Genomic DNA, 72,089 nt, shown 5'->3' with positions numbered 1-72,089 from the left:
TCTGTATCCCTAAGAGATTTGGACAAACACAGCTGCCAGATGGGTCTCCTGGCTACACAGAACAAACAGTGCCCATGGGGTGAATTGAATTAAGCGTTCGGGATGAGCGTTCATCTTTTTAAATGCAGTGCCGATCAGATCCTTGCTTCTTGGAAAGCATCCCATAAACACTTGTTTCAGTCATTGGCAAGGATTTCCAAGTCGGCAGGGTGACATTTCACTTCAGCACACTTGGTGTTTAGATTTGGAGGCATCAGACAGGCCGTGCACAAGGCGGCACTCCTGGGAGTACAGAGAAGAGAGATGTCCTGGGACTGAAGCTGGCACCCTAGAGCTACAGTCTGCTCTGTCTGTTTCCTAGACCTACACCCTTGGAACTCCAGCATCAACTTCAGAGCAGGGCAGGCAAGGCAGGCAGGGCATGAAGTATTTAGGAAGGAATGTTTACGACTGTGAATTGTGCTTGTCATCGAAGGGTTGTGTGTTCATTTCAGTTAATTGGTAAAAAGATACAGAGCATAAAAGCTGATGGTATCCGTGACTCAGAGATGCTGCTTGTCCACATGCCCATGGGCATCATCATGGTTTTTTGCTTTGAATACAACTGTGAACCGTTCTTTTCATTATATTCCATGCTAACCCCACTGTAGTTGGCTTTTTCCTTCTTTTTAAAAGTGATTTTCTCTTAAAAAAAATGTATTTGTTTATTTAATGTTTAAGTATTCTGTCTGCATGTACACCTGCATGCCAGAAGAGGGCATCCGATCCCTTTAGAGATGGTTGTGAGCCACCATGCTGCTGCTGAGAATTGAACTCAGGACCTCGGGAAGAATAGCCGGTGCTCTTAACTGCTGAGCCATCTCACTAGCCACTGTAGTCAACCTTTCAATTTTCTTCTACCTACAAGCTGGCTTTATGCAGGCACCATAAACTCCTTACTGTATGATCCAAAGGGTCAAGTCTCAGTTTTAAGCCTCTGATTTAAACTCTCCTACCATTTTCTGCCACAATTCTCCCAGTTGTTCCTGTTGGCCTAGATCTTAAGCTAGAAAGAATGTGGCTCTAACAAGTGTGTTGGTCTATTTTTTAATCCCCGTGATCAAATAATTGAGCTGACAACCTAAGGAAGGAAGGAATTTTTGGAGGGGGGCGGTTCACAGTTTGTTGGTTTCAGCCCACAGTCCTGGTGATTCAGAGCCTGAGGGAGAGCTAGAATGTCATGATGGTGCGACCACGTGGAAAAGGATACTCATCTCATGGCAGAGGGAAGCACAGGAGCAGGAGGAGAGGAGTGGACAGGGGACTAGGTGCAACTTTAACAGCATTACCCCCTGAAACACTTCCTTCAGGTGTGTGCCACCATCACAAATTCCCTCCGTCTCCAAATGTACCACCACCAGCTGAGGGCTGACTGATTAGCATCAGAGCCCATGGGAGTAGCTTCATACTCTCAGTTAAACTATCAGTTAACAGTTTAAACAGATCAGTTTAAACTATCAGTTAAACAGAGGTCTGTGGTGCATGGTGCATCCTGAATGCATGTCACTGGTGTCCTTGGAGAGAAGTGTGGATACAGACCTGTTCTTGGGTGGGATTCCCTGCAAAGTCTGATGTTATATGCCGAAAGACAGAGGATCATCAGAAGTCTGAAGAGAGGCCTGAAATACGCCTCTCTGTGTCCTTTTCAGAGACCTGATGACACCTTTGACCTTGCCCTTGTAGTTTCTCTACCCCGAGACCATCACATTTATTGCGCTTGAAGCACTAAATTTGTGGTACTTTGTTTATCCTTTAGTTATACTGGACTCTTCATGGTGCTCCAAGCAAGCCAAGTGTGGTGCTCCTCAAGGCTTCACACTGAGACCTCGCTCTTCTTACAGCTCTCTGCACAAGTGCCTTCCTGTCCTGCTTCTGTGCCACATCCTCATCTCCTCCCAAATGCCACTTGTTCTAGAACCTTCTCTGAGCCCTGTAATGAAGAATGGCATGCGCCTCTACCATCCTCTTCCTCTTGCTTTGCATTACTTTGTTTATAATGTAAACTGTTTCTTGTCTGTCTTCCTTCGAGAGATACTCTGCTCTAAATGTAACTCCATAAACTCCAGAATATCTATGTGATGAGTGATGACAATAGTGAACACACAGCGAGCCCTTGTGAAAGGAGTGAATAAAAATGACTCAGGGAAATTTTAAACCCCAACGCTTGGATTTAGGGTAAGTTCATGAGGATGCCTGGTCACTGTTTCAGAGTAAGAGCTATTATTCTTGGTCATGAGGAACTAACATCAATAGTTAAAAATCAAGTGTTTAGTTGGTATTTAACTTTTGTTAGGACTTTAGTCACTCTCAAAAGTTAAAATCAAGCCTTTAAAAATAACTAAGAGAATTATTTACTACCCACAAAGACCGAATTAGGAGTGGAAGGTAAACCGCACTGTACAGGCATTAAATGACTTTCTCCCACGAGAGAAGGAAGTTCCTAAAGTGGGGAAAAAAATAAATGCTCAAACCCACAGTATAGGAGCACATCTTTCCCAGCTATTCATCACACAAGGGGCTGCCATCCCGAATTACAAAGAGCTATAGAAACTAAATAACAAGGAAATAAAACTGCCAATCAACAAATGGCCTAATGAGTTGAACAGGAGCTTTTCAAGAGAAGAAACACAAATGGTCAGCAGCTATTTTTAAAAAGACCTCAACCTCTGTAGTCATCTCAGGAATCTTTATTCACTGGTGGTGTGAGTTCAAACCAACAGCAGCCATTGTGGAACTCAGGTTGGGGGTTCCTGGAAGAATTAAAAACAGACCTAGCAGATACATTGGTCGCTCCACTCCCAAGCACATACTCAAGGGACGCCACATCCTGCCATTGAGACTCTTACTCATCCATGTTTACTGATGTTCTGTTCACGTAAGCAAGGAAATAGAACCAGCTTAGAAGTCCCCCAATAGATTAATAGATGATAAAAAACTTGTTCACACCTACAAAATGGAATATTATTCAACTCTAGAAAGGAATTTTGCAGGAAAGTGGATCAATTTATAATGTTAACCACTTTCAGAAAAAAAAACCCCATATGTTCTTCTTCATATGCAAATTATAGCCCACATGCATATACATGTATATATGCAAGCAGCTTTAAGTGTGGGTACAGTATAACTTTTAAAAGGGAGACAGAGAAAGAGTAATATTAATTATGAGAAAGAACAGAACTCAGGTCAAAGGACACATGAGTTGAGGAAGAGGATATAAATATATTTTTTATCTCTTTTAATTTTGTTATGTCTCCCACCCCGCACCTTGTGGTGGATAAGTACATAAAAATGTAAATTGTAAAACTAATTATGAGACTCCATGATTTCAGCCTGGCTAAACTCAAAAAATAAAACAACAACTTTGTAGGGCACACCTTTAATCCTAACACCCCGGAGGCAGAGGCAGGCAGATCTCTGTGAGTTCAAGGTCAGCATGGTCTACAGAGTAAGTTTCAGGTTGGCTATGGCTACACAAAGAAGGCCTGTCTCAAAAGAGCAACCAAGCGACTAACCAACCAACCAACCAACCAACCAACCAACCAACCAACCAAACAACCAAAACCACTCATTGTAGTATATAGAGTTCAGGACTGAGTAAGTGTCTGAGTGGCTATGTTAATGTAGCTTCTAGATGTCTTGTGAGCTCATCACAATAAAGTGACTTTTATTTGAAACTATTGAAGGAAATTAATTAGCAGAACTAATGACCCCCTTTTATACCAACATAAAATTTCCACACTGCATAACAGAATTCATTAAGTTGATATTAGCCGCCTCATAAGCCGCCTCCAGATACCGAAGTTCATTGTAGAGTCTGACTGAAGAGGCCACAGCGTCCACGTGGAAGCCACACAGGCCAGCTCAGGAAGTCAACTTGAGAGCTTTAAGTTTTGCTCCACTCCGTGCCGACTGTGGTATGACTTTCAATTTCATGATGTTTTCCCCATTGCTACACATAGTTTTTACTTCATTATTAACTTCTGTTTTTACCCTTGCCTTTAGGAGCCTCTGTTTACCTCACATCAATAAAGCAACAACAACAAAACCCAAACCCCTCTGCCACTAGTTTGCTTCTGTTGTTAAAAATAAATTTATTATAACATTGTAGGGCCAAAGAGCTATGCAACAGAATGTTTACAAGACTGAAGGCTGGGTGCTTTGGAAGGACCTGCTTTCTCCCTAACTGTTTGACCTCTCCTCCTTGAGTTCTCTTTGAGTTACTCTGTCCATTTCTCTCATCAGCTGTAACTCCAAGTACATCTCTGAGTACTCTGAGTCCTGTGGGTCTTTTCATTGAGTTATCAAGCCTGAGGACAGTGTTGGAAATGACCGACACACTTGATTGTACTGCTTGGCCTTCAGCTGTAGGTAGTATAGCCCACTCTTGCTGGCTTAAGGTGCAAATATTTATTACCATGTCTCTAAAATTGTTGCAATAACTGAGAAAGTAGATAGGGTGTCTAACAACCATTTATAGCCAAGAACTGGACTGCTTTTGTCAGAATCAGATGGCTACCAAACCAAGGAATTGCTTGCTATAAAATCATAGTCTTAATTAGGATTCATACAAGAAAATGGCTGCCTTTCTCCTCTCTTAACTCAGTCATACGAAAACCAGAATCTAAACAGTGTCTGGACCTGATTCTGGAGGCGTACTTGCTTTTAGTGAGTCCAAAGAAGGAGAAGATGAGTTCACAACAGTGAAACAGTACATAGTAGCAACATATTATGTCAAAAGATGTTATTAAGTTCAACTTGGGTTTAGTGACTTCTTTAGCAAAAGGTAACCTAGTTTAGTATGTGAATAAACTTCCACTTGTGAGGAGACTGAGGCAGGGGGACTCCCAGCTGATTCAATGCCAGCCTAAGCAACATAGTGAGACCTCACTTCTCAAACCTCCTAGCTTAAGCGATGTTCTTGTAGGGTATAGGAGGAGGAGGAGGAGGAGGAGGAGGAGAAGAAGAAGAAGAAGAAGCAGCAGCAGCTTGGTCAGGCAGCAGACACTAGCAATTCCTGCACTTCGAAAGTGAACATAGGCAGGTCTGTCAACAAACTGCATTCATGATGCTCTATGCCAGCGAAAAGTCATGGCCTCTGCAAGCAAGGCAGATGGCTCCCTGAGGATGGCATCTGAGGTTGACCTCTGGCCTCTCCACAAACAGACACATGTGCAACTGCATCCATGTTCACCTACTTCATCCACATGATGCCTACCCATCTACAAAGAGTATGTTCTCATAAAAAACGTGAATCTTGGTCATGCAGAACAGCTAAGCTTTTGACCAATCACAGGATGCAAAACTGCCCAAACATGTTTAAATAAGAAAAGGGCAGACTGACCATAGAAGTGACCATTTCTGTAGGACACTTCTACCTTCAGGGTGAGTATTCCTTGGCCGTGGTGGACAGCAGAGCTCTTTTCATCTTTGCTCCCCACCCCCACCCCACACAATTAAACTCATTAAGTTTGATTTGTCTGATGATTTTCTTTTATAAGCTTGGTATACAAAGTAGAACTTCCATGATACCCAGGAGCACAGAGTGCTCCAAGGCCCTTGCCAAGGCCCGCTGTGCCTATTCATCCTTAAGGTGAATGAAAGTTTTTTAGAATTTGAATTATAGGAGTTTGTATTTGAATTCTTAGGTTTATAGGCACAGTCCTTAAACTGGACTGAATTCAGGGTTACATTGAGTCCACTAACTGACCAGGCCCAATCAGAATCAAGAGGTAACTTTCTGGCTTGTCCAAACCCAGGGAGTCTGGGATTGCACTCTCTTGGTCTACAGCTAGTTTTATGTGTAAGAACTAAAGTGTTAGAATGTCTGTATTTCCAGCCCAATGAGCTATCTTTACTAGGGGTTAAGAGTAAAGGTCTAGCATGGGAAAGTGGTAAACTTACATGAAATTATTGACTTAAGGCGTGAATAATAGATAGACAGACAGTAGGACAGACAGAGATTTTTTTTTGGTACTTCAGAGTATTTATTATATTTATGTTTGTGTGCAGGTTTTACATATATGTTTATATAGTCATAGATAGAGATTTCAAGGACAAAAATAATGAAATGAATTTATAATTGGTGCAAGGAGACGTGCAAGATTGATGGGTTAAATTAGCTTACCTAAGGAAAAGCCGAGGACCCACATAACGAAAGGAGCCCTGCCTTTTCCATTTGAACTTGCACGTCCTCTCATGCTGTCACTAAGAAGCTGGGACTAAGGAAAAAACAATGCCATTTTACATAAGTATAATTGGGCAAGTGTACCTGTTGCCTCTAAAGTCTCTTCACTGTCTGAAAAGCTCAGAGTCATTGTTTAAAGAGCCCAAACAACAACGACAACACAAAGCAACGGCCTCTTCTAAGCCAGAGAAAAACCCTCAGAAGTTTATCAAAGACTCTGCACTCCCCATAGGGGCTCACAGAGCAGGACTACACAGTGTTTGCATACTTACTGGTGGAATACTGGGACCTGGGGGGCAGCAGTGGAAGGGAGAAAACTTTAGGGAGATCTGTCACACTCCTCATCTTGCCGCCAAGTCCCCTTCTTAAACCAGTTGAAAGGACTGTTGGAAAGTCCAGATTCAGTCCTCAAGGTGTTGCTACAAAAATACACATTAAAAACCATTTACTAGTTATATACTTTGACAGACTAAACAAACCACCATGACCACCACCACCAAAACCTCCAGATCAACTGCTTTCAGATTAGAGATTTTGTTTTAACCTATAGGACAATTTTATTGGTTAAAAGGAAAACAAAATAAAACAACAACACCAAACCCAGAAAAACCAAAACCCAAAAATCAGGGCAAGCACACTGTACGTTTGCAGAACTCAGGGCTGCTAGGTTTGCAGGAGCTTCTAGATTACAGAGCTTGAGAAAAATATTAGTTTTGTTGTTGATTAAAAAATATATGTACGTGTGTGTGTGTGTGTGTGTGTATGCTTTATCTGTATGTATGTCTGCGCATACCTGGACAAAAGAGGATGCCAGATACTATGGTCTGCAGTTATGTGTGGCTGTGAGGCACAATTTGTGTGGAAATCCAACTCCACCTGCTTGTAGAGCATACACAGTGTTTTATTACCCCCGAGCTGTCTCTCTCCAGCTCTGGGAACAAAAATTGTAAAACCAGTCTGGATTTCATATATAAGGGGTATTTCCAATAGGAGTTGAACAGCAGCATTTCCTGTGTGTTTGAAAATGGACTGATTTAACAACCTGGTTAGAAAACAGAAGCTGAATGGGGTCTGCAGAGGATTTGTCAGCCTCCACTGAGAGTTTTAAGAAGATTCTAGAGAGAGAATACCCAAAGGCTAATACACCTTTATGCCTCCAATAGCAAGCCACAGGACCAAGAACAAAGATATCATCTCATCTTTCCTTAAGCCATAACTGAGAAGGCTTCAGACAAGAAATGCATTACCCCAGAGCGACTATCTTCATGGCAAACAGCCCGGGCACCCACTGGCCAGCCCACCAGTAAGCCTTTTCCAGCGGCCCTATGTGTGCCCACTAGAGGGAGCCAGTGAGACAGTAACTGCCAGATTTTCCGCATTCCATTAAATGAACAAGGAGGCACAAATGTTAAAGATCAACAGGGATCAATAGGGACGGGGTGGGGTGGGGCCCTACACAAACTGTTGCACCAACTGAGGACAACGCATGCAGTGAACCTAGACCCCCTGTTCAGATCTAGCCAATGGACAACACATTCTCCACTGTTGTGGGGGCAGCCTGAACTGCCTCTGACATGAACTCTGGTTCCCCGCACCCCAATTTGATCACTTCCCCTTGGTGGGGAGACCCGGTGGCCACACAGAGGAAGGGGAAGCAGGCTATCTGGAAGAGACCTGATAGGCTGTGGTCATATGGTTGGGGAGGAGGTCCCCTTTGTTAGAGGTCTAGGGGAGGGGAATGGAGAAGAAGAGGGAGGGAGGGTGGAAACGGGAAGATACAAGGGAGGGGATAACAATCGGGATGTAATCTGAATAAATTATATATATGGCCAACAAGGAACTTCAAACAGTTCCAATGCGTATCTTGGCAGGATTGCCTTCTGTAAGCACAGGAGGGATTTGGTTCTGAAAAATCCCATTATTTCACCCTGTTCAGCTGTCTTGGTACCGTTTTCAGCAGACAAAACTTTTCACTAAAAGGCTTCAATACGTTGTTAGTGTGAATTGTCCTATGTAAGCTAAAACAATATATTTGAAATTCTCTTTAGATTTGGAAGTACTCTTGGGATTTCTTGATACACCCAAGTCACCACTGTTATGCTCTCTAAACGAGAAATTGGTAAGATCAAAACCAGGGCCTGTATGCTCCTCATCGTTGTAAAATATGATTGCTTGTGCATCTCGTCCTTATATGGGAAGGGTTAAAAGTGTGAGGCTTATGAAACGTTCAAATATGTTGCTCTGAAAGTTTGTTTAAGTGACCCCAATAGTCACCGAAGCTTGAAGCCTTCAGTGAGCTTTCTCAGTGTGAAGGATACAATTAAAGAGATTATCACGGTGTGTGCCAGCACTCTCATATCCTCCTCATGCCAGCTCAGGAGCCAGATGAGTCTGCAGATTTGTTCAAGAGTTAGAGCAATTGGTAAGATTGTTAAGGCTGTGTCCTGTAGCTCCAAATGTTGTCTGAGGGGCACACGGATTCAAAGCTGAACATACACATGGAACTACAATGCCTCTGAGAGAAACAGATCATGCAGAAAGATTAGACAGTCACCTTGTGACACCCCCAGCCTATGCAGTGGCCACAAACACGGCCAGGAAAGGACAAAAGCTTTCCAGGAGAAAGAGACACAAAGATGCGAATGCCTGCTCTTCAGGCAACCACAAACAAAATGGGCTTGATTCAGTTAACTCCTGTTGCGTCCTTCATCCCTGGAGATAAACAAAAGGGTTAGCCGAACAGAGATTAGATTTAACAGAACAAAGATATCTTTGTTTGTTGTTGTTGTTTGTTTGTTTTGTTTTTTTGTTATTTTTTAAGGAAGTTGGGAAGTGAGTCCATGACTACAACCAGAGCAGCTGTTTCCCAGGGCTCAGGAAATCGGCTCTCCTCCTAATCCAGCACCTTTCCTGCTCTCTTCTATTTTGTCTTTCTCTATACTCTCAGGAACTGGGTATATCAACTACTTCAGGGAAGACTTCATAGACAGAAACGCAACATATCATGGACACTACAGATTTCTAATGTGTTTCTATTTAGTTACAGTTTGGTATGGGTTTGTTTGTGTGTGTGTGTGTGTTTGTGTTGTTGTTTTTCTTTGTGGGTTTTGTTATGTTGGGTTTTTGTTTGTGTTTTGAGAAAGAACTTAATGTTGAGTGGGTAGGGAGGGGAAAAGGATCTGGAAGGATTGGAGGAGAGGAAAAGTATGATCAAATATATTTAAACATAAAATTTGTTTTAAATTTAAAATTTTTTTTTAAACTTAAAGAAAAATCAAGAAAAATAAGTAAAGGCTTGTATGTCTGTTTGTGAGCCTAACCTTTATTGGCCACACCATCTCTCCAGCCCATTCAACAAGAGGAATATCATGCCTGGTACTGGAAGCCTAGCTAGCTAATAAGTAATAATGAAGCCGTGGCTATTACAGAGATTCTACAATCTCTAATTTACTAAACCAGTGTAGTCCCTAACAGCAATCTATGAATATGTGTCCTTGTCCCTTCAGACAAGAGTGGTCTTCAACCCTCATCAAAGAAACTTCTCTTTGCAACAGATGGAGACCACTACAGAAACCCACAACCAGTTCCAGTGGTTATGTCTACAAAATATTCCTACTGACGAGGCCTGGTTAAGTAGGTCTAGCCAACTCCATGACAGGCTTCAGTTTCTTGTTAGCTTGAAGCTCGCCTAAGCCTCCATTCCTCGGAACAGAGATCAGTGGTTACTAGAAATACCACATAAAATGGACAGCCAATCAGTGATGGCCAGACACTTAGCCTGAGGAAGATAAAGTTGCTTAGCTTCTAGTTTGAAGAGCCCCTAACTCCTGACTAGAGTCAGGTATCCTCAAGAGGACCTACCAGTTTGGGTCGGTTTGAACAAGTTCAGAGAGCCTCTAGTCCTAGACCAGAGCCATAACCAATACCAGATGTACTCTTACCATTGCTCTTGATGTGTACCAACAGAAGTAAAGATCACCTAGCCTACCCTAGAACTTCCCTTGATGACCTATAAAAAAAAAGCCTACATGCTCAACTCAGGGTCTTTCACCATCTTGCTTTGCATAGACGAGGACCCCAGTGCACTAGATCTCTGTAGAATAAGAGCCTTTTGCTTTTGCATATGAATTTGAACTCTTGGTGGTTTTGGGGGTCCCCAAGAGCTGGGCATAACACTACCTCTAAAGCTCAGGGAACACTGTAGAAGAGGAGGAGAAAGGATTTTAAGAGCCAGATTATGGAGGATTTTTTTCTGTGAGATTGTATCTCCTAGTACATCAAATGTTACACGAAATCTCACCAATAGAATTGCCCAAATGTGAGCTCTTTCTCAATAGGAAAGTTAATGAAGACTGAGCCAAAGTCTATAATGTTGATGGGGGCTTTTGCTCTTACATTAAGGATTTTGATTCATTTTGAATTGACGTTTGTGCAGAGGGAGAGATATGGATCTGGTTTCACTCTATAATACATGTGTGTGTGTGTTCAGTCCTCCTGGCACTGTGTGTTGAAGAGGTTGTCCTTCAGTGTATTTCTTGATACCTTGTCAAATATCAGGAAGCGACTAGGTGTGGGCTTATTTATGGGTACCCAATTCTGTGACATCAATTTATGTGTCTGTTTTTGTGCCAGTGTCACACTGTATTTGCAATATAGGTCTATAGTGTAGGCCCAGTTTGGGTATCGTGCTGTGCCAGGATTGTTTTTTCCTTAGGATGCTTTGGCCACTTGCGTTTTTCCTACTTTATATCAATTATCATTTTAAAAAATTCTGTAAGAATGTCATTGAAATTTTTATGGGGATTGTGTTAAATGTGTGCAGTACTTTCTTTAGTATAGTCATTTTTACATAATAACTCTACTAATTAACAAGCAGGGTAAATCTATCCATCTATTGGTGTCTTTAATTTTTTCTTCAGTCTTTTAAAGTTTTTACTTTCTTGAAACTCTGGGTTAATTTATTCCGTTGGGACAGCAGATGAGTGCAGAGGACCTATGCTGCAGCACGTTCCTGTTCTCTCAGGTGCTCGTGTGTGCGCACACCACCGAGGAAAAGTGACAGATTCTGGTAACCACAGTCACTAGGGATGAGACACTGTGTGGACATCTGGAAATCTTGTAAATTTAAGAAGGTAATATATGACCTTACTCGATGGGAAAAATATTTTAAAAGTGAGAAAAATCACTTAAAAGTTATGTAATGTTGGCACACCGCCCAAGAATGGAATTGTGTGAGGAAAATTCGTGGTGGCGCACGCCTATAATCCCAGCACTCCGGGAGGCAGAGGCAGGTGGATCCCTGTGAGTTCGAGGCCAACCTGGTCTACAAAGCGGGTCCAGGACATCCAAGGCTACACAGAGAAACCCTGTCTCAAAGAGAGAGAGAGAGAGAGAGAGAGAGAGAGAGAGAGAGAGAGAGAGAGAGAGAGAGAGAGAGAGAGAGAGAACGAACTCCAAGAAAACAAGACAAGAGTCTTCTGAGCTGTTTACTAAAAAACAAGGAATTGTTCTCGGATTAAGCCTTTGCACCTCTCCCAGGTGGGGCCAATAGGAATATATTCACTTCAGACTATTCATTACAACTGGCTATTGTTGTTTGTTTAAATTCCTTTATGGAAAGCACTTATTTTTTTCTTTTTTGGACATGTGCACCTTGTCCTTGTGACTGTGCACTTTACTCATGTGATGTATCTTAACGCTCAACGTGAAAACTGTCTGACTTTCTGAATAAAGTTAGTTATTGCACGAGACTTTAATTGACCTCGTGTATCACCTCCGCTCTCCCAGGTCCCAATACCAACTCCAGCAGTGACAAGTGGTGCCCAAACAGGGACCTGAAGTCAGCTATGAGGTAAGAGAGTAAGTAAGGAAGGGGTTGAGTGAGGAAAATGGGGCAGAAGCCAGGAAAGGCTTTTACCTTATGTCGAGCTTGTACATAATTTTATTTTCAAAAAGGAGGAGCCACAAGTATTAAAATCTCAACTACTAAATTGGTTGCAAGGTGTTTATGATGGCAATTCCTGGTGTCCAGGAGAGGAGACTTTATATTAAGAAATATGGGACAGAGCCTGAAAGACTACTGAAAAGGCTTTGAACAAGGGGAAAACATTCCCTTTTAATTTGGGGTCACTTGGATATTAATTCAGACTGTTATCAAAATATCTGATGAAGATAAAGAAGGATAGTAATCATGAGGAAGAAGATGGCTAATTCCATGAATGAATACAAAATGGATGATCAAACCTTAAAAGTGGTAAAAGAGACAGAAAAAGAGGTTTTTCCCTTCCAGGCAAAATTAAACTGAACACCATGAATAACTAACACCTGTGATGACTCTTTTTTTTTTTTTTTTCCTGTGATGACTCTTTCAGTTCCCTTTATTGGAGTGTCCTTTTGATATGTTTCCTCCATTGCCTGAAAATGACGCTGAGGCATGAGGTGAGGGGTTTGATAATCGAACTAATCTTGAATTCTCTCCACTTTTGGGTATGGACTTAAGGAAGCCTATGAAAAAGCTAACTTAACAGCCTAAGGGAAAAGGAATTCACTTCCCAATTCCTCCCTGGCTTCTTCATCTGCACTTGGTATTTGCAATGTAGTGATCTATTCAAAACTCTAGAAGGAGAGGCAGCATTGGACAGCCCTCACATACTATCTCGAGTGTCAAGAAAGGAGCTACAGCTATTTGAATGAAGACTAGAAGGAGCATTTGTGTATTGCATGTATCCATCACTGCCTTTAAACTTACTTATTTTACCCACTAAACTGTCTCCTACAGGTAGCATAGAACAAGAGAATGGTTCATGTCCAAGGGTGTAGAAAGAACTCATGGTCCAGTTATCAGCTTTTAATATCTCTTTTTCTTCAGCCCAACAGGTGGACCTGGCTGTTTTGATTCATCTATTACAGTTAATTCACAAACATTTAACTACAGCACCCTTGTTTATTGCTCATACTCACATTCACTCTAACCTCCCTGGTTTTATTACAGTAGGAAATAAATAACCTGCCCTACTTTTACTTCCCCAGATGAAAACCGAGAAGCAGTGTGCATCTGTCATTGCAGATGGATCCACCAAAACATCATGGATTCTTCTTTGGCTCCTCCAGCCCTGGACCATTAAGGACGATGGTGGAGGTTAAGAAGATAGCGGAAATCATCAGAAAGATAGCAAAACTCTCACTAATGGGCAAAAGGACTTATCCATCATATCATCAGATGTCAAGTTGGCCCTGTGAGAACACAGAGGAAGGGGATGCAGGCTACGCAGATGAGACCTGATAGGCTGTGGTCAGACAGTGGGGGGGGGGGGGTGGAGGGAGGACCCCATCTGTCAGAGGTCTAGGGGAAGGGAAGAGGATGAAAGAGGGAGGGAGGGTGGGAACAGGAAGATAAGAGTGAGAGGATTACAATTGTGATGTAATGTAAATAAATAAATAATAATAATAATAAAAAAAAGAAGAGGAAGAAGAAGAAGAAGAAGAAGAAGAAGAAGAAGAAGAAGAAGAAGAAGAAGAAGAAGAAGAAGAAGAAGAAGAAGAAGAAGAAGAGGAAAACAGAAGTCAAGTCTTTCCACCTGGGGCCAAGTTAAAACCCTATGAACTAAAGGAGAGGTTATTTTATGAAAGCACAGAGAACCCCATGTCACATAAGAATCTCTTTCTGGAAGTGCTAGCTGCTTCAGCCTGCGCATCTGTGGTGAGTGTCTCTGAACATATGTATTGATTCGTCTTATGTTCCTCACCCTCCTTTACTTCAGCTTGTGGATTAGCGGGATCCAGCTCCGGTTGCCTTTACTAATGATTCCGTGCTTATGATGGACCTTGGGACCATGATAGACTCATTCATTCATCTGAATAAGATTCCTTGGGATCTGAATCATTTCCCATTTGCACAGGGCATTGTTACATTTGTGTTCCTATTAAGGGCCGAACATGGGCTTATGTTATACAAGATACCGAAACTACTAATTATATGGGTCTCTTTCCAAGCTAGTCTCCAAATTTTTCTGATAAAATAAAATACTATAACCAATAGTCCTGGACTATTGTATGAGACTTTAGTCCACCTTATTTATTGGCTCCATTTTCCTAGGTCCTGCCACCAACTAGATCAGTAAACAGTCTATAAAGTGTACCCCTACCCAGATCTACCCAATGGACAGGACGTTCTCCACAGTTGAGTGGAGAGTGGGGTCTGACTTTCACACGAACTCTGGTGCCCCATATTTGACCACGTCCCCTGGATGGGGAGGCCTGGTGGCACTCAGAGGAAGGACAGCAGGTTACCAAGAAGAGACTTGATACCCTATGAGCATATACAGGGGGAGGAGGTCCCCCTCAGTCACAGTCATAGGGGAGAGGAGTAAGGAGAAAATGGGAGGGAGGGAGGAATGGGATGATACAAGGAATGGGATGATACAAGGAATGGGATAACCACTGAGATGTAATATAAAAAAATTAATAAAATATAAAAACATAAATTATATGCAATTAAACAAGTAAAAAAACAGTCTATAAAGCGTTTGTGAATTGTGCCTTTGTATACTGTGCAGCACTATGAGAGTACAAGTAAGGTTTTCTTAGACCACAGTTTCCTCTTCCTTACTTGGAATTAACATATATGATTTCTCTTTGTGTGCTTCACTCCAGAAGTTCAATGGTGAAGAGATTTCTGTATCACATGCAAGACTGCAAAGCAATTCATGACTGTCAAGTGGTAACAGCTTTTCCAATAAATGTTCATGAAATTTCCTCAAAGTAGAAAAAAACCTGCACATTGTGTGCCATTTTATCTAATTTTCGTGCATTTTGAAAATAATTCAACATAATATCTTAGTTTAGACGAAACATTTATTGAACATTAGGAAACAGCTATAGAGTTCTTTACAATAAATCTTTTGTGAGTTGAAAACTAGTCAGAAGGCAAAAGTAGACCAGAAAGTTATTGTGGCAATATGATAGAATTAAAGGGGCTTTGTTCAGTTCAATTACTGTGGGTGTCTCATGAACTGGATCCATTCTGTCGATCAAACAGCAACAATCGTTTCTTCAACAAAGTACAGAAGTAATTTATCTAAAAATTATGAGGACAATGCTGAGTTTCATTTCTTTATAAAGACTCTTTTATGAGTTGGGCCAATCTCTGGAAGGCCTAAAACAGAAAAGAGAGAAGCATTGGTGAAATCAGGGTGGTGCTTTGGAAAGCCCTGTTGTAACTCTGAAGATTCGCATAGACTATCCACCTGACGTAGGAAGGAGGCAGTGAAAAGTAAGGTTAGCAACAGCTTGATCTAGGCACTGCGATGTGGGTAAGTACACACAGGCATACACAGCTCCGTGTTTTAATATTAGACCTTTCATGCATCATTTTCTATTTTGTCTATGATGTTCATGCATCATTTCTATTTCTATTTATACAAGTATAAATACCTTGTATTGTCATATATGCTGTCATATGCAAACAAAACTTACAGAGTTGGGCCTGGTCAGATCCGTTCATGTATCAGAACAGAGTGAGTTTGTGGACAGCAGATCAGTAGCATGAGAAGCAAGGAAAGAAAAGACACACAAAGAGCCTGACCCCAGCACACATCCACACATTTCTGAAGGTCAAAGGCAGTGTGCTTGGTTAGTAGCTCATCCTTTTGGACTCCTCTGCTCATGGGTCTTAGGATATTTTAAATCTTAGCTATGCCTTTTTTTCTTCAAAGAAGCAGACCGGTGGCTTATGATTTTGCTATTTGTTTGTGCTATTCCATGAAGGAGGGAAAAGGTATTGCCCCAGAACCTGTTGGAACATCCCCCTCCCCCCTGCCTGTACTGTTCAGTAAGTTCCAACCATTTACTCACAAAGACAACAAACTTTAACTCCAATTTAGTCTCACTTGCCTGCTGATGCCAAGCAACAATGTGAAAAGGAGATGTTTATTAACTTCATGACCAGGGCCACCACAATTCGTAGCTTACAAGGTGGTCACGCACCTGTGAAGTCACAGCTAGGAGGCTGTGTGGCTCCGCAGAGGGTACTCACCATGTCCATCTGCTCAGCAGTAACCATGGAAAAGGATGCCCTGAAGAAGGAGGTGGGGGCTGAGCTGTCGATGTAGAAACCATTTCCAGGGACAAGTAAGATCTGTGAGAGGTTGTGGAAAACAAGTGATTAGGCCACTGAAGAAGAACCAGAAGAAAATTTAGGAACATGCAATATTACTGCGGGAAGAAATATTTTTAAGCTTTAGAGCCATTAATGAAATAAGAAATTACAAGAGAAAGCAGAAATAGCATATAAAAATACATATGGCACACGAAAGACAAACCTGCATGCATAGAATTAGGAACAACATTTACCACCGATATGACCAATGCTATTTCTTCTCCACAAATAAACAATGCATGAAAAACTGAGAAGAAAACACCAAGATTTAAGTTTAAATGTATAAAAGACAGGTTAGAAAGAAATAGCAAACATACAAATAAGTGCTAGCTGCCGACAGAAGCAATATGAATGCAAACATTGAGGTTTCTAACTGGGACCTGAAAGACAACTAGATATTGGCCTAACAAAGAGTAGGGACTGGTATTTTAGGGAGAAATATTAAATGTAAAGGCTCTGGGGTAAGTAAATGGTACATTTAAGGAAACTGAAAGAGCACAAACATTTAATACATAAAGTAGAAGTATAAAAATGTTAGTATGTGTGTCAAAATAGGGTGTTGAGAACAGCAAACTGCTCTTCTTATGACCACGATGGGAGGGACAGCTGAAGGACCAGACATTCATTTCTTCTTCATCCTAGACAAACACGTATACTTTATTCCCTTTCCTGCCTCTCTATCTCCATTCCGTCCTCCTTCTCTGCCACTTCCTCTTTCCCTCCATCTTTCCATCCTCATTTTCATGCTGGGGGTTGAAACCAGGACTTCATCCACGTTAAGTATGCTCTCTGCCCTCCTGGCACTCCTGGCCCTTTCGTAGTTATATTGGTCCAACCATTAAATCTTAACTAATGGATATTAGCTTCTTCCATTTTGTAGAAGTCTTAGAATACACATTAAAAGACAAAGTAGAATTTATTTCCCACTCACCTAAAAATTAAAACCATGACCTGGGGTCCTCCCATATTTGGCCTCCAGTCTTAATGTGTATTCTAAGACTGCTACAAAATGGAAGAAACTTATATCCATTACACACATCCTACCTCAAAGAAGATGATGAACATCATAGAACCTCCTTATGGAAAGGGCTTCAAATGTGGCAAACCAGCCACTGGGGAAAATGTCCTTGTTTCTGCCACAGACAGAATTCTGCCTAAAAATAGACAAGCTTGGATGCAGGCAGAGTTGACACCCAAACTCTGCTAAGACAGGGTAGGCAAGTCCTTTATAGTTCCTGCCTCACAAATATGTCTGTCAGATATACTGGGCCAGAAGGCTGAAGATGATGCTCCAGCATTATAGAGAGTTTTGGGTGACTGTTCAGGTAGCAAACTGTCTCTGTTGTTTGCTCATTTTGGAAACTGCTAACCTCCACTTCCTGTTTACTCAGGTAATTAATTTTATTCCTTCTCAAGTCTCTGATGGGGTTGAAGACCAGATAATTTAGTTTTATAATTAAGCTTAGTTGTTTTGGGGTTAAGATGTTTTTAGGTCTAGATCGATATGGATTTACATTCAGAATTTTAGACTCACCAAGATAGGAAAGATGTTTTCTTCAAAGTTGCCAACTGCAAATAGCCAAAACACTATGAAAGTAACTTTGTATAATTCCTGATTGCTTTGCTGTTCTTCTTTCTGTATGTAGTTTACTGTGTATATGTGTAATAATATAAATGAATATGTTAAAAAGAAAAATAACTTAAAATTTTTTTTAAAGATTTAGAGTTTATATTTTATATAACAATTGCTGTTGATCCTCAAAAACATTAAGTAATTGGTTGTTATTACAATCTGTAAATCTGGGTACTACTTGCTAAAACAAGATGAGTTTAGACTGAAAAGATATGGTGCACTCTACAGATTTCAAGTTGAAGATGGGATTTAGTATCTCAGCTTAAAAATGTGAAAGCCATCATTTCTCCTGATAAGGCAGAAATGTTTTGAGATAGACTAAAAGTAAGGATCTGTAGGAGAGGGAGGATGCTGTCAAAACCTGGGCTAAGGCATTGGTGATGTAGTTGAGGACCATTTAGAATAGGTTAAGAAGCCCACACCAGGATCCAAACAAGTTTGGAAGAAAACTAGACACTATGTCAGTTTCCGTCCTTAGCAGTCAGCTCATGGATGGATTCAAACAGCCACTTACCAAAAAATTATTAAGAATGATGCCATTGACAGAAAAAAATTAAGCTGAAGAAGAGATCAAGTTGGACAATCATATTAAAATAAACTCACTTGAACTAAGCACTAAGTGTTTACTATGTGCAGCGGATGAGAGGACAGATCGTGACCTTGTTTGGCCAGTCTCTCTCTGGTTCTGACAGTGAGGAAATTGGCCCTATTGTAACTGCATGGTATCTTGCCCACTTGCCCATGACAACCCAATCTGTTCTTCTAGAGTTACTGTCTAGACGAAAGTGATTCTGGAAACAGATCTCAGGGCTTCCAGGGACAACCTGATCAATAAGGAACGGATAGGGAGAAGAAACAATTTTACAGCCAAGTGAAAAGCTACACAGGAAATTTCATCTAGAGTTTTGAGTTTACTCAGTGCCTGCAAGAGAAGGCTAAGAAAATGTATGATTTCAATATAAGAGGGGGTGGCCGGTGGGGGAGGGGAGGGAGGAGGAGAGAGACACAGAGAGAAAGAGACTTACATAGCTTAATTTTAATGAAAGAAAAAAGCCACAAGTTTTCTTTGTAATTCAAGCATTGTAAAATAATCAGTCAAGAAGCTAGAATATATTCAAATTCTTCTAGAAAACACAACATCAGTGCTTATAAAATCAGGGTGATAAAAAGATGGGGAGTTTCATCTGTGTTATTTTTTTCATGCATCTGCCAAATTTCTTTACAATATGCATAACGTATTTGCATTCCTGGGGGTGGGGTGGGGGGTGGGGTGGGACTCCTTCCACATCAAGTACTAATGGCAAGCGAGTCCCGAGCATTTACTGGGCGCATATCAAAGTGCCAGGTATTAATTCCCACTCATGAGCCATTTAGTCCTCATAGCAAGTTGATGAGGCGGGATTCTGATCATTCGTGCATGAGTGGATGTTTGTGTGTGCTCAGGCTTCGTTGTGCATGTGGTGGTGCAAGGGCGTGTGTGTGTGTGTGTGTGTGTGTGTGTGTGTGTAACCCTTCGGCTCCTGCACCTTTATGTGAGTTCTGAGATCCAGCTCAGGTCAGTTGGCGTGCGTAGCCCAGCAAGCCCTTCCTTCCCGCTCGGCTCTCTTGCGGGCCCAGGGATGGGCTCTCACTGTACTGATCACTGAATCACAGGGAAGTGTAAGAGACCCAGAGCTATGTGTGTGTTAAGGAATGATTATGAAATCAAACCCAACAAGAATGTTTGAAAGTGGACACCAAAGTTTGTGTGAAAGTCAGACCCCACTCTCCACTCAACTGTGGGGAATGGCCTGCCCATTGGCTAGATCTGGGTAGGGGTTTGAAGTTTACTGCATGTATTGTCCTTGGCTGGTACTATAGTTTGAGCGGGACCCCTGGGCCCAAATCTGCCTACCATAATGTTCTACTTGTAGGTTTCTAGGACCCTCTGGATCCTTCTACTTTGCCATTCTCCCATGCTTCTCTCATCTAGAGTCCCAATACAATGTCCTCCCCTCTGTCCCAGTTTCCTAGTAAGTGAAGACTTTCACACGAACTCTGGTGCCCCATATTTGACCATGTCCCCTGGATGAGGCGACCTGGTGGCACTCAGAGGAAGGATAGCAGGCTACCAAGAAGAGACTTGATACCCTATGATCATATACAGGGGGAGGAGGTCCCCCTCAGGAACAGTCATAGGGGAGGGGAGTAAGGGGAAAATGGGAGGGAGGGAAGAATGGGAGGATACAAGGGATGGGATAAACATTGAGATGTAATATGAATAAAGTAATAAAATAAAAAACAGTTAAAAAAGAAAAGAAATTGGACACCAATCCAGTCACCAATGCAAATGGTTGTATTTCCATCAGTTTAGCCCATCTGAATTGTAGCTTTAAAATGTATTATATTTTAAAGGATGAGATAATATACCTAATATATTCCAAAATGGCTGAGCCATAAAAATATCTTTTTTTTTTCCATTTTACTCAAAGAAAATGAGTTCAAAGAAACCGTATAGCTTTTCTTTTGGCCCTGTCTTCCACCCACTTCCCGCTTTTACCTGTTTTTCAATCGCCTTTTTTTCAATCAGTTCTTTCGTATCAGAGATGCCCTTAATTTTAATCCACAGGAACATGCCAGCTTTGGGCACATGCCACTCTGCCAAACCTACAAAGGAAAGAAGATCACATCCTCTAAGCAGTGGCAATAAACAAGCATGTCTAGACAGTTTGTTTCGGTGCCCCAAATTCATGTTCTGGGTTTATTTAAAAAAAAAAAAAAATCAACAAACAACTGAGTGTTGGGCTAAGAGGCTGACTGTAAGAGAGACAGTAGCTCCCATGTATAGCGAGTCAGTCAGCATTCAGAGAGCAAGAAATTCAGTGTGTCCCTCCTTGACACAGTTAGACACACCTAAGGCTATTCCAGTTTTTATGTCGATTCTTCAATTCTTTCTGGAGTCTCTTTGGATTTCATAACTCCTATTATTTATATAATAGGCTGCTTGTTTAGATGGGTTGATTTCTACAGAAATTTAACTAATTAGGATAAAAGTACTTAAATCAGTTCCAGAGATTCTTCAAGCTTTATATGTGACTATTACGATAGAAAAAAACTAAGAAGAAAGGACAAGTACTTTGATTTTAATTAATTAAATAATATTTATTGTGTCACCATTCCTATACAAAGTAGTAGAAATTCACTCTTACCATACAGATAAGAATTTTGATTTTAATGAAGACTTTACAGAGTAAAGTATATGACAGACACAGGCATTGATTTTTTTTGACTTATTACTCTTCATATCAAAAGCATTTTTGTTTTTACTTTTTATTTTTGGCTTTTCAAGACAGGGTTTCTTTGTGTAGCCTTGGCTGGACTCACTTTGTAGACCAGGCTGACCTCAAGTTTACAGAGATCCACCTGCCTCTGCCTCCCAGAGTGCTGGGATTATAGGTGTGTGCCACAATGCCCTGCTCAAGTGCTTTTATAATGCTATAACTAAAACTGGGTAATTTATCTGACTTTTTAGAATAAAAAGCATCCTAAATTCAATGTAACAATAGAAAATATCAAACAAATATATGTGGCTAATGAATAGAAGGCAAAGGATTTTAATGAATTTACGATTTTTTAATTATACCATACTATTTGTGTGTGTTTTTTTTTTTTTAAGTTATAAACAGAGTCTTTGGGGAGCAAAGATTTAAAATAACTAACAATTTCTGAAAGTTTTTGAAAACGAGTTTTATTCAGCTGCAGGTAATATTATTGATTAATGCTTTGACGCTTTTTTTTTTCTAATCTTAGAACGACAAAATCTGGGGTTGACACTATAGCTCAGTGGGTAGAGTGCTTTCCTTGAATTCCTGAGACCCAGGATCCATGGCCAGTACCTCATAAAGTGGATGTGGTGGTATACATTTGCAAGTTCTGCACTTGGGAAGTGGAGGCAGGAAGATCAGAAGTTCAAGGCCAACCTGGGCAACAGGAGACCTTGTCTTAAAACAACAACAACAACAACAACAACAAAAAAACAACTTGTGACAGATGGCAGAAATGGTAGAACCCAAGGGTTGACAACGTGGAACATGTGCGACTATCCATAGGGCAACCTTTCCTTGGAAGAAACCGCTTACTCTACCATCGCCCTACACCAGGACTGACCGCATGTGCGCCTGTCATCTGCTCTAGAGATGCTGTTGCTTGTTTCAACACCAGATGTTCCCCACTCACCACTCAACCACTTGTCTGCGGCGGCCAATACCAAATCCCTCTGGGTCTTGTAGAAATCAATAGTTCTAGAGGAAGACAAGGACGATGAATTCAGAAAACGAACCACAGACACAAGAAAAGCTCTGGACTCCGGGGGGGGGGGGGGAGGAGGGAGGGAAGAATGGGAGGATACAAGGGATGGGATAAACATTGAGATGTAACAAGAATAAATTAATAAAAAAATAAAAAATAAAAAAAAGAATTTCTTTTCTGCTTCGATTGAAACATTAACTACTTCATAAGAGAGCACTGTATTGCTTTGATGTGTATGCTGAAAAGCTTTTTAAAAATACTTCCCCTCTTTTTTTATAGAGAAATATAAGTATAAAAATTAATAGAGCAAAATTCATTCCTTTATAAAATATGGAATTTAGATGTAGCAGGAGAAGCATGACAGACTTTTGTGTTCAGTTGACTTCAGGAATTGTCATTTCTTTTGTTTTTTTTTTTTTTTTTTTTATTAATTTATTCTTATAACATCTCAATGGTTATCCCATCCCTTGTGTCCTCCCATTCTTCCCTCCTTTCCATTTTCCCCTTATTCCCCTCCCCTATGACTGTTCCTGAGGGGGATTATCTCCCCCTGTATATGCTCATAGGGTATCAAGTCTCTTTCTGGCTACCTGCTGTCCTTCCTCTGAGTGCCACCAGGTCTCCCCCTCCAGGGGACATGGTCAAATATGAGGCACCAGAGTACATGTGAAACTCATACCCCACTCTCCACTCAACTGTGGAGAATGTCCTGTCCATTGCCTAGAACTGGGTTTTATTTTTTAAAATTAATTTATTTAATTAGATTACATCTAAATTGTTATCCCATCCCTTATATCCTCCCATTCCTTCCTCCCTCCCGCTTTCACCTTATTCCCCTCCCCTACGTCTGCCGAGGGGCACCTCCTCCCCCACTATATCGTAATAGGTTATCAAGTCTCATCTTGGTAGCCTGCTTATTCTTTCTCTGAGGCTACACTCCCATGGGGGAGTGGTCAAATATGGGGCACCAGAGTTCACATCCTATGGGAGAATGGGGAAATAGAAGGATCCAGAGGGTCCTAGAAATCTACAGGAATTGTCATTTTTATGGGAGGAGAGCACTGGAGATTAAAGGAAACTGTATTGAAGTGCTGAGTCATTGGTCTGGGAAAGAGGGGACTCCTGTTTCTTCTTGGTTCTAAGTGGTTCAGGAAGCAGCTCATTTACATAACAAAGATAACTCATGACTTGTCTTGTTATACTGACAGCCATAGTCTGTCTCGCTCACTCATACCTGAACCAGTTCCTACCATGTCCTGTGTCCTTAGTTGGCTATCAAAGAAAATGTTCATGTGTGTGGATAGTTTTTCAGCTGAAACAGTAAACCCCAGCTCACTATCCTGTGTGTGGACACAAGTTCAGGCTAGACCTTGAGGCAGCTGAGAAGACCTTCTATGTGAAAAGCAGCTAAAACAAAACAACTATTGCATTTGTGTGATTTTGGGGTGTTTAGGAAGGAAGAATAAAGGGAATAAAAAGATGGCTCGGTGGCTGGGGATGGTTGCTACTCTTGCAGAGGACCGGGGTTGGGTTTTCAGTGTACACATAACAGCTCATAATCATCTCGTAGCTAATTCACAACAGTCTGTAACATTGGTTCCAGGGGATCTAATGTCCCCTTCTGGCCTCTACAAGCACCAGGCATGTGGTACACAGACATATATACAGGGAAACACCCATACACACAGACTAAAAATAAATCTTTTTTTTTTTTTTAAAGGAGCAAGAATAATAAGTTAGTATTCTAGATGGTTCATGCTTTGTATTCTGGGCTCTTATTTTGCTCATGCAAAATTTTAACAGCTGACTCAATACCTGTCAACGTGGGCTAAGAAGCCCTCTTCTCCCCATTGGTGTAGAAGCTGGGATATCATGAGCTGAAAGAGACAGAACAGCAGGAAGTCATGGTTCAATCTGAAGACAGAGTTTGTGCTTTCTAAACACAGAAGCCAGTCTCTCTGCTTACATGGAAGCACATGGGAAAATGGAATAAGGACTCTAGGTTGTATCAGTGACTTCAATAAACTTTAATTAAAACCCAGGGTCACGACAGTAGGCAGGCTCAGTTGCTGAAGTGCTCACTGCACATGCATGAGGATCCGAGTTCAGACCCAGGTGTCTTTGCCCAAAGTGACCATAATGCTGTGCACTTATAACTTCAGTGCTAGGGCTCAGGGGAAGGGGATTCCTGAGGCTTGCTAGCAAGCAGGATGCAGGTTCAGTGAGAGATCTTGTTTAAAAAAAAAAAAAAAAGGGCATCTTATGAGGATCCCTGACCCCTGGCCTTATGCATACACAAATGACCATGCACTCACATGTGCACACACACATACGATGGACACGTGAACACATGCACCTACATATACACAATGCACCTACATATACACAATGCACATGTGCACACATGCACACACACAATGAACACAGGCACCATGCACACACAATGAACACATGCACACATGCACACACACAATGCACATGTGCACATGAAGGAATCTGACCCAAGGACAGCCAGCTTGTGTTGCAGCTTGTGTTTAAAAATTTCCACTACCCTGGGAATGCACTTACCCTCCCCAACTAGCAAAGTCCCAATGCTGGTCTATTAACCAATCAAGTTTCTCTGCTAAGTTCTGCTTCTGTAAAGGGCATAAAAAGCTCATGCCTCTGCTTCTCAGGGTCCCCAACTCAAAAAATTTTGGCAGACCCTGTCATGTTGGCTCAATAAATTCCTATACCTTTGTATCGACAATGGACTCCGGCTCTCAGTGGGGACACCGGGAATAGACTAGCGACGTCTCTGGAAGTCTCAGTCTTACACACACATGCACACGCACACAATGCACATATGCACACATGAGCACATGCCCAAAACAAAACAAAAGCAACCAGAAAACAAAGCAAAAAGCCCCCTCAAACACAGAGCTTTCTTACATGCCAGGCTCTACTATAACATCTGTCTACTTGAACCTTCATAATGATTAAGGAATATTAGTTCTGTTTTACTGATAAGGAAGCGAAAGCACAAAGGTTAATTTTCTTTATGTCAAACAACTTGATCATAGAGTCTGGGTTTCAACACAGATTTTCCAACTCCAGATCCATGCTATTGACTACTGGACTATAATGCCTCTGTAAATTTGACAACATACATAATATTCTCTTTTTCTTTTCTTCTTGGTGGTGTGAAGGATCAAACCCAAGACCAACTGGCTGCTAAGCAGGCATTGAACCACTGAGTTGTGTCCCTGGTCCTCCAAACATGTATGGCATGTGTATTCTATTAAATAGGGAGAGATTTTTTTTTTTTTATTTAAAATGGCAGAGCTCTGAATGTTAGAATAAACTTTTGTTGGTAAGATGCAAAAATATTGGAAAGTTCCTTATTTGGCTAAATATTGGGATATTTATATTTTTAGGATGTGCAACACAAAACGAGTGTCCTTGAAACAGAGACGTTTCATTTTGAGGGCCAAGGATACAGGTCAGATAGTAAAGTCCTTGCAGCACAAACACTAGGCGCTGAGTTCAGATTACCCGAGTTAAAAGCCAGGCACAGCATCAGGAACTTGTAATGCCAACACTGGAGAGATGGACACAAGAGGGTCCACAGGCCAAGTCGGGGAGCTCCAGGTTCTGTGAGACACCTTGCCCCCCAAAATAACATGGGGAACAAATAAGGAAGAAATATGAAGACGGCCTTTGATTCGTACACATGGATGCTCGCCCAAATCCACACATACAGATACACATGAACACATTCAGGCATGCACATAAGACCTAATTCTCAAGATTACAATAATTTCCCAAATATAGTACTTTTTCAAAGTTTGTGAGGAAATTGGCTCAACATCCCTACTTAATTAAAATGCTTCAGGGGCAGCTGAGGAAGACACTAAAAACGTCTGATTTCTTCATATCACTATAAATTCCAACACAATGAAGCCAAAGTTTGAATTATTTCATCACATTCAGTTCTGTTTTGTTTAGCTCTACAAATTTAAAAAATCTAATAATTGACTGACATTTAGCGTGCACCCAGAGACACAGATGCACATACCCTGATTCATAGACACTCTGGGCAGTCAACATAGCAACACCAGCTTAAATGATTTCTCATTTGCTGCGTAGATTAAACCTCTTCAGATGCTGGTCTACAGTCTAGGAGGCGGAGATTCGGCATTTGATTCTTCTTCCCTGCCAACTTAAGGTAATCTTATTTGCCTACATCTGATTCTGATTAAAAAAAAAAAAAGAATCCTGGATCGTGCTTACCTGTGAGAGAGTGCAGGCATGTAGTGTTGAAGCCTGTGTGTGCAGAACAATCCTCTCGATTAAGCACTTGGGGCCGGTCATAAAGCCTACTCTCAACCTACACAGGAAGAGGAAAGGTTTCATTTCAACCCTATGTAAACAATTAATATGAATCGCTTTGCTGATTTCACTAGGAGAGGAGTGACGATGGGAGAAAAAGAGAGCTTGGTGACTTATATATTCTAATCAAAGTACTTATTTCTTATTTCAAATGCATTTAAATTTAAGTATTTTTTGATGAAAACAATGTAAATATTAAGAATTTCTAAACACAGTATTAGTATAAGTTTCCAGAATGTTGACCATCTTCCCACAGTTTAGACTAATAGGCAAGCATCTTTGAACATGCCTGTTAGTGATCAAGTGTATTTTCAAGGAAGTGGAACACAAGCCTTTTAAATGAGAAGAGTCTCTCAAACTAAAGGATTTGAGGCTAGCATCAGGTTAGAAACACGAGCCTTACCCTGAGGAGAGAACTTTTGAAAAGGTGTCAGCTCTGATCACGCGCCCATCGACATCCATGGAGAGAAAGGATGGTGCCCACGGCTGAAAAGGGAAGACAGCCACTGCTGATTTTCAAATTCTGATCATCGTAAGGTTACTTTGCACAGTGTGAAGAAGGCAGACAGGCACAGAGTGGGCACTACCCGCAGTTACGTCTTACCTCTCTCTAGGTCTCTATGGTGTGTGTGTGTGTGTGTGTGTGTGTGTGTGTGTGTGTGTGTGTGTGTGTGTTTACTGGTGTCTGCCTGACCTTGGGCTTTCTTTGCTAAATATGCTCACAAAGGTTCCCTGATTTTCTCAAGACGTCATTACTGTGATTTTGGAGAAACTTCAAACAGACCTTCTTTGTTCCCCTGTCCCCACTGGGTTTGAAATTTAAGGCTGTTAGATTCAGAGGAAGAGCTCAGAAGAAATGAGCGCAGATAAATCAAAAAGTTCTTCCAAGATGACCAGCACCATGTGGGGGTTGGTCAGATACAGGGGTGGTCCTTGGAACTGACTAGAAAGATAAAAACTGATGCAAATGCAGGGGAAAAATCTAGCCAACGCCGCATCCTCACACTAAGATTTCCTTTGAAGTAGTCAAGTGAGTAAAGGTTTGTGGTCACACACAGGGTGGAGGGTCAAATCATGCTCTATGAAAGTATGCAGCAAAGCAAGAAGTTTCGTGTCTTCTCAATATATGTAAAGGGAGGAACCAGATCCAATTACAGGATGGATGTCTATAGTCCCGAGAGCATGTACTGATTAGGCACTGGCACTGGGTACCACTACTACTGTTTGCTAGAAAACTATTAGCATACACAGTGAGGATGGCTTTAAAAACCCAAGATCCTCCAGATAAGGTTCAGAGCGTGTGGCAAGGATGCTATTATGTGGCTGCAGTGCCTTCTCTGTCTATTGAGAAAGTGGGCTGAACACAGTCCGACTTACCCTTCAGCTTGAGTACCATCTCAGACTCCCTTTGGCCATCATTCTAGACAGTTACAATTCCCACACTGAAGCTGAGACACAAGATGAAACCCACACGATGTCCCTCATTTGATGTCTGTGGTTGTGTGCAGTATGGTTTGGAGGTGAGCACTACCAGCCTGACTGGCTGTGCTTGTCTAAACACATATTTCAGACAAGGAGCTACTATCCCAAAGGTAACTAATTTCTACAAAGAGCATTAATTAATTAAAAAAAAAAAAAGGAAACTGGAAAACAGGGAATACTGAAAACCAATAGAAAACTCACTAATACGTATTAAAGTTCACTGTGAGAGCATGTAGATTTGACTCCAGCCAGGTTAACCTCCAATGCAACTAATAACACACAAGTGCTCTTTTGACAGTAATGTAAGCACACAATATTACGTACCTTGTCAAACTGGAGAAAATAATACGGATCATCTTCTATTATGAGGAAATCATATTTTCTTGCAAGCTAAAAGATTAAAGCAATATATTCGTTTCTTAAGAGCTGTCTAAAATGAAAGTTATCTGTAACCTCTATTCTGTGTTCTTATTCACTCATTTATGAACTGTTGAGTTCTTGTTATCACAGACATTGAGGTTGGAGACGAATGAATTACTAAAGGCTCTTTTTCTCATGAATGACAGAATGTACACAAGCCAGTTGGGTAACGAATAGGAATTAAATAGAGGTCACATCTGGGGTAGAGCGATAGGATACTGTGCTGGCAAGTCTTATGTCAATGTGACACAAGCTAGAATTATATGGAAAAGAGGGAATCTCAATTGAGAAAAATGCCTCCATAAGATGCAGCTGTAAGGCATTTTACTAATTAGTGAGTGATTGAGGAGGGCCCAGCCCTCCATCCAGGGTCTGCTGGTCCTGGGTTCTAGTAGAAGGCAGGTTGAGCAAGGCATGGAGAGCAAGCCAGTAAACAGCATCCCTCTATGGCCTCTGGGTTCTTGCTATGACTTCCTTTCATGATAAACTATGATAATGAGGCAGACCTAAGTCAAATAAACCCTTTCCTACCCAAATTGCTTTGGTCATGGTGTTTTCTCAGCAATAGCAACCCTAGGACAGATAGTTACTCAGGTTAAACCTCTGGGAAGAGCTTACTGACAAGGTAACATTAGAACTCAACATGATCAGAATAAATTATTTATGCAAATATTAAGGAAAAGGATTCTAGACTGAGGGATACGTGAAAGCAGAGATCATGGGGTGAATGGAAATTTGGTATGGTTAAGAGACAGAAGAAAACAATATGGCTTTGGAGAGAGAGAGAGAGAGAGAGAGAGAGAGAGAGAGAGAGAGAGAGAGACAGAGAGAGAGAGAGAGAGAGACAGAGACAGAGACAGAGACAGAGACACAGAGAGACAGACAGACAGACAGAGAGACAGACAGAGAGACAGAGAGAGAGAGACAGAGAGACAGAGAGAGAGACAGAGAGAGACAGAGTCTGAGAAGAGAGTGATGGTATCACAGAGTTTCACAAACATGTAACAAAATTTAACCTTTAAAATCTGGAAAGCCACATGGCCAACCTTTCATTTACTATACCGCAGCTAGGACTGGTTGACATGCAAACAGTGGCAAGTTAGACACTGTGAGTCAAATGCAACAGGGTGAGTGATGACATCAAGTTATCATGCAGAATGGACACAGTGGCTTAGGATGTGGGCCTAGGAGTGATGGTGGAGAAAAAGAATGGACTTAGAAGAGCTTGATGGTGGATTCCACTGGATGGATTGGATATAAGAGAGAAAAAAAGAGAATAGAAAGAAAGAAACAAAGGTAATAGCTCACGAACATTATTTATGAGGCTGTAGAGCACGGAGGGCTTGGTTGTACATGAGAAACTGAGGGCTGGGGAAAAGCTGGGAGTTCTAGTTGGGCCAGGCTAAGTTTAGACTGCTATTGGACATCTATGGAGATACCAAAATGATTCACAAGTTGGAGTTCAGGGAAGAGATGGAGATGAGCAAGATGGAGCTGGAATTTTTAACTATGGAAGTGGATGATGCCATCTTAGGGGACTATTGTAGATAATGCACAAAACTCTGGAGATAGCCCGGGAGAAGTAAAAAAATAGTACATAAATATGAAAGCAATATCTTGGTCCTTTATTTTTTCCAGGTAAAAGCAACTGGTTGAAAATCTGGCTGTGATTCCAATACATATGATTGGGAGCCATGTAGTTAAATGGGTTCAACAGTCATGTTTAAGGCAATTTCCAGGAAAGGGTTAGGCACTCATTTAGGTACGGCACCAAGACTTTACAGGAGGCAGAGTTATCTCTTTTCTTCTGATTTATGACTATTTCTGAATAGGTTTGATATTAAAAATGGTGAAAAATACAAGGCAGCATAGGTACCTAAAGAGATTTTAGAAAGAAGAGTCACTTACTGTTTTTTTTTTTTTTTAATTCCTCGTAGCACAGAATGACAATGAGTAGCAGACAGACATAGCAAGTCTAAAATCCAGTGCAAACACAAACATCCAGTCATGAAAGCCAGAGGCGTCCTTGTAACAGGTGGCCAAGAATGCCATTTTTTTTTTCATGTATTAAAATACCAACTGGGGAAAAATGAGGTTCCGAAACAAAAGACGTGGCATTTTATTGTGCTGCCTGTATAGGAGGGACCCTGGCACAGATGAACGAGTCCCTTTTTACTAAAAAGGATCTTCCCTGAAATTAAAGGGTAATAAGAAAAGCAACTTGAATTTAAGACTTTCCAGAAAAGGTAAATGAGAAGCTGGAACACACACATGCTTGTCACTTTCTTAGAAGTACCTCGTAGATTTCCTTTTTGCGGTCGCCTGTCAATGAGTTGCCTGTAGGGTTGCTGCCGTTTGGGATGGTATAAAGAAATTTTGGGGTCTTTTTCGTGGGGTCCTTGGAATCTTCTGGCTTCCATCGGGAAAGTATTTTTTTGAGACCCTCTGGGATAATCCCATGCTCATCACTGGGGACATTAATCATGTTGCCACCCAGCGGTTTCATCTGTGGAGAACAAAAGAAAGCCCCAGAATGCAGCATGATTACAAAATGCAAGCACCATTTTCTTTTTAAAACTGTACTGTCCGTGACCTTAAATATGGAATCGTGCACAAAGCTCCGAGCTCTGGAGGGTCGAGCTGTGTATTGTAATCCTATTATTCCTCTGAGGTAGGCTCCACTATTGGTCAGCAATAGCTCCTGTCTGTTCCCATGAGAAGGCTTGTACCTCTTTGCCTCATTGATGTTAAGCTTGGTAGTTTAAAGCTTGGTAGTCCCTGGTTTTGGGCTCCATAACTACCTGATTGCCACTTTTCTGCACCTAACATCAACTGAATTCTGCCTTGCTAGTTGCGTAAACACTTTCCTTTGTCCAAGAGACCGTTGACACCTCTCTGGTTCACTGGGAGCAGAGGTACCCAACCCTGGTCTGCATGGCTGTGTCTGGTCCTTCTTGTTGACCTACAGCTAGGACTATTCCCACTGAGTGAAATCTCTGACATAGTGGCCTCCACTGCCATTTGGCCTCTGAAACATCTTAGAGTACTAGGTGGCTATGTCCCTGGGCCAGCTCTGCCATGGAGCTGTGTTCTTTTGGTCACTGTCCAGCACAGACAAGTTGCAGAAACAGTCTGTGCACCTGTCTTTTGAGTCACTATCTGTTTCTGGGGACACACTAATGGATTACTGGCTTCACCATTCTGGAGAATTTCAAATCCCTATGTCCACATTGAGGGTTGCTAAGCTTACACACCTCTGCAAGCAAACTTGGACAGGTATAAAACTAAACAGTTTTAATTATTGCCAACAGTTTTAATTTATATTCAAACCTTTTCTTTGTTTCCCCAAAATTTTCAAGCCGAGTCTGTTTCCTTATATTCAACCCTTTTCTCTCTGCTCTCCCAAGAGTTTCAAATGTACACCTGAAGGGAATTTTCTCTCTAACCTATCAACTTTGTCTTCTGCCCACATATATGTTCCATTATCCTGCTAGACTTGTCACATCCAGGACATCGACAAAGCAGCTATCCTCAAGTGCTCCCGTCCAACCTCACAGATCGTGTCAGATGGACCTGAACCGGAACTGCCCCTCCCGGCCACAGATGTTCTCAGATTCCGGACAGCAAATGCAACAGCCTGTTCTTCTGGAATCTGGTCAACATTTCAGACTTTTAACTCCCTGGTGATGCTCTGTACTGCCAGCAGGAAGCAGTCAAAGACATTGATTATTTCCCCCCTTATCCATTTACAAAAAGGCTGAAATGGTGTGCTCACGAGCCAAGACAAACAGCTCTGGGTTCTCCTAGCCATCTTTGGTTCCTATCTGCTGCAGGACATGGCTGACATACCCTGCCCTCTACTGTGAACTTTCACATCATAGCTTCTCCTTCCCCTTCACTATATAATCTGGACATTCTGTTGCTACTGTTTTTTTTTTTTCTCTGTCTCTTTTCCCCTTACATGGCAGTCAAAAGATGCTTCCAATGAACCTACAATTATATATTTCAACTTACATTAAATGAAAAGAATCCAACATTCCTCATTTTTTAATGATAGCAAAAGGGAGGAATGTTAGGGCTCTGCTTCAGTTTGCCCACCTGTGATGTCATTGCCTACCTGCCATGGGGGTGTGGCCCTGCCCAGGGCTATATAAAAGGACAGACCCACCTTGCCTTTTTCTCTTTTACTCTCTTACCCACCTCCTTTCTCTCTTCCTGTCTCTTTCTCTCTCTGGGGTACCCCGCCGCCTTCCATTCTTTCCCCATGCTCACTTAATAAACCTCATATGATCTAATATCTGATGCCTGGCATTTTATTATCTTATTTCTTATTTTTCAATCATTAAAATAATGAAAGTGACTTTACCAAGTTAGAGACAGGTTGGGGACCAAATTGCTTTTCACATGGTAACAAACCACACAAGTTTTCAAAACAAGAGACTATTAAGCTTTATTGCCAAGGAAGAACTCTTTTTCTCAAACAGGTCTTTGAGGTGACTCACATTCTAAAGGGCTATAGGAGACTCACTGTTTTGTGGAAATTATGTACTCACAGCACAGAGGGTTCCTGGATACAGTGGTTCATTTAAGAGGACAGTGTCTCCAGGACTGATGAGCATTTCAAACGTCTAACAAAAGAAGCATAGGTTAGCTTGGGTAGCATGGCTCTCAGGCTTAGAGCAGCTTTTCTTTAGTGCTGACAGGATGCAGAGGAGGAGTTGGAAATGTTTCTGTAAGGGCCAAGCAAAACCTGCTTTGTAAATCATGGTGTATGACATAGCGGTGGCTCTTCTCTGCCCTCTACAGTGAGAGAGCAACCACAGGCAGTGTGTAGTGAGAGTATCTGAGTTCCAGTGAAACTTTATTTACAAACCTAGCTAATGGGCTGGATCTTTCTTTTTTCTTTTTTTAAAAAAATATAGTTTATTAATTTATTCATATTACATCTCAATTTTTATCCCATCCTTGTATCCTCTCATTCCTCCCTCCCTCCCATTTTCCCCTTACTCCCCTCCCCTATGACTGTGACTTTTTCCATCTGCCAGTTTGTTAGCCTCTATTGTAGTGTAAAATGGAAAAATAAATCACATAACTGGTTTGGCTTCTAAAATTTTTCCTGTTCCTTTATTGCTTCTTGAATGATCAGTCAGGCCAGGGAAGATTACAGGAGGTAAAAGTCCTTGGCGAAATGACAAGCTTCACACTCTTATGAAATTGCTTGTCCTCAGCAAGAGGTAGACACTAATCAGATAACAATCTAAACAGAGAGGCAAAACCAGTGGCAAGTGACATTAGGGTTAGGTGCCCAAAATGGACATCTCATTGCAGGACTTGGGTATTCACAGAACTCAGGTAAGGCTTCCTTGAGGAGTGATGTCCTGGCCTAGATAGGGGTAAGTGACAGTTGGAACTTGAGATGGAATGTGAAAAGGAGGAGGAGGAGGAGGAGAAGGGGAGGGGGTAGGTGTGGATGGACTATCCCAGATAAGTATTCAGGCCATGGAAGGTGATCAAGGACTTTAAGAAGGGAGAGAAGAAGAGACACATTATCAGACATGCAATTTAGGAAGATTATTCTGACTTCACCATAAGATAATTAAGAGACGAAGGAGAATCAAGTGGAAAGTTTGGAAGACTGTTTGGAAAGTTCCTGATCCAGTCCTAGGGATACACACAGGCAGTCTGTGTTAGAGAGAATGTGCGATAGATATTTAAGAAATGCCACCCAATTGGCCAGGATTGTGGACTATAAAGGAATGAGGAAGAAGAGCTGAAGATTTTTAGTGCCAATCCCTTAAACACAGGGCCACAATGCTGCCCATATCTGAGCGAGTAGATGAGTTGTTTATTTGTTTTGTTTTTCTGCCTTTAAACATCCTGCCATAGCATTAAATAGACAGATGGACGCCTCCCATCAGAAGGAGTGTGAGAGTGGTGGGTGTGTGCTTGGTCTCATGAGTGTGAGCAAAGGCATCCAGAGGCAGAATGAAGACCTTCTCAAGGAAATAAGAGCTAAGCCAAGGAGGATAGTGTAAAGGAGGCCACGCAAGCCCAATGGAGGAGAGTCACATACTGAGAGAGCGGGAGTGTCAAAAAGCACAAAGTGGTCACTGCTGCTAAGTGATATTTTAGCAGTTTAGTGTGCAAGGTTTGGTGGTGTGGACGGTGTGAATACTCCTTATGTTATTTGTTACAAGGAGATGCTTTTGTAGTCCAAATGTAGGGTCTATGATGACTCACTTGTATAAAAGCCACTGAATAACTGCCCCTTTAACTCATGCTAGGCCACAATTCCTACTTCATACTTTTTTTTTTGTCAGTTTAACAATTTATATATTGAAGGGTGTGGTGGTACACGCCTTTCATCACAGCACTTGGTTGGCAGAGTCAGGTGGTTTGCTGTGAGTTTGAGGCCAGCCTAGTCTTCAAAGTGAGTCCAGGACAGCCAGGACAACACAGAGAAACTATGTCTCAAAAAACCAAAAAGAAAAAAATGTTTATATATCACAATTAAAAAAAAAGAAGACCTATTTTCAATTGAGCTGGAAGATTTAGCTGTTGTTTTCCAACTTGGCCTGATGCTTCTTCATTTATCTTTTTCTTTCTGAGCTTTTAACATCTTATAGAAATCAGACACCTCCTAAAAGTTCCTAATGGACTTTGCCTTCACAAGGCATCCTGTTCCCAGGGAACTGGGACTGACATGTGTCTTAACAACAAATGAAAGGGAGAGCTTATCCTGTAAAATTTTCATGGGTAGTAGGGGTCCTACAAATACCAACTGTCCCAACTTGAAGGGGAATTGTACCACCTGGAACACCAATGAAAGGATGTAGGTGAATTCTCAAGGGGTCACCCCTAACTGAGGAGCTAGTGGCAGTTGACAGCTGCTGGGGTTGGGGAGGAGAGGGAGAGGATTTTCCTTCTGGTGTATTTGTCTACTGGTCAGTTGCCTGTAATTTAGTGGATGGCTTCACATGTGTGCACATGTAGGTGCCTTATTATAGGTGTACATTAACTGGTTTTAACTAGTTATTTAAAAAAGAAGAACGAGGAGAAGGAAGAGGAGGAGGAGGAGAAGAAGAAAAAGAAGAAGAAGCAGCGAATGTGAATTTGGGAGGAAAATGTTAGTTCAGGAGAACTGGAGGAAAGAAACATGGGGTGGATATGATCACATGTCACTGTCTTCATTCATAAAAATTTCAAAGGACAAATTCAAAAATAAAATAGACATAAGAGAAATGAGAAAAAAAAATCTATTCTTGACTTAGCCAAGTAGAAATGAGGTTAATTTACTTAAAAAAAGAAGATGCAACTCTAAGAGCTACCATGGAACACATGGAGCGATTAAACCAGATTATTGTCATAGTCTGCATAATTAAGTCACTTATAGTAACTTCCTTCTTTGGTATGACTGGAACTGTAACAGATCAATGAAGAAACTGTTTTCTGTCTCTTTTCACAAGGAAAGGTCACTGCATCCTTTTCAAAGAAAGTCATTTCTCTGAATTTCTAAGTATCAATCCATAGACTCACAAATGTTTCTCTCTAGGAAAAAAAACCCCACACAGCACCTAATTATTTTCCTTTTTTCGAAACACAAAAAGAAAAGGTTATTTTGATTTCTAATATTAATCAATTAACCCAAAGCATTTGTACCTGTCTTGTCTGTACAGTCAATCTCTCTCCCTTGCCTGGCCCTCAGCCCTCCCATCCTGTCTTTTGACTTTGATTATTATCCTAGGTGAAGACAAAAAAGCCTACCAGTAGCCCACAAAACATGGTCCCCCTGTAGTGTGTGGGAGAAGACTGCATTTAGACGTGTGCTTGATTCCACACATAGCCTTCCTTTCCACCCCACTCTTACCTTACAGAGACCATCTTGGCAGCCCGACGTGATGCAGATATCCATCTGTCCTTCATTGGGTGGGTAGTGGACAGTTGGAGGGTCATGCAATTTTATTTGCAACTTTTTTAGCCAGGACAGAAGTTCTGGAATTCTAAGGCATATAACACATTTTAAAATTTATGGTCATAATAATCATAGAAAGAGTAGTCAGGGAGGAAATAGTGGCTTAATATCAAACTCATTATACATTCAATTGAAAGATCCCTTAAATGCCTTTCAGCGGCATCAGTATTCTCACTTTAAAAATGAAGCAATACAGTTAGACATTAAGAGATTCCCATAAATCCAACCGCTAGAAATTCACATAAAACCAGTCACTTAATCCATGAGCCTAGGCTTGAATCTACATCCTACTTACTTCAAGGCCTAAAGGTTTTGTTTGCGCCTAGGACATTTTTTTACATAGTAGAGTATTTGTTACATTAGGGAGATTACTATAAGCTAACTAGACATTTACCCAATTCATGTACATATTAATAGCATGATTTCAATAAATTCTTCAAACGGAAGGTATTTGTTTTGACCACATATATAGGCCAGGTTGGCTTTGAGATGGTGCATATCCCACTATACCCAGCCACAAATACATTTAATACAGTATTTTCATTGGAGGAAGACTAGCTAAAGGAAGTCTTAGGGTATATGGTTCAGCTTGCCTTTTGGCAGTCAGAACTTATGGAAACAATGTATTTGTTCCTGTTTAAAAGGAAACACCATGACACCTGCCAGAAAACCAGGTAGGCTTCCTGCAGACTTCCACAGCTCTCTTTATCCCCCTACACCCAATCCCTCAGTCTTATTCGTAAAACATCAGTAGATGATCGCTAGCTGCAGCCCCTCCCTCCCACCTTTGTAGAGAAATTTTAATCCAGAAACAAGGCTGCTGTGGCAAGGGATAACATGCAAACACCTAAGTCTATGTGAGCTGGCTGGAATGCAGACATGCTATACACCTTTAATGCCTCTGGCTGGAATACCGACATGCCCTTTAGAACACACCTTTTATCCCAAACAATGAAGATGAAGTTAGTTGGTAGAAAGAGGCACCCATGTTTTGAAACAGACGTCTAATGTAGGGGCAGACAGTGGTGAGAATGAGAGAAAGATTTGACAGAATAGGATATGCCAAACCCACATGAGAACAGAAAGGAAAGAGAGGCAACTTAAGAGCAGTGCAGAAAGAGAGAGAGAGAGAGGAGGCAGTTTTACTGGGAGACTTTTACAGAGAGAAGTTAAAGAGAGAGCAAGCTAGACACAGGTGAAGACAGAAGGAGCCAGAGAATGAGAATGAGCCAGAAGATTAGAACAGATTACTAGAATTAGTTGGAGGCGAAGCCGAGCAATTCTCTCAGAAGCTGAGAGAAGCCAGTTTGAGTCAGTCAGCTTGGAGAGGCATCTGAGCCAGAACAGCTAGCTTAAACTTACACAATATTGCAGTTTCTTGAAAATTGGGAATTGATTTGCCACAAGACCTAGCTTTGCCATTCTTGGGCATATACCCCAAAGATGTTCCAACTTACCACAAGGACACTTGATCAACCATGTTTATTGTGGCTTTGTTCGTAATAGAAGCTGAAACAACCTAGATACTCCTCAACTGAAAAGTGGATAAAGGAAATGTGGCATATTTACCCAATGGAGAATTACTCAACTGTTTAAAATGATGGCATTATGAAATTTGCCAGCAAACAATGAAACTAGAAAAAAAAATCATACTGAGTGAGGTAACCCAGAGCCATAAAGACAAATATGGCATGTAGGTGTGTATTTATTTATAAGTGGATATTAGCTAAGTAAACAAAAAGCAAGACTTGAAGAGGTTAGGTAAAGAAGAATGGTAGTGGTGGTGGTAGTTGGGAGCAGCACACACACATGGATCTTGGGTGGGTGGGGCAGATAGAATAGAATAGCTTTTATAGACAGACTGGGAGTGGGTAGGGACAAGATTGGGATGGATCAGATGGGAAGGATGGGATGGAGGGGAGAGCTCTGGGAAAGATGGCTGGAATTGGGGGCATTTGAAGGGTGATATGGAAACCGAGTGCAGTGGAAACTTCCTGAAATGTATGAAGGTAATCCTACTATCGACTCATAATAATGGAGGATAAAGAGTCTCAACTGGCCATCTCTTGTTACCAGGTGAGGCTTTCAGTGGCAGCAGTAGGTAGCGTTCTGTTGAGTTGTTGGCCAACAGGGGCCCATAGATATCCCCAAACAGTCAAGGCTGTTGCTAAGAGAAAGGCTTGCTCTCTGCAAACTTAGACCAGGTTCCTATTGCTGAGGACAACACCCACACAATTCATTGAACATGGAAAAGTTGAGCTGGTGCCTACATAGAGCCTCCATCCCTTCATTCTAGTTTCTTTGGTGCAGGAAGGTACTCTGCAGACCATTGGAAGAGAAACATGGACACCAACCCAGCCAAGAAGTCTTTGCCCTGCAGGGCAACAATAGCACAGAACTTGTGGCAGTAGCCAACCAGTCAATGTCTGATTTGACTTATGGCCCATTGCATGGGAAGGAACCCATATCCAACACTGCGTGGGTAACCAAGAACCAGAGACTCGTTTGCTCAGAGACCTAGCACAAAACCCAACACAACTGGTAAAAACAAAAACAAAACAAGAAAACAAGAGGATGATCCCTAATGGTACTCTGTTATGTCCGTAGCTCAGCATCATACCCGGTCATCATTAGAGGGGCTTCTTCAGGCGGCAGACAGGAACATATGCAGAGACCCACAGGCAGATTATGTGGGGAGAGAGAGTGTATTGGAGGTCTCCATCAGATTCCTTTCCTCAGAGCTCAGGGAATTTTAAGGAAGAAAGACTGTAAAGATGGAGGACACCAGGAGACCATGGTCCACTGTGTCAACGAAGTAAGGTACATATGAGCTCACAGAGACTGAAGTATTAAGTGCAGTCCCTACATAGGTCTCCACCACATCCTCAGTGAAGACTGTGAGAAAAAGCGGGTCTCTGACTCTTTTGCCTACTCTTGTGACTCTTTTCTTCCTGTTGCGTTAACCTTCTCCAACTTCATTATGACAGACTTTGCTTCATCTTATATTTGTTTATTCTCTTTGGTTGTTATCTCCTGAAAGTTGTTTTGTTTTTGTTTCTAATTAGATACAGAAAGGGAGTGGATCTGGAGGGGAGGGGAGGTGGGGAGAAACTGGGGGTAGTAGAGGCAGGGGAAACATAATCAAGATAGGTTGTATGGGGAAATAATCTATTTTCTATAAAAAAAATAAAATCCACATTTAATTCATTTTTAAAAAGGAAATACCATTGTCTAAGGACTGTTTTATTCATTTTCTCTCTTTCCCCACCACACTGCCTCACCTAGCATTCTTTTCAGGATCATACTCAGTTCAAATGGTACTTTCTTCTAGATTTTTCTCTGGTGCTGTCAGTCATTGAAGGTTTAGTGTTAGTCCCTGGGGAGGAGCGGGGAACATTTAGTACTGATTTTGTTTTTAGTATTTGAAAAAATATCCCCTGTCATTGTACACCCCATTGACAAAAGGACTAAGTCACTTTATCCAATGGCATATGAAAACGAGCCAATATAATTTTATCCTCTATTGACGACTTACCCATTGCTTGAAGAATACTGGAAGGCTCTTTTAATCATCTCATCTTCAAATTGGATGGTGTTTCCGTTTTCCACGGTGAAAGCAACTGACTTAAAGGGGAACATGTTTGGGTTGGGAGATCCAGGAGCCAGGGAGATGAGGGTTTTTGGTGCCCTGCTTATTATATTCACTGTATATACATGAAAAAGAAGAGAAAAAGAAGTGTGTCCACTGTGATGTGGTCTGAATCTGTCTCTGACCAGTTCTTATATTAGAATTTAGTACTTAATATGATACATATGCATATATTTTTTACTATGTGAACTACTTTATTTTATTAATTTATTCATATTACATCTCAGTTGTTAGCCCATCCCTTGTATCTTCCCATTCCTCCCTCCCTCCTGCTTCCCCTTTACTCCCCTCCCCTATGTCTGTGACTGAGGGGAACCTCCTCCCCCTATATATGCTCCTGGGGTCCTGCTCAAACTATGGTACCAGCCAAGGATAATACAGGCAGTAAACTTCGAACCCCTACCCAGACCTAGCCGATGGACAGGACATTCTCCACCGTCGAGTGGAGAGTGAGATCGGACTTTCACATGAACTCTGGTGCCCCATTGCTGACCACGTCCCCTTGATGGGGAGGCCTGGTGTCACTCAGAGGAAGGATAGCAGGTTACCAGGAAGAGACTCAATAGAATATATTAAAGAAGGGATTAGATCGTGATAACTCTGCTCTCAGGAGTAGAGTCAATGTTCTCACAAAAGAGGCTGAGCTGCTTCGAGAAGCATCCCCTATTTGGGATGACCGTACCCTCTCCCCCCCCCCCCCCCCCCCCCCCCCCCCCGCACCTGACACCCGACTTGCCAGTCTCCAGAACGTCCTGCCATTTATTACAGTGCTCCTTCTTGTTAGTCTGACATAGTGGTCTACTGTGCTTAGACTGAATGCTAGTCTAAAACAAGTATGAAATAACTTTTTTCAGGCTTCCTCACTTGTGGAGGTATGGAAGAATGGGGGTGGCAGAGGGAGGGAGGGAGGGAGGGAGAGAGAGAGAGAGAGAGAGAGAGAGAGAGAGAGAGAGAGAGAGAGAGAGAGAGAGAGAGAGAGAGAGAGAGAGAGAGAGAATATTCTGGAATCAAGCAAAGGGCCACAGTAGCAGAACACCTTTCTTCCTGTAGCCTGGTACCTTCCTGTGTGCTTCCCAGTTCCGCCCGCCTTTGGCTCCTATTTCCCACTCTGCACCCATCCATACCTGTCTTCCCTGTAGTAGAGTCTCTACAGCAGGCCATGTGCCCCATGGCAGACAGCTGAACTTGTCCCTTTGGCTCACCTCTTCCAACACCCCAGCAAAAGCCCTCACTGCCTTGCTTTGCCTCCAGTCCAAATTCTTAATGAACAAAAGTTACCTAATCCCCCCGACCCCCTCCGCCACTAATGTTCACGGATTGTCTTCACAGAAAGGGCACAATCTAGGGGTGACCACACCACGCAGAGCTTCCATGAAGAAAACTCCATTCTTGCAGAACAGGGGAGCTGTGCTTTTCACCTGTGTGTCTGATGGGGTTACGCCTTCTGGCCTTGCTGGTTGCGGTGAGGAACCGTGAGTAATTCATGACTCTTCTGGTCGCGTGGTGCAGAACTAAGGAAGCCAAGTCACTTAGAACTGCCTCCCTGCTGTTAGATGTCCCTGCAGAGTGCCACCCAAACTGCTGGGCTGCCGACTGCCTTCGGTGTCTGAGATCTAAAGAAGCCCGGGCCAGGCCGCAGAAAGGACAAAGTCCATCCGCGGAGGGGGATCGGAGGCACCGTGGCTGACCCGAGTGGACTGTAGCAGGCCACGCCCTCTTCCGCCCCGCGCGCTCAGGCCTATGGCAGCTGACCACAGGCACCTCGAGTCATCCAGCGGTCAAGGATCGGCGTGGTGAGAAGAAAACGGAGAGGCCCTGTTGCGATGCACAATCGCATCTAGGATCGGTGCCTGAATCCACATAAAGGCAGCATTGACTCAGGACTTTGCCACTCAGACTCTAGCAACAAAAACATCTCCGCTAGCCAAGGCCCTCCTAGATCTCTGAAAAGAGCAGGGGGAACCGGACCCGATCTCAAGATTCTGGTCCTGCAGTACCCTCTGGTGGTACCTTTGTTCCATTGCAGCAGGTACTGTACCATGTGCTCAGCCTGGAGCTAAATTCATTCTCTCTCTCTCTCTCTCTCTCTCTCTCTCTCTCTCTCTCTCTCTCTCTCTCTCTGTCTCTCTCGCTCCCCCCTCCCTCTCTTCTCTCTTTGGAAGTCCTTGATCCAGATAAATTCCAGTCACTCTTTCTCCAAAATAGAAGCCCAGGAGAACCACTGGAGAGAGCTTATCCTCAAATTTTAAAGACTTACTCTGCAGTCTCATCTATTCTCAGTCCCTTCTCCCTCTGAGTTCCGGAGATTTCACTGTGCAGGAGCTCTGTTGGAAGTGTGCTGCATATGTCAGAGATAAAGAGATGATCAAGGATGGTCTCATGAATGCCACCACAGACTCTCAAGGGTTAAGTGGAGAAGCGCTCAGCGGTCAATCTGAAGCCACAAGTTGAAGGTAAAAATGGGCTGTGGGAGAGGCAAGACAGTCCCACAAAGAACACAGCATTAGGTTCGCAATCCTTTAAAGGAGAAGGGTACAGTGAACATCTCAGTTTAGGTGCCTGGGCTATTTAGTGAGTGAGTTCCAAAATTATTAAAGAACAGCTGAAAGCACAGGATTAAAGTTTGTCTCTGGGAACAGAAGTGTCAGTTTTTTTTTTTTTTAAACCATGAGAGTCTTCTACCCAAGAGTGTTGGGGACTGGTGAGAGAGGCTCTGGAGAGTGTGCTCATCTGAGATGAAAAGAAACAAGTTGAAGGTAAAAATGGACTGTAAGAGAGGCAAGATTTTGGTTTTGTCAAGAGCAGCAGGAGCAATTCTCTGGAGGGAGCAAGACAATGAATGAACAAAGCTTAAGTCTTATGGCTGATTCTTTAAAGGCTTAGTTTAGGATTCCTGGAAGACAGAACTGAGGGGACCAGATCTTTATCCAAACATTTATTGAATCCTTTTGTCTTTGCAGAGAAGTGTCATGAATTTTAAAGGATGGTGGAGACAGTTCATTGCTCTCAAAGAGCAGGAGAGAGGAGCAATTTTGTCATCTCTGGCAGAGGTGGACTCACAAGATCAAGAAAGGAGAAGGAGGGGTCATGATTTTTAATATACAGATGCTCCCAGCTGGATTGGAAACATATATTTATTTTGTGATCTCTGTCATGATTGCAGTATAAAATCAAACAGAGTCACACAAATTCTGCAAATTTCTCTTAAAACTTAGAGGACAAAGAAAGATTTTTTTCTAGTTTATTCTATTTATTATTATTTTTCTTTTTTACATATAGATTTATATTATTACACATATATACAATAAACTACCTACAGCACGAAGAACCACAAAGCAGTCAGGAATTAAATAAATGTTACATTCATAGTGTTTTGGATATTTACATTTGGCAACCTTGGAGAAAACATGTTTCCTATCTTGGTGAGTCTAAAATTCTGAATGTAAATCAATATCATATCTCATCTTCATCAACTTAAAATATCTATCTCAGGACATCTTAATTCCTAAACAACTAAACTGTAAACTAAACTATCTCGTCTTTGACCCCATAAGAGACTTGAGAAAGAATAAAAATCAATTACCTGAGTAAACAGAAAGTGCATGATAGAAGCATCCAAAATGAAAAAAATGACAGAGACGGTTTGCTGCCTGAACAGTCACCCAAAACTCTCTATAATGTTGGAACATTATCTTCAGCCTTCTGGCCCAGTATATTTGATAGACATATTTGAGTCAGGAACTATTGAGGGCTTGCTTACTCTGTCTTTGCAGAGCTTAGGCAGAATTCTGTCTATGGCAGAAACAAGGACATTTTGCCCAGTGGCTGGTTTGCTACATTTGAAGCCATCTCCATAAGGAGGTTCTTTGATGCTCATCATCAGGTAGGCTGGGTGTTACCAGGAGGTAACCCATCTTATTGTCAAGGAAGCTTTAAAATAATAGAAACATCTTCAAATGCCATATTCTGTAGGTCTTTGAGGCTTTTGAAGACCTTATCTAACTATTTTACCTTATCTATCTATAAATCATATCTATCTGTTAAACCTAGGATGTATATTCTTGTGATGAAAATAGACTAGTAATTGACATGACCATGATTTGATCCACTAACAATTAGCTTGTATTACTTAATTACCCTAAACAGCCTGCTATAGCATGGTCAACATATTGAAAGTAAACCGTGTATTATAATTGAGTTGTATTGGGTATAATACATCATATTAGAGTAGAAATATGTATAATGTGTGTGAAGAATAAGCTTAAAATTTAATTCTATACCAATGTATCAAGGTTAAACTTATTTTGCATCAATATATAAAATTCTATACCAATGAATTAACAGAACCTTATTTGGGAGTAACAATTAAGGCCTTAATTTGAGGAGTAGATTCAATAATCTACTTTTTGCCCTAGAATCCCTATGTAGTTCTATATTCCCCCTTCTTTCTTTTCGACTTCTATCTCCAAACCTAATAAAGAAAGATAAAGGAAGGGGGATGAAAGATGGCAGCATGGATCGCACACTGCATCTGATTAATAGGAAAACCAGGACTGCATACAGACCTAAAGACCAAACTCAGAGCTACAAAACAGCAGTGCCACTGATTTCTAGGTGAAAGGGAATCCATATTGTGTGGGGCACAGGTAGATCTGACCCCTGGCCACCCAAATAACCCACAGGAAAATCCTGTGGGACAGCCCACCTTAACCACCATCTTGGGAACGATTGTGGATTATCCATGCAGCTTCAGGCTCTCACCCCCCATCTTGCTTGCCAGATCTGGGATGGAAGGATTGTGGGATATTCATGCTGCTTAGGACTCTCACTGACTGTCTACTGCTTGCCATATCTGGGACAGGGAACTGTAGATAGGCAGAGCTGAGTCCTGGCATGGGCCACAATCTACATTAGGTGTCTGCTGAGAAAGAGTGCAGGACATCCAAGTACCTTTGAGCTCTGATCTCCCTCAGCTCCCCCAGCTGCATGCTGGCCTAGCCTAGCTGGGGTCACAGAGCAGATAAGCACAGCTCTATGGAGGGCAGAGCTGAATCCAGGTGCCAGCCACAATCCATATTAGTCACCTATGAGCAACTTTGGGCCTTGTTCACCCATCTGAAGCAGACAACTCAGAAACAGCTAAGATACAAAGCAAAGAGGCTGAGAAGAGACTGGTGTGGGCCACAGTCCACATTAGCTGCTATCCTGTGAGCAACTTCAGGTCTGGGTTGATTTCCGCCTGTCTGCCTAAAGGATACTGCTCTGATACAGCTAAGACACAAAGCAAACAGGCTGAGCAGAGACCTGCTTGGGCCACAATCTTCATTAGCTGCTATCCTACTAACAGCTTCTGGCTCTGATCTCACTCTGCCCACCTACAGCCTATTGGCCTGATCCATCTAGGTCACAGCAGAGACCTATGTGGACCACACCCCACATTAGCTGCTGTTTCTTGAACAACTTTGAGTTCTAATCTCTCTCTGAAGACCAGTGGCTTATCAGCCCAGCTTAAACAGGGCACAGAGAAGCAGAGCCCTGTCATATCAAGAAGGCCTATAGAGCACACTAGCTGCTTTGGGATCTGGTCCTCCTCAGCTCCCCCAGCTGCTTACCAGTCTGACCCATCTGGGATACAGATCAGATAGACAGAGCTGAGTCTGTCACAGACCAAGACTCACATTTCCTGCTTTTTCAAAAAGGTCTATGGGGCACCCGAGCAACTGCAAGCTTGAATCTCTCACAGCCACCCAGCTGCTTACTGACATAGCCTATCTGAAACACAGCAGATAGATAGAGCCCTGCCATCTCAAAAAGGACTGTAGGGCACCTGACCAACTTTGGGCTTGGAAATCTATCAGTCCACCTCTCTCCTGACTGACCCAACTGGGATACAGTCAGGGAACCCAGCTGAGCTGAGCTGGGTGCAGGCTCTAACACTCACTGTCCAAAATCCCAAGGAGGCCTCTGGGCATCCCTGAAAAAAAAAAAAAACCTTAGGCTTCGAGCTCTCTTTACTTGATCCCAACCTTCCTGGCCAAAGTAGGACATAGACAGCCACCACATTGGAGGAATTTCTAGGCCTGTTAACACCAGAGGCAACCAGATGCCTACAGGACAGCACAAGAAGACTAGCAACAAAACTCAGGGCCATATAACAACACCGGAAACCAGTGATCCTAACAAAACAAGCCCTGGAGATATGAACACCCACAAAGTGCGAGGAAAAGATTTTAAGGCTGAGGTAATGAAAATGATAGAAGCTTTGAAAGAGGAAAATAAATCACTCAAAGAAACACAGGAAAATACGTTCAAACAGATGAAGGAATTGAATAAATACTATAAAGAATTACAGGAAAATTCAATCAAACAAGAGAAAGAAATGAATAAAACTATTCAAGACCTAAAGAGGGAATTAGAAGCAACAAAGAAAATAGAAGCTGACGCAATTGTAGTGTTGGGAAACATAGGGAAGAGAACAGGAATGATGGGCACAAGCCACGCCAACTGAATACAAGAAATGGAAGATAGAATCTCAAGTGTGGAAGATACAATAGAAATTATCGATACATCAATCAAAGAAGATGTTAAAACTAAAAAGTTCTTGACACAAAACACCCAAGAAATCTGGGACACTATAAAAAGACCAAATCTAAGAATAATAGGAATAGAAGAAGGAGAAGATTCCAAGCTCCAAGGCGCAGAAAATGTTTTCAACAAAATCATAGAAGGAAACTTCCCCAACCTAAAGAAAGAAATGCCCATAAACATAGAAGAAGCCTACAAAACTCCAAATAGATTTGACCAGAAAAGAAAATCCTCCTGCCACATAATAATCAAAACATTAAATGTATAGAGCAAAGAAAGAATATTAAAAGCTGCAAGAGAAAAAGGTCAGGTTACATATAAAGGCAAATCCATCAGAATCACACCAGATTTCTCCTTCTTCTTTTTCTTTTTCTTCTTCTTCTTCTTCTTCTTCTTCTTCTTCTTCTTTACACCAGACCTCTTAACAGAGACTAGGAAAGCTAAAAGTTCCTGGACAGAAGTCATGCAAACATTAAGAGACTACAGATGACAACCAAGAATAATATACCTGCAAAACTTTCAATCACCATAAATGGAGAAAACAAGATATTCCATGACAAAACCAAGTTTAATCAGCAACCACAAATGCAGCCCTATAGAAGGTATTAGAAGGAAAACTCCAACTCAGGAAGGCTAACTACACCCAGAAAAAACACAGGAAATAAATAGCTCCACATCCACAAATCCAAAACACAGAAACACACACACACACACACACACACACACACACACACACACACACACATACACACTACCACCACCACCACCACCAAGACAAAAGGAACTAACAACCACTGGTCATTAATATCTCTTACCATCAATGGCCTCAACTCCTGAGTAAAAAGACACAGGTTGATAGAATGGATGTGAAAACAGGATCCATCATTCTGCTGAATACAAGAATCACACCTCAGCAATAAATGTAGACATTACCTTGGAGTAAAGGGTTGGAAAACTGTATTCTGAGCAAACGGACTCAAGAAGCAAGCTGGAGTAGCCATTCTAGTATCAGATAAAATAGACTTTTAACCAAATCTAATCAAAAGAGATGGGGAAGGTCACTACATCCTCATCAAAGGAAAAATATGCCAAGATGATGTCTCAATTCTGAACATCTATGCCCCAAATGCTGGAGCACCCACATTCATAAAAGAGATGTTACTAAACCTTAAATCACACATTGAACCCTACATATTAATAGTGTGAGACTTCAACACCTCTCTCTCCCCAATAGATCATCAAGACAGAAACTAAATAGAGAAACAAGGAAACTAATAGACATCATGAAACAAATGGACCTAACTGATATCTACAGAACATTTCACCCAAACACAAAAGAATATACCATCTTTTCAGCACCTCATGGAACCTTCTCCAAATTTGAGCACATACTTGGTCACAAGTAAAACCTCAACAGATACAAGAAAATTGAAGTAATCCCTTGCATCTTATCAGACCACCATGGAATAAAGCTGGAACTGAACAACCAAAGAAACAATGGAAAGCCTACAAACTCATGGAAACTGAATAACTCCCTACTCAATGACATCTGGGTAAGGGATGAAATAAAAAGAGAAATAAAAAACTTCCTAGAATTCAATGAAACAGAAGGCACAACATATCCAAACTTACGGGACACAATGAAAGCAGTGTTAAGCACTAAGTGCCTGTATAAAGACACTGGAGAGATCCCATACTAACAACTTAACAGCACATCTGTAAGTTCTAGAACAAAAAGAAGCAAACACACCCAAGAGGAGAAGATGTCTGGAAATCATAAAACTCAGGGCTAAAATCAATAAATTGGAAACAAAACAATTCAAAGAATCATCAAAATCAAGAACTGTTTCTTTGCGAAAATCAACAAGATTGACAAACCTTTAGCCAAACTAACTGAAAGGCAGAGGGAGAATATCCAAATCAACAAAATCAGAAATGAAAAGGGAGACATAAGGACAGACACTGAGGAGATTCAAAGAACCATCAGGTCTTACTTCAAAAGCCTAGATGCCACAAAATTTGAAAACCTAAACAAAATGGACAATTTTCTTGACAACTACCAACTGCCAAAATTGAATCAAGATCAGGTAAATAAATTGAATACTCCTATCACACTTAAGGAAATAGAGGCAGTCATCAAAAGTCTCCAAACAACAACAACAACAACAGCAGCAGCAGCAGCAAGTATCCCAGGACCAGATGGATTCAGCACAGAATTCTACCAGACCTTCCAAAAAGAGCTAATATCAATTATTTTCAAATTATTCTGTAAAATAGAAATAGAAGGAACATTACCAAACTAATTCTATGAGACCACAGTCACTTAGTACCTAAAGCACAGGAAGACTCAAAAAAAGAAAGAAAATTTCAGACCAATTTCTCTTATGAACACTGATGTGAAAATACTAAAAAAATACTTACAAACCGAATCCAAGAGCACATCAAAACTATCATTCACCATGACCAAGTAGGCTTCATCCCAGGAATGCAGGAGTGGTTCAATATATGGAAATCTATCAATGTAATTCATCATATAAACAAACTGAAAGAACAAAAACCACATGATCATCTCCTTAGCTGCTGACAAGCATTTGACAAAACCCAACACGCATTCATGTTAAAACTCCTGGAGAGAACAGGGATACAAGGCACATACCTCAGCATAATAAAGGCAACATACAACAAGTCTATAGCCAGCATCAAACTAAATGGAGAGAAACTTAAGTCAATTCCTCTGAAATCAGGGACAAGACAAGGCTGTCCACTCTCTCTGCATCTCTTCAATATAGTACTTGAAATCCTAGTTACATCAATAAGACAACTAAAGAAGATCAAGGGAATACAGATCAGAAAAGAAGAAATTAAGCTATCATTATTCACAGATGATATGATAGTATACATAAGTGACCCAAAAAATTCTATCGAGGAACTCCTACAGCTGATAAACACCTTCAGCAAAGTGGCTGGATACAAAATCAACTAAAAAAATCAGTAGCCCTCCTGTATATAAATGACAAACAGTCTGAGAAAGTAGTTAGGGAAACTATACCCTTCACAATAGCTACAAATAACATAAAGTATCTTGGTGTAACTCTAACCAAGAAAGCGAAAGATTTCTATGAAAAAACTTCAAATCTTTGAAGAAAGAATTTGAAGAATATTTCAGAAGATGGAAAGATTCTCATGCTCATGGATTGGGAGAACCAACATAGTAAAAAAGGCCATCTTACCAAAAGCAATCTACAGATTCAATGCTATTCCCATCAAAATATCCACACAATTCTTTACCAACCTTGAAAGGTCAGTTCTCAACTTCATATGGACAAACAAAAAACCTAGAATAGCTAAACAATTCCTGTACAATAAAATATCTGGAGTAATCTCCATCCCAGATCCCAGGCTGTACTATAGAGCAATGGTAATAAAAACAGCATGGTACTGGCATAGAAATAGGCTGGTTGATCAATGGAATAGAATCAAAGGCACAGAAATAAACCCACATACCTATGGACAATTGATTTTGACAAAGAGGCCAAATCCATACAATGGAGAAAAGATAGCATCTTCAACAAATGGTGCTGGTCTAACTGGATGGGTACATGTAGAAAAATGAAAATAGATTCATATATATCACTTTGCACAAAATTGAAGCCCAAATGGATTAAAGACCTCAACATAAAACCAGACAGACTAAATAAATCTGTTAGAAGAAAATGTGGAGAAGAGCCTTGAGCTCATTGGTACAGGAGACAACTTCCTGAACAGAACACCAACAGCTCAGGCCCTAAGATCAACCATTAATAAATGGGACCTTATGAAACTGAAAAGCTTCTGTAAGGCAAAGGACATTGTTAACAGAACAAAACAACAGCCTACATACTTGGAAAAGATCTTCATCACTCTTACCTTTGACAAAGGGATAATATCAAAATATATAAAGGACTCAAGAAATTAAACATCACCAAACCAAATAATAAAATTAAAAAATGAGGTACAGAATGAAACATAATTCTCAACGGAGGAATACCTAATGACTTAGAAACACTTAAAGAAATGCTCAATAGCCTTAGTTATCAGGGGAATACAACTCAAAACAACTCTGAGAGTCCATCTTACACCTATCCAAATGGCTAAGATAAAAAAAACTCAGGTGACATCACATGCTGGCAAGGATGTGGAGAAAAGGGAACACTCCTCTATTACTGGTGGGAGTGCAAATGTGTACAACCACTTTGGAAATCAATCTGGTGCTTTCTCGGGAAATTGGGAATAACTCTACCTCAGGACTCAGCCATACCATTCCTGGGAATATGCCCAGAAGATGCTCCACCGCACAACAAGGATGTTTGCTCAACTATGTTAAAAGCAGCTTTATTCATAGTAGCCAGAATCTGGAAACAACCTAGATGTCTCTCAGTCAAAGAATGGATAAAGAAACCGTGGTACATTTTTTTAACCAATGGAATACTAGCTAGCTATTAAAAACTAGGAAATCTTGAAATTTGCAGGCAAATGGATGGAACTAGAAAAGATCATCCTGACTGAGGTAACCCAGACCCAGAAAGACATGCATGGTATATACTCACTCATAAGAAGATATTAGCCACATAGTACAGGGTAACTACACTACAACACGAAGACTGAAACATCAACCAAAGACCTTGTATGATGTGGACCTTCTGCTCAGATGTAGTAGCACAGTCTCTTTGTGGATCTCATGTGTGGAGAGTAGGGATTACTTTGGTCATGAAATCTGGCCATTGAACTTAGATCACTTCCCCATGGCAGGACTGCATTGCCAGGCTACAGAGGAAGAGGTTACAGGTAGTACAGGTGAGACTTGATAGGCTGAGGTCAGATGTTAGGGGAGCAGGGCTCTTCTGAGGACTAGGGGAGGGAGGGAGTGGGAATGAGGGAAGGAGGAGGGATCAGGAGGGAATGAGGGAGGGGGATACAATCAGATGTGAAGAATTTGAGCTGCAGAATAAGCAGGTAACATATTGCTAATCCCACTATCTGGGAATAGCTCTGAGACTGGCTGAGACATGAATGTCTATATGTAGACAATGCTTCTTGTTGGCTACAGAACCCCTATTAATTACTATTAGATGTTATTCTTCATATGGCGTGAACGAAGGTTTACAGATGTCTTTTTTCCTGCTCATACAAAGAGCAACCTTTATTGTTCTGTGTATCATGCCCACTTATACACTCATAATTTTAGGACTGTATAATGCTTGTGAGAAATTATATGCTTTCAGAACAAAAGAACAAGACACTGACGTTGGATCAGACCTGACAGGATGCATTCCTCTCAGCATCCTGGACACTGAGATCCTGTATCCTTCATGTTCCAGCACCAAGTGCTTCAGTAGCTGTTCCTCATCAGAACAAGACAGCTCCCAGGACACTTTCAAAGAAAGCTTCCAATCCCGATTGATCCAGCATTTCAGACTGTCCCACATAGGACTCTAATTAAGCTGGGAATTTCTCAATATTTAGAAACTGGACCACAAATGCAATTTCTAGCTTGTCTAACCACTTCCCCAATTTTCCTTGGGCCCCTACTTTGTGTATGAATTCCTCCATGTGTCTTATGCACCATTATGTCAATACTGTGATCCAGTCAGTACCCACTGGATATAATGCTACAAGAATGTGGACGTATATGTTAATCACTCTCCGAAGATCTGCTTCCATTCGACTGAAACCCAGTGTCCTTCTCACAGCTACATGGAAATCAGTCATGTATCACCCCAAGACTTATTGAAACCCACTTGTTTATCAAAACAACAACAACAACAAATTCTTCTCAGCTGACTTCCTCTTATGTCCACCTGTTAGCCTTGCAACCAAGGGATAGATTTCAGAACAAGCTCTGCACAATGCTGATGCTCCAGTCCAAAAAAACAAAACAAAACAAAACAAAACAAAATACAAGCATCACTCCCATGTCCTCTATTTCTTCCAATGTACCTATAAATCCTGGAGCAGCAGCAGCCATGGAGAAAGTGACCATGGCATTTACAGTGACCATCTCCGTAACCAGCAACACATTGCAAAACGCCCCGACAGGACCCTGAATAAGATGAGTACAACACATATCCTGCTACTGTTTCACACAGCTCTACAATAGGCTGGAAACTCAGCTTTACTTATAAGAAAGATGACAATAAATCATGTCAAAACCAAGTCCAAACCACACTTACTTGCTCCTATGTGTATGCTGTCGATTTTTTTTTTTTTTTTTTTTTTTTTTTTTTTTTTTTGCTGTAGCCTTTGATATAAATAGTTTGCATAGTCCTTGGTCCAAAGAAGTAGTGAGGTATCACTGCCAGGCTGCCATGTAGTGGTGTGGGTGGAAAGTCTTGCCACCCAGTGTGGTAGACTGCAGTTGTAGTCATATGTGTTCTGTTCACCGAACAAGAATGATTGCATATTTCAGTTCTGATAAATAAGAGTGTGACAGCAGGGATTACAGACGGCCCATACCCAACATAATTTGGCAGTGGGTTTGACACTTCTGATACTTTCAAACCAGCCAAACCTTGTGTGTACCCAACCAATTAAAGTAGCAAATGATCCTCATGTTAGGATTTCAAGGCCTAAGGCAATGGTTTGCATAAATGGGAGAATAACAATGTTTGTATTGCCTAACTTTGGCCCCAAACCACGGAAAAGGGTCCTTAAAGCAGTGAGGTATCAGGTTAATCAGCAAGGAGACCAAGCAAACGACAGCACAAAGCATCTACTGAGGAATCTCATCATCAATACTGTCCTTTTTAAATGGTACAAACTCTGAGACAAATAAAACAATGACCCAGAAGAGGGGGAAAAAAAAAAAAGACAATAGCTTGGCCTGTACTACTGCTGTTTATGACCCCTAGGATGGCAGATAGAAAGCTTTAAAGTCATGTGTGCATTTCGAGACTTAAGGGCTAAGAGGCAGCCTGCAGTTTGTCTTCACAAGTCAAGTGAGAATCCAGCCCTATTCATTCAATGATCTGAACCTTGTCTACTTGTACTTCTTCATGGAAGATCCTGTCTGCACTCTCCATACATCCCTTGAGGCTGGAAGCTCTAAACACCTTCCTCAGCCTCCTTGATAGCTTTGAGAAGTGACAGTCCAGTGACAGAAAGGAGAGAAGAAAACGGACCATGGATATCTCAAGGGATGAACTTCTCTACCCAGCTACCATCAAGCCTTTGCCATTGAAAAATCTGTATTGAACGAGAACAAAGGAAATGGTGCCTTGTGGCCTCATATAGTATGAGAAGGGGTGACATCATTTTCTTTGCCCATACTCCTGCCTCTGAGTGCTTAGTGGAGTCCATCACACTGCAGCTCAATCAGGCATGGCCAGAGCCCATGTGTAGAAGCTTGTGCAATATGTAATTTGTAATGTGTGATTTGTAAAAAGCATGTGTAAATGCTTATCTTGAAGGCTTGGCTTGAATGATATGATGAGGTGTCAGTGATGGACGGATACATCGTGAGCAGAAAGAATATCCAGATTGTGAGTCAAAGTTTAATTGTTCGTATGACAATGTTGCACGAAACATAATATTTTATCCTCATAAGAGCAGAGTTATAAGTAGTGGTTGAATTTCCACATTTTATTTCTGTGAAAATGGATACTCTCAACTGAAACTTAAATATAAAACAAAGCTCTTAGGGGATGACAAAATGGCCGAATGGGCAGACATCACTTGCTGCCAAGCCTGACAAGCTGAGGTCCATTCTGGCATGCACAAGGTGGAGGGAGAGAACCACTTCCCACAAGTTGGCTTCTGACGTCTACATGTGTACCGAGCACATCTACAATCCCACATCTGCAAAATAAATCCATAAATGTAATAAAAAAATGGAAGACTTGAACAGGTTTGATTTAGTATAACCACCTGAAAACCTAAGCTTTAGAAGTTTCCGTGTATGTGTGTGTGTATGTGTGTGTGTGTGTGTGTGTGTGTGTGTGTGTGTGTGTGTGTGTGAAATTGAGCCAGTATATAATGGGGGAGACGATGCCCAAACTAGACATTTTGTGCAACCAAGCAAACATATACAGTCAGAAATGGGTTACATCTTGTTGAGTCACTGACCAAAGAGTTCCTTATGGACCCCCAGACATCACAGGCTATTGTCAAGGCTCTTGGTTACTCTTCACACTGTGATGGTAAGGTCCAATACTGAAGACAAGACTCACTCAATGTCATCATGAGATTCAAGCTTGTGGCCAACTAGAAGCTTTTACCCTTACTTACTAGCATTGATAATGCTAGAAGGTACTCTGCATGCTTCAGGAGAAGAAAATTAATCTCTAATGTCACCCAGTTATAAACACCGCAAACAAACCAGCGAACTACCTGAAAGATATACTGGTGCAATAGTGACACAATTGATACAGACATAACCAAACACTTTTGGATTGGATTTAAGGCTCACTCCATGAGATGTAACCCATACATGATGCCGCTAAAGCGGTGAATAACCCTACACTAGACAGATAGATCATAGTCTAGCGGAAAACCTACTGCTATTCTTCTGCTAAAGAAACATTTATATCTGCATACTAGCCCAAGGGGCATGTCCCACGAAAGCCTTCACTTACCAGGAACCTGGGACAGAGGGGAGGACATCCTATTGGGACTCTAAATGAGAGACGCATGGGAGAATAGCAAAGTAGAAGGATCCAGAGGGTCCTAGAAACCTCCAAGAAGAACATTATGATAGGCTCATATGATACCCTATAAGCATATACAGGGGGAGATAATCCCCCTCAGGAACAGTCATAGGGGAGGGGAATAAGGGGAAAATGGGAGGGATGGGAGAATGGGAGGATACAAGGGATGGGATAACCATTGAGATGTAACAAGAATAAATTAATAAAAAAAATTTTAAAAAGAAACATATCAATAAAATGACTTCAACAAAATGACGCATTATTGCACTCATAGATCAGTACCTTGCTCAACCCTTGTGATGGATAGTTTATGTCAAGATGACATAATCTTAAGCGAACTGAGAAGGAAACCTCAATTAAGAAAATGTTTCCATAAGATCAGGTTGTAGGCAAGCCTGTAAGGCATTTTCTTGTGACTGATTGAGGAGAGTCCAGCCCACTGTGGGTGGTGCCATCCCTGAGCTGGTGGTCTTGGGCTTCTATAAGAAAGCAGGTTGAGCAAGCCATGGGTAACAAGCCAGTAAGTAGACCCCTTCCATAGCCTCTGCATCAGTTCCTGAATCCATGTTCCTGCCCGGCTTGAGTTCCTGTCATTGCTGCTTCTGATGACAAACTAGTATATGGAAGTGTGAGTGAAATAAACCATTTCTTTCCTGAGTTAATTTTGGTCATGGTGTTTCAGCACAGCAACAGTAATTCTAACTAAGACAATCCTCATCAGAGATATTTCTTTTTACAGTAGATGGTGATTAACACAGAGACCTACAACTGGACAATGTACAGAGAAAGAGAGGCTTGGAGCAGCCAGTTCCAAGTAGGATGTCTTTAACAAACTCCTCCCCTCAAGGGTCAGAGACCTATTAGGAGGTAGAAAGGTTGGATGACTCCCAATCCAAAATAAAATAAAAATGTCTGGGGAACACAGCTCAGTAGTAGATTGCTTGCCTGTAATTTGCAAGACCCTGGGTTCAATCCCCAATAACAGTAAGAGGTGCAAAGAAAAAGAAAACATTAATGTTTCACCAAGTTCTATTAGCCTCCAAGCCACTCACACCTTTCTCTTTTAGGCTCCCTGTTTCCACTGTAATAACCTTATATGTTATTTGAAAATAACGTATTTGAAAATGCCAATTGGTTGGAATTTTGCTACTTAGAACATATCAGTTATTTTCCATGGGCATCCTGAGTAAAGGCATAAGCTCAAGAATAAAGTGTTGAGTAGCCCCTGGTTTCCCATGTGCTGGCCTGAACCCTGCTCTGGCTGACTTCCCATTCCTTCTCTCCATTTACTCTGGTTTTCTCACAGATCTATGAGTACCTCAAGCTCCTCCTTACCTCATTACTATGCACATCATGTTTTCTCCTTGGAAAATGTGTTCTTTCCCATGGCTGACATCCATCTAAGTCATGGGGCCTTGACTCAGCTTTAATGCCATTTCCTCGGAATGAACCTTACTGAGCCCTCTACATTTCTTTTAAATTTACTCATGGAATTATTTTGTTCATACTTATGCAAAAACAACAAAGCCCATGTGGTTAGGTACCACATTTGTCTTGCTAATATTTCAACAGTGACACTGCTTTGGACATGTTAGGAGAAAGATGTCCTTTGGAATTATGAAGCAGTTTGTCTTTGTCATTGAATTCTGGAAACACGAAGAGTCTGACCCATACAAATTGTTCATTAAATGTTTTAGAAGGCCTAAATTTAACAGAAGTGATAGAATTAGCTGAAACACATGCACACACCCCTCCACACTACGCCCACAGAGAGAGAGACAGAGAGATAGAGACAGATAGGGAGACTGAGAGACAAAGACAGAGAGACAGAGAGACAGGCAGAGAGAAAGACACACACACACACACACACACACAGAGAGAGAGAGAGAGAGAGAGAGAGAGAGAGAGAGAGAGAGAGAGAGAGAGAGGAGAGAGAGAGAGAGAGATATTTAACTGCTTCAAAATTATAAGGCTCATATAGAGTAGAAAAAACTAGCAAATGAAACAGAGGCAATGGTAGTAAAGTGGAAGAAATATTAAAAAGAGAAAGAATATAGAAGAGTGGAGAAAAGAGAAGAGCAGTCCAAATGTTAAAGTTATATAATATTCAACCAAGATACAACTGAGAAGTCTGAATTCAGAGGTGTAAAGTCATTGCTAAACTTGACCTAGATGTTTGGCGAAGGGTTTTGTACAGAAGGAGAATTTGAGTGAGTTGAAGATGAGTGGGACATAAGGAAATGAGATCTCTTTGCATAGCTCGAAAAAAAATCCAGGTGGCTAAAAGACATTCATGTAGTTTATTTTATTTTATTTTATTTTAATGTGCTTTGATGTTTTGCCTGCATTTATATCTGTATAAAGGTGCCAGATACCCTGGAACTGGAGTTACAGACAGCTGTGAGTTGCCATGTGAGTGCTGGAATTGAACCTGAGTCCTCTGGAAGACCAGCCTGTCCTCTTCCATTCTAACTAAAGCTAGATGCTTTTTTGATTGCTTTCTTCTAAGCATGGTGGAAAGCAACAATTTATTTAAAATAAACTATGGGCTGGAGAGATAGCGCTTTGGTTAAGAGGACAGGCAAATTGGTGTGGAATCGAATGGACTTCCTCCAGCTATCTATTACTATTTAAGGAACCATCTCAGAGTTTAAAACAGTTTGTTCTTCCCTGGCTTTATGGCTTGACTGAGCTCAAGAAATGACTGGGTTGTTGCCAGGTGGAGGTGAGGGACTGAGTGGAACATTTGACCTGGTAGTTACCCAGGACCACTATGCCTCACTGGTGTCCTGGAAACCCCACCGGAACCGTGAGGGGGATCTCTAGTTCCTGACTTCTCTTTGGGGCTTTGCCATTTTAATGCTGTCAAGCCAGTTGGTTACATCTGACATTGGTGCGGAATTCCTTTTCCTGCATTCAGCTAATGAAAGAAATCACAGGGAATGCGGGGATTCAATGAGGTAGAAAAGCAAACCTCTCATGACAGGGGAATGTGAGGTTACACAGTGGAAGAGCATACTGGTTGTGAGCCGTTGTTATGTCGCTCTCAGGAAACGATCATTTGCTCCAGGACTTAAAAAAAAAAAAGTATGCCATCAGACTGTGATCCCCTGAATCATCTGCCTGACAGTAAGGAAAGTCCTCCATGCAGATTACAGTCTCCGTTACCCTAGAAAGCCAGACTTTTGCAGGTGACACAGTGCTCACTTTTGATTGTTTCCACCTAAGGGAAAATTCTTGCCAAGAACTATTTCTCTGGGTCCCAGCTTTTCCTGTTATTTTTTTTAATGGCAGCCATGATTGCCTTGTCCAACATACTCAACAGGAATATTCAGCTCTAGTGCAGCAGGTGAACTGTTTTGCCTCGCTAGAGAATTTTGTAGTAGAATTTACAAAGTTCATGTTATGATCCTCACGTATTCTGGGAGGAGTTTAAAGTGATAGCGAATTCTTCCAAGGTACTTACTGTTTTCTGGAGCATCTATAATGTGAAATCCACTCCTGTAGGCCTGATCTTTGTGCTTATGGCTCTTACTACACATTATAATGTGATGAAAATGCAGGCTGAAACTAATGGAGTGCTTAGTAGTGACAGGCAGAGTGCACAGTGCTTTAAATGTGGTTTCATGATGTAGGTACTATTATAAATGGAGAGGGTTGGGCTCAGAGAAGTGACATATATTGACACAGGCCATAGATCTAATAAGTGAGAGGCTAGGCCTCGCAGTCTATTGGATGGACATGAGTGCCTAAACAGCTTCATGCTCCGTCCACTCTAGAGTTAGATCCGGCCAAGTCTACTTTGATGTGAAAACTGGCCAGTGCCTTCCTTGGTACAAGGGTACATTCATCTTGACCTAGTACTACAAAAGGCAAAGTGGAAATGATCTCTATCAGTAACATAGAGTTCTATGTAAATAGTCATGGCAGATAACAGAAAGTAAAGGACCCTGAAGATTCAGTGGTCAGTATAGATGATGCACAGAAGTACAGTGCTGTTGCAGTGTGATCTTATACGTGAAGAAAGGGTTCACCTTGTTATTATAGTGAACACACCCCGCTATGCTTTTGCCTTGTTGCCATAGGAATCTTGCATGTTGCTCCTCATCCTGCTTTAGTCTCTAAGGACACTGTTTCTTTATTACTTGATATGTATCCCATATTTCCTAGGCATTTAAAATATTCCTTCCTGAAGGAAGAGGGAAGGTAAGAAGACTCCAGAAGATAAGGATACATGCTAAGACCAAGAAGCCCAGAAAGTAATAAGACTCATAAGGGTTATTCAGGAAGTAAACAATGCTGGAAAACAGGAGGCTTTCTTACAGGGTTGTACATGGCCTGGGAGTTCCAGGGATGCAGGTTTTGGGACTCACCACTTATGCCCAGATGAGCAAATTGGTGATGCAGCTGCCTTTGAGCCATTCATCCTTTTGAGAGTAACGTTCACCTATTTTCCTGCAAGTAATCCCAATAAACCCCTTAGGTCCTCGAACTGGCAGAATAGTTTCTTTGTTCTGTCACTGGCTCCCATCTAAGGTAAACCTCTGGAAATGTCCTGCAGTAGGCTAGGAATCCATGTCTGAAAATATCTCTGAGTAGAGGGTGACACATACTTATAAGAGAATGAAACTGACTAAATGCAAATTACTGTGTATTGTGGACTCTGTCAAAATGCTCTGAACACGTCTATGCACTGATAATCGCCCCCCTGCCCCACCCCTGATGACTTGGCAGCTACTCTTAATGACAAGTTGGCACATCCTTCCTGACTATGTAGCAGGGAAAATGGCTCAGGTGCATGGCCTGAGGTGTCAGGAAAGATATGAGTGTCAGATTAAAACAAGAAGATGAGAAAAAAAAAAAAAAAAAAAAAAAAAAAAAAAAAAAAAAAGACAAGCAGCAAAACCTGGAATGGGCCATAAACTACTTCTGTTGTTTATGACATCACCTGCTTCCTGTTCCACCTGTTTGTAATATTAAACAATAGGAGAATGGAATGTGACAAAACCCATTTTTTTTTCAGAACATGGCATCCATTGCTGCCTACTACGTGTGCCTGTCATATGAGTTGGCATTGCATGTGACAGCAGCCCTCCCTGGGCTTTCTCACATGCTCAAGTCTAGTCTAGTCGAGTGTGGACTTCACCGCCCCTCCTTTACTTCTTTCTAACACAGAGAGAATCCCACCACTAACCTGGCACAAATGCTAAGCAGTTTCCAAGACTTACCTTGGGCCTTTATCCTGCAGAAACTATGAAACTGGTTCAAAGAAGGAAATAGCCACAGCTACCTGGGGCTTACCGCTTTTTGAAATGTCTTTCTCTGCTTGTGCCCTTTTTGGACCCAGTCACAGGTTATTGAAATCGTGTAATAACGGCTACAGAAGCTCATTCTCGCATCTAGAAAATGTTTGCTCTCTCAGATGTGACTCTGGGGTGGAAAGCAGAGGAAACAGGCAAATAGCAGCAGTATTCATAAAGACCTGAGTATGTGGGAATTCCTAAGATAGCTCAGTCCTCCAGACTGCACCCCAGGAGACCTACTGGAATGAGAAAGGGGTATGTAGAAAGAACCGCAAAACGAGACACTGAAACACACTCTCCTTTTTCTTGGCTTTTCCCCCAGGGGTCACCACTGAGTGTGTCCATGTGGAAGCCAGAGCAGGAGAGGCTGTTGAGGCCTAGAGATCAGCCTGTGGCCTAGGAGAGAGTGGAAAAGAAAGCAAAGAGTGGCTTTCCACAGCAAATGGAAAACTCAAAGCCCACATCTGGATCCCACTCCTGGTTCTGTAATATAAAACGAAAAGTAGGAAATTCAATTTAAGGGAAACCTCATTGTATAATAATAATAATAATAATAATAATAATAATAATAATAATAATAATAATAATAATGATAATTATTATTATTATTATTATTATTATTATTATTATTATTATTATTATTATTATTATTATTAACTTTAATTCAGATATATCCATGACAGGAACAAAAAGGGGCCCCGTTGGGAGATATATAAAGAACCAGTAACAGGTAAGTCTGATAAAAGAGAAGAACCAGGTAGCTTCAGGAACAAAACTGTTGAATGACCTTAAGCAAGCCTTGACCGCAACCAATCAACTCTAGCTGACGTTGTCCTGGGATCCTTCCAATGAAGACACAAAATCTCAGGATTGCGCCTAGCTGGAACACCTCTGACCCATTCTGATTCATCTGTATGTTAATCTGCTTTTTGTTACCCTAACAAATATTTGAGATAAGCATCTTACGGAATGGTTTATTGTGGCTCAGTTTAGGCTTTAGCCCATGATAAACTCACCCCTTTGCTTTAGATAGTGCAGATACCATGCCAGGAGTGTTGAGCTGAGAGAAATGACTCACCCCACATCCATGGAGGTAAGCAGAGATAAAGGGTTAGGGCTCAGCTATCCATGTCCAGTCTTGACTCCAAAGACTCAAAGACATCCAATGAGGCTCTACCTTCCTGGGGCTCTGCTTCCTCCCAATAGCACCCCTTTGAGGTTCAGTACACTGCGGGGGGGGGGGCGCAGGTATAGTCTGGGCTATATTAATTGCTGGGAGCAAATGCATGCTGGATTGGCAGAAGCAAGCAAGTGAGCTTCCTGGTGGCAGCCCACTCATTCTTGCATGGCTGAGGAATGGGTCTATCCCTGGTTTAGGCAAAGCCCTAAGGATTTTGCCTCAAGACTGCTTCTTGTTGCTATACTGCCTTTCCATGCTTGTCTCATGTGTCTGGCATGGCAGAGACTTTCACTCCCTATTGCTTCACTCTGTTGGGCAGATTGCCTGTGGATTTATATTGAAGATGTACCTTTATGACACAGTGCTGTTTAAATGAGTTGGTGGTTTCTTAATCCCCGATGATGATCTTCAAGAATTTCTGGACTTTATTCAAGTAATGTAAAATCTCTCCTGCAGTATAGAAATAACTGCTAGGAGCTCTGTGAACCTACATATGTGAAACACTTCATTTACACCAAGAGGAAAAACAGGATAAAACAAATTAGCAATCAAGGAAATCCATTCATTCTAGGTTTAGTACAAGGATAAAGCCCAGGTGTACACCACAATAAGAAAGACCATATATGAATACAAACAAAGAATGAATGGTTAGGTACATGAGACAACACAGACACTTGTTTCTTGGAAAAACCTTGATATAAAAAAACTTGCTTGGAGCACATAATGTTCATTTGAAATAAGAAAAAGTCAAAACTTCTGCTTTGAACTCATAATGAGCATATAGATAAAACCATTGCTTTAAACTTATCATAAACAAAAGTATCTAGTTAGATATAGTTTTAATGAAAGAGCTTAGAATCAATAGTCCCTCTATAAGCTCCCTTTTAATGTAATGATTGTATCTATTTTGAACAAGGTAATTTTTCCCTTATATAGAAAACTTTTGTATTAGATAGTATAAAACAGACAGAATTAAACATTTGTTGAAGCCATCTGCTTCATCAAAAAGGTGTCCGTCTGTTTATATGTTTAACTGTCTGTCTATATTGTGTGTACGTGATAACATATATATATTTCTATCTGTATATTTACATATATGTGGATGCATGGTGTCCTTGGGAGCTCCCTTGTGTTGTCTATTGATGGTATGTTTACATGTGTGTGTCAGGTTCATAAAAATCTGCTTGCTTTGTTTGTCAGATGTGTGTGGTTTTTGCATGCTTCTAAGAGCAAGTGATAAGCAGTCCAGGGTGTTTTATTGGCCTTCTTAATTAGGCCTCTATCTTCCTGCAAGCCACTGTTCACTGATAAGCCATCATGGCAAAGGAACTCACGTTTTTCCTTTTAAAACCCTTCAGCTAGAGATCTGTTGTAGCAGCAGAGAAGCCAGAGGCCTGAATAGTTTAATTGGGAAGGCGTCAGACCTTCAAGATGCAGGCTTCAATTTTCTGTTACCTCTCTTTTCCTTAAGAGTTAAAGTATAAATAGCAAGGCTACCAGCCTGGAAATTTAAGAGTAAAAGCTTACATGACCACCAGCCTGGAACTTTAAGATTTGTTAAAAAGTAAATAGCAAGGCCACCAGCCTGAAGACTTAAGAGTTTAATTAAGATTAATGATTAGACATAAAGAGAAACAGGAGCCATCAGCTGGCTGCCTTGGTTTACTGTGTGCCGGAGCTGGTCTCTAACAATTAACATGCATTAGCCCCTGAGGGAGGGAACAAATCAACCAAAGTTCGGTTACCACAGAGGGAACCCAAATTCTACCTTAACAGAGAAACACTTATTGACCTAGATCTGCCTCAGACTGAAAGAAGAAATGAAGATTTGCTACAGAGAATCATGATAGAGAACCGTTTTCTCCTGGTTTTCAGCATCAGTGACATTTCCCCCTCTGTGTTCAGTGCTTGTAAATTGCCACCAATGAGGTTTACATGAAAGTACAGCGCAGTGATAGGCTGCTTACCTAGCATAGGTAATGCTGGCAGTATAGCACAGTGCTAGAGCCCTTTCCTAGCACAAGTACACTGGAATGACAGCTCAGTGACAGAGTATTGTCCTAGCATGCATGCATGCAGCCCTGGCTTCAGTCTGAAGCATCACCCTTAATCATGAGAAAAATAGTTTGAAGTGGTGCTGTGATATTACCAATGGATTTTAAAAACAAAGGTCAAAATGGGCCTATTCATCACCTCTATTAGTGCTTTTTCACCACCCCGAGCAAACTATCCAAAGCTGGGTACAACAAAGAGGTTTGTTTGGGCTCACGATGAATGGTCTACGCTGATAATGGAGTTGGGAGGCCAATGGCTGCACTGGTAATGGCCTTGTTGGTCAAAGTAGTGAAGTTAGCTTTTGGGTAGAATTCAGCATCAAGACAAGCCTGTGCTGGTTGCCATCGTAGGGACCACTGACTCATGTTACAAACAGACACTATAGACAGGGAAACGGGGATGGAGAGTTTATGGTCCGTTCTGCATTTGAAGGACACTCACTGTGCATAGCATGACTTTTTGTATTTTATGTATTCTGAAGCTTCTCATCTTATCACTCATTTCTCTTTAAGGAAATCTCATATTTTACTTATCTTACCACATAGTCTGTGCATGGTAGATTCTGCAGTCCTATTTTTAAATTATTATTAACTTCTTATTCAATCATTTCTAGTTGCTCACATTTCCCTGTGCTAAAAATTTTGGAGAGAGCATTTATTTTTATTTCTGGAGATTTGATGGGTCTTTTCCGTATTCATGATTCTTTCACATGTTCGCTGTATCATTTGACTTTAAAAAGTAGATAGACCCTTGGGGCTGGAGAGATGGCTCAGAGCCCGAGGACACCTGTTCCTCTTGCAGACCTGGGTTCAGTTCCCAGCATCCACATAGTAAGCCTCCCAGTACTCATTACTGTTATCCAGGGATCCCCTGACCTTTGTGGGCGCCAGGCATGCATGCAGTACACATACACACATGTGAGTGAAATGCTTATAAATGCATAAAATAAAAGAAATATTTTTTGTTTTGTTTTGTTTTTCATTTTTCAAGACAGGGTTTCTCTGTGTAGACTTAGCTGTCCTGGACTTGCTTTGTAAACCAGACTGGCCTTGAACTCACAGTGATCCACCTGCCTCTGCCTCCTGAGTAATAAAACAAATCTTTAAAAAGTAAATACTTTATTATTATTATTATTATTATTATTATTATTATTATTATTATTATTATTATTATTATCATTATTTAGACTTTAGATAGGGTCATTTTATAGTTCTCTGGTTGCTTTCTCATTTCAATTTTCCTTATAGTGCATTGTGGTTGAATTTCTTTCCCTCTTATTCCGTGGCAGTTGCTTTCTCTGTGTCTTTGACCTCCTAGATGGGGAGCTTCGTGTCTGTTTTCCTGTCACTCTTCCTTTCTTTCTGGCTTCCCAGGGACACAGAAGAGACTCTGTGAAGAGTCTTTGAGTCTCTTCTCAGTGCCTGGCCTGGGTACTGCTCAGTGATGCCGGCAGCGTCAATTTCTATATTATTTTATTTTTTGACAGTATTATATAATTACAGCATTTATTCCTTCCCATTCCTCCCTCCCAAACCTCCCTCTCTCTCCATGCTTCCCTAAATTCATGACCTCTTTTTGTCATCAACTGCCATTGCACACATCTATCTATCTACCTATCTACCATCTATTATCTCTATCTATCTATCTGTCTATTTATCTATCAATCAATCATCCTATAACATACATATGTATATATACACACATACTTATATAGTCCTAAATATAATCTTCTCAGTAATATAGTGTTATCTGATGATTTGGTATTTGTGCTGGTGTGAATAGGAATGTCCCCATAGATTTGCGTATTTCAATGCTTGATTCCTGGGGGGGTGGTGCTACTTGACAGGAATTAGAAGGTGTGGCCTTGTTGGAGTAGGTATGTCCTTGTGGGAGGGCGTGTGTCACTGAGGGTGGGCTTTGGGACAGGTCCAGTGCCTCTCTCTCTTCCTGCTGCCTAAGGGTCTGGATGTAGAACTCTCGGTCTACTTCTTCAGCACCGTGTCTGCGTCCATGCCACCATGCCTCCCACCATGTTGACAATGGACTAAAACTCTGAAACTGTGAGCCAGCCCCAATTCATTGCTTTCCTTTATAAGAGTTGCCATGGGCATGGTGTCTCTTCACAGCAACGTAACACTGACTAAGACAGTATTAGTATTAGATAACCAATTGGATTTGCCCTTCCCTGGGGAAGACCACCTTTCCTGTTCTTAGCTTTTCTCAGTTGCCTGTAGTTTGTGTGTGTGTGTGTGTGTGTGTGTGTGTGTGTGTGTGTGTGTGTGTAGGGTAGACACCCCCTGTCCTTGTCCTTGTCCACTTTGGCGGGTGCATTGATCTTTGTTCAGCTCATGTTTAGGCAGTGATATTGGTGCGACTATGGGTGGAGCTTCTGACATTACCAGGAGACACTGTCTCACAGCAAACTCCTGGTCCTCTGGCTTTTACAACCTTTCTGTAATGTTCCCTAATTCTTAGGTGCAGGACTTGTTCTGAAGATGGTTCCACTGGAACTGAGCTTACTTTTCACCCCCTAATTGTCAAGAGGCCTCTCGTTAAAGCTATCTGCTAAGAAGTGGTCCTAACCATGTTTAACCTTTCTACACACACACACACACACACACACACACACACACACACACACACACACACAGTCTTTCAGACCTTCAGTCCTTCTTTCCCATGGTAATTTTGAGTCTTGGCTTTCTTCTGATTTTGAAACCATGTGTTACAGGAGTTGAAATAGCAGAGGTTGCTTTTCAAATCCACAGGTCTCTTTCCACACCTGGTGGATTATCTTATTTCTGCTTCCAATATTTTTTAAAACTAAGCTTTGTCTTATTTTTATAGTTTACAAATATTTAGTGTCTTGTTCTTGAAATGAATATGCAAGAAATAACAGGTTATTCTTGCACACTTCCATGTATTTACATGAATATTTATGACTTGTGGATAATTTTGCACATATGATAAATATTTTCCAAGTATAGACATGCATTACATATTCCTCTTCCTTCTTTAAAAAATTAAATTTATTCCATGACAATTTCATATATTAATGCATGAATAATGCCCACACCTGCACGCACGTGTTCGCGTGCGCGTGCACACACACACACACACACACACACACACACACACACACACACACCCTCATTTATTCCCCTTCTTTCCTGTCAACTCAACTTTCTGACTTCTTACAGATCCCCTTCTAGTTCTCCATCATTTTGCTTTCTATTGTCTTGTGACCCACTGAGTGCAGTGAAGGCCATCTATATGCACATATCTGTGAAACTACCCCCTGGAGCACGGGGACTTACCAGTGCCTCACCACTAAGGCCAGTGGTTCCCTTCTCCCAGCATCCATCAACGTCCAATACATCCCATAGAGGGGTAGGGGCATAAGGAACTCCTCACTTGTTTATAATGAAATGCTGACATGCCCAGTCTTGTGTAAGCCCAGCGTATAGATCTCCAGCACCAGGTGCGATGGATTCTTAGTTGCTCTGAAGGCAGCATTTTTCATATTATTTTTCTGAGCCTTGAGGGAGGTGGTGTAGATGTCCTGCTTAGAGAGGAACACTCAGAAGTTACTTATTCTCAGTACTTTGAGCAGCCAAGTGTCTGAGTGCATTCTTATTAACAGCGAAAAGAAGCTTTTCTGATCAAGGTTGCGAGCAACACTTGCTTGCCAGGGGCTCATTGTGAATCTACCAAGGAAGAATTTTTGAGTAAGATAACTCAATGCAAAACCAGCCTAATTCTATCAGATAGAGAAACTGCTGATGGTAAGCGGAAGGTTTAAGAAGTCTAGAAATATAAGTGACCTCATAAAATATTAATGGTTATAGGGTTAATGTTGCATAGCATGTTAAAAAGGAAACCAACCACACAGTATTGTGTATGTCAAATCTAGTCTTAGGACAGAAAGGGAAACCTGAACCAGATGATTTTTTCCCCTTAAAGCAGAGTAAAAGGGGCTCTACTAAGAGTGTACTGAACTCACAATTTTCAAAGTCTCTTGTATTTTGGAAATAGCTTAAGTAGGTCAATTGCCACCCTTGTCTTTCTCCTAACAACGATGAGATAACTGTGAATCCATGAGCATCATAGTTAGCCCAGCACACTTTCACAGGGGAAAAAAAAAAAAAAAAAAGGAGAGAGACGTGGACTGGGTGAGGCTGAGCCATAGAAAAGTCAGTGGTGTGACATGGGACAAGGGAGCAAGGGCTGGTTTAAAGAACTCCAGAGTAGTGCTTGTTCCAGCATGGATTTCAACCTAAAATGGGGCTTTCTCTGTAGATATGGTCAACAGTGACAAGGAAAATTATAGGAAGCAATGATTATAGTCAACTGGAATGAGCCATGAAGAGACTTGTGTCCACAATGATGAAACTAAATGACTTAGAAGATATTTGTATGTTATTCTGTTTAACTTGCTTTAGCAGAAGAAAGCACAATGTGCTAGTTAGGAGAGTTTTGTAAAGCATTTGGAAGGACAATTTAAGATGTTATCATTTTATAAAAGATCTGACCTAGCCTTGTTGCCTGGCATTATTTGACTGAGGTTTCTGATTTTGCTCTGGGAGAGCTTGCTAAGCTAAAATCGGACAAGACACCAAACACTGGAATATGTTATTTTTTTTTAAAAGATGCTTTTAATACTGTAGACAAAATAGCCATTCTGAATTTTATTACTGAAAAGTCATAAATAAGGTTTTTTTTTTTTTTTTTTTTTTTGTATTTTGTTCATGTCTCCTCAGTCAGTTTGTGTGGGTTCAGAAGTAGACACTGCCACAGAGAATGAAGCATGACTCTATTACAGTACAAATACTCGAACCATCAGAAACTGTCTTCATTGTGTGGGCTATCACGGGTGTGATGTGACAGTTGTTGGCTATGCAGGCAATGCCAGAAATAGCTTCACCACTGTACTGTGTTGGTTTCTAGGTTTGACTGGAAGGGTGTGGGGTGTTTTTCTTTCTTTCCAAGTGTCCTGTTTTTCTGATGTTGTCCGTCCACATTTTGTTCAGAAAAGCATGCCAAGTAAGTGCAGGGAGCCTGGATCAGATGGTGGCGCTCCTGCCGTACACAGCTGTTACGTGGCCTGCAAAGTTCACCTTGAACAGTGGCCCCGTGTGAAGGGGCTTTCAGTTTGGGCTCAGCTGGACTGTGTGCTGTGGTGTTAGGAAACCCATACAGTGTAACAACCCTTACAGAAGCCATATGCTTTCAACAGCACGGAGTGCATGACTGAGACAGGAACTGGTAGGGGCTGCCTTTAAATCCTGTAGTATAATGGAGGGGATTGTTTGCACATGAGTAGGGAGGCTGGAAATGAGGAAGAGGAAGCCATAGATGACTATATGAGGTGAAAAGAAATATGCACAGTGAAGTAACCCAGAAAAGTGACTTAGAGTAGTTGATCTCAAAGATCACTTATGTCATTTAGCCTTTGCGTGAATGCCTTTTCTGGCCTTAGTTCTCCATTTCTAAGTTTTTAATCTTGCGTTCATCTTTTTCCTTTTCTACCTGAGATATTGTCTCATGTAGTCTACTTTGGACTGGAAATTTGCTACATAGCTGAGGATTTTGAGTAGATAATAAAAGCCTGAAGCTTTTGTTCTCCTGCTCTGGGATCACAGGCATGCACAGCTCTGCCTCACTACTCTGTGCAGGTCTACCCTGGTGTCTAAAATCCTGCTACAGGGCCATCTTCCTCTAATAGCTGGAAAACTCATTGAGGACAGCCATGCCTTTTATTTTTAAACCTTTTCCTTAAAAAAAAAATTGAAACAGAAGCACATCAGTATTGTGGTTAATTTAGCAGTAGGGTCTAATAAGGTTTATTATTAGCCCTAAAATATTATTACGGAGGTATTTTCTAACCCACTAACAATCAATCAAGGCACAGGCACCTGTCATATTTTAAAATAGCCATAGTTGACCTGGGGCAGGGCAGATATTAATCTGCTAAACTACCTCCCATATCTAGCCCCAATCCCATGCCATCTGCTTCTAATAATTTCTATCAAGCTACTTCCCATCCTTAATCCCAAATACTTGCTAATTATCATCATCTGGGTCAAGTCTCCATCCACGCCAGCCATGTGCTTCTCCTTCATTTAACCTATGGCCTCCTTCCTGTTCTTCCTCCTCCAGTCTCTCTTCTTCCCTTCTAGTGTCTCTCCCAAAAGTCCGTGAACCTTAGCCATACCTATCCCTTTTGCCATGCCCAGGTGTGATGGCTTTTTATTGGTCAAACCGGAATAAGCTCTTAGGCAAGGTATAAACAGTTTGGGGTACATGAGTCTGCTCATTTGGGCAGACCAGACCAACCTCTAACACATCACTTTCCTCCTTCCCTTTTTTCCCCTTTAGTCATTCCCAGGTACCCTCCCTCAAGTCACTCCCATGTCCCCCTTCAAGTTGGTAGCCTCTTGCTTCAAGAGGGAAGAACCGGAACACCATCACAATCAGATCAAAGCACACCCAAAGTCCAAGAGTGTAAATCTCAGTGTCAGACATCTGGTGCTCACAATCTTCTAGACTTCAAAGGCTTGGGCACAGCGCATGTAGCATCTCTCATCAGCCCAGGCCAGCTCTACTCCACATCTGCCGCTTTTCTTGGGGTTCATCTCCTTGTTTTGACATGTCCAAAATTCTTGAGTCTCCCCTACCAGTGGGCTGAGCCTTCACTTAGAGCCTTTCCAGGGTTCTATTTAGGGACTCTAAGCCTGCTACCAAGTGCCAAGTCTCAGGAGCTCTTCATGACCCCTTCATGTCTTCAAACACCAGAAGCAATTGGCTTACTCTTTCACATCCCCAAATTTGGTTGCCAGCACAAAGTGCAGCCTGGCCTCTGAGGGCAGCTATTATTTATTCCTTTCCTGAACTCTTCTGCTTTGATTAGTTTCTGGAACACTCGAGGTGTTTTATAAATATTTCTCCAGTAAATGACTGCTCTAGATATTTTTTACTGTGTTGGTCTAAATAGGGAAGGTAGAACCCCATCACAGGGAAAATTAGAAACTGGGTAGAAAGATGTCATAAGAGTCTGGGCATCTTGGAAAGAGAGCAATCGAGAAGGTCATTAAAATTGGTAGTTTTGGTCTGCTTGCAGCATGGGTAGGCTTTGTAACTTTGTGTTACATGACGAATTCTCTTTTGTAAAATGAGAGAGCATTACTTGTATAGAAATACCGAATGTGGTATTTGCATGCTAATATAAAATACATGTTAACAAAAATATAACAACTGTTGAGATGAGGCTTGATTGGCCCTGAGTATATAGTGATGTGGAGAGCCGGCAGTCAGTGAAATGAGTTTGTTAACTGTAGGAGAGGAAAACTACTGCCCAGTGAAAAGAATTGAAGGGTTTATCCTGGGGGTAGGTTCTTTTTCATAATTTTTTCTCATGTTGAAATACTGTTGTCTGTCTAACAAACACCCTAGTATCAGGCACGAGGAACCTCCATTTGAGTTGTCCACTAGGGCACTCCAAGTGACTCTCCAAACAATATAGGCAATTGCTGCTGCCTTGGTTGCCTCTCAGAGGTTGAAGGTTAGTACATGTACTTCAGACACAGCACTCAGAAGATTCCCTGAAATCCTCCCTCCTGTGGTCTTGCTTTCATAGTACCAGAAAGTATCATGTATGCTGCCAAGCAGGACAGAAATCAACAGTGCTACCCAGCTGTGACACCTGTGAACTATGACAGTGACCAGCATTGCCAGATACCCGTTAAAGTGAAATAGTGACTCATCTCTTGGCGGTAACCAACAGCTGTCTGATGGCGCCCACTCAATAGAAAAGAAAATATGCTTGCTGCTGGAAACCTAGCCAAATACCCAGGGATAATGAGGTCCTGAGTCTTAGAAGATGGTCTACAACTGTCATTTTAGCAGACCACCATAATTCCTAAGCACATTCTAAAACTTACCCTTATACCCACAGATAAATGTCGCTCTCATCTCCGCCCCACCCCCATCATAAAAACTTCTCTTTACAGCCAAAAGCAACCATTACAGGAAACCACAATAGTCCATAACTCAGAGATTAATGGATCCTGGGGAGCCCAGCCCTAATAGATAC

The 72,089-nt window shown here is 41.4% G+C and overlaps 1 protein-coding gene across 1 annotated transcript; it reads right to left on the bottom strand.

The window, feature by feature from the left end:
• Window positions 1-15,058: 15,058 nt before the first annotated feature.
• Aadat (aminoadipate aminotransferase) lies at window positions 15,059-41,853 on the bottom strand. The gene is made up of 13 exons (XM_051169956.1): window positions 41,600-41,853; window positions 40,080-40,248; window positions 36,440-36,572; window positions 33,126-33,200; window positions 30,869-31,078; window positions 28,477-28,542; window positions 27,074-27,156; window positions 26,572-26,668; window positions 24,115-24,176; window positions 22,228-22,292; window positions 20,552-20,658; window positions 16,257-16,358; window positions 15,059-15,377 (listed from the first exon to the last, which is right to left on the bottom strand). The coding sequence occupies exons 1-13, from the start codon at window positions 41,676-41,678 to the stop codon at window positions 15,336-15,338; spliced, it is 1,290 nt and encodes a 429-aa protein (XP_051025913.1). The 5' UTR covers window positions 41,679-41,853; the 3' UTR covers window positions 15,059-15,335.
• Window positions 41,854-72,089: the final 30,236 nt, after the last annotated feature.

This window comes from Acomys russatus, chromosome 27 (assembly GCF_903995435.1).
Source record: "Acomys russatus chromosome 27, mAcoRus1.1, whole genome shotgun sequence".
Lineage (NCBI taxonomy): Eukaryota > Metazoa > Chordata > Mammalia > Rodentia > Muridae > Acomys > Acomys russatus.
The sequence above is the reverse complement of the archived record's forward strand: the minus strand, read 5'-3'. Positions and strand labels throughout refer to the sequence as shown.

Bases quoted from the DNA above. Each gene is read 5' to 3' on its own strand.
- Aadat (XM_051169956.1), bottom strand. From the start codon at position 41,678: ATGAATTACTCACGGTTCCTCACCGCAACCAGCAAGGCCAGAAGGCGT. The intron at 31,079-33,125 runs GTGAGTACATAA...TGTTCTCCACAG, and splicing joins ATCCAGGAACCCTCTGTGCT to ATGAAACCGCTGGGTGGCAA. The intron at 20,659-22,227 runs GTGAGTGGGGAA...TTTCCTTTGTAG, and splicing joins CGCAGACAAGTGGTTGAGTG to GTTTGGCAGAGTGGCATGTG.